A 72089-nucleotide genomic window follows, 5' to 3' on the forward strand; every position below is an offset into this window, starting at 1 on the left:
TAACAAAATAAATATCTTAATAGAAAAATACATTTCTTAGTTTCTGCATGTGCTAATGGGGGATATTGTTTAATGTAAAGTGACTTTGATGGCACGTATCTTCAGCACAGTTTGCAGTGCAGGCTGCAATATTAATAATATTACATGTTTTGTCTCAAAACGCATATTTGACAGTGAGTTGCCAGTAAATCTGCATCCTGACTCAAGCTAATACTACCATGTTAAATTTATGTTCATTAAAAAAAACAGTAACATCTGTTAAAAAAAATTTATAAACATATTCTGACTGTATGAGTTTTATTAAAATTAACCATTGGTCATCCAGTATCATGCATTTAGATCATGATAACCACAGATAAAACCAGGCATAGCCTATAGTCTCACTATCATGGCAAAATGTTACTTCATGGTTTCTATGGTATTTATGAAAAACAGTAGCCTAAATACATCATTAAATACTGTAATTGTATTCCATTAGTCCTTTGATACATTGTCTACATTAATAATATAATACAATTCAATAAGTATATCCCACATTTCATGGTGCAGTAAATATTACTAGGCTAACGTTACAGTAAATCCATGGTAAATGAAGGGGGTTTGTTGACGGAAAATCCTTCTGACTGTATCGTTGCGCACAGTGTTTCTCCTGTTTGTCAGCGCGGTTTCATCTGCCTTTAAACTGGTTTACATCACGGAGACATTTGTGTTCTTCACTGAATTCAAGCGCTTCTCACTGGATCTCGTGAGCGAGATGATGCTCTAGTCTCTAGTCATAAGTCATAAGCTCTAGTCGTAAGCTCGCGTTGCGCTCAGAGCCTGTCTAACGGAGAGCCTTGGCACTTCCTATTAGCCCCATTGTATATAATCTTGGTTGCAGTTCCATTAGAATTCCACTGGAGGTGATCGCGGGCGAGTGCAGAATGAATGGGAGTCTATGGAGCTAGACGGCTAAATGTATCCCTTTCTCCTGCTTGTCGTTGAATCAACGTAGATTTTATTGTTGATTACGCAAGTTCAATATAGATTATAGTCCAAAAGTCGAATGAACGAGTACTTATGTCCTTTCGATTTCTTACAGGTTAGGTCGTTGTTGGCCGGAACACGCTAGCATTCTGCTATTACGTGACGTCATCACATTTTTTAAAGTATTTTTAGAACAGATAAGTAAACTTAAAATGCAATTTTCAGCTGAGTGTATTATCTTAGCCCGCCCTTTTGAATGCAACTTTCAAATTACTTGTCAAAAAATTACATCCTGAGAAAAGTGGATTTCTGGGGGTGAAACCCCATAGACTCCCATTCACTCTGCACTCGCCTGTGAGCGCCCCCGCATGGACAGAGACGTGTTACTGCAGCCAGTCCAGAAACCGGAAGTAACCAGAAAGTGCCAATTCTCTTCTATTAGACATTCTCTGCTGCGCTGCCGTTTGGACTTTGAGCCGGGTGGATAAACGGTCCGTGTGGCGCGCGGTTCAAATGAGTTTCGTTCCGCTTTTGGCACATAAACATTATCGAACATTTATCGAACTCTTGATATCGTTTTATCGAGAAAAATTATATCGCGATAATTATCGTTTTATTGCCCAGCCCCACCTACCTGTTGATAGAGAACAACTGCATAAGTATGTCTTGATGTTTTTGTTTGATGTATCCTTAACACTCCTACCAGAATGTCCTTCCTCCAGCGGAAAGCCCAACCTCAGCGACGTCATCTTGATCAACTTAGCCTATGTTTCAGATGTGGATATAATTAATGACCTCACTGAAACTCCTCCTCCTCTAGCATCCTTGAATGTTAGCAAGGTAAGATTACATATTGCGTTCAAAATGCATACACCAACGGTGGTTGCACTACAATCACAATTTTATATACTGGAATGAGTCATTTTAAGTCATGGTAACACTTGAAGGTGCTGTATGTAACTTTCTTTACTCTACTAAAGCTTAAAAATATCATAATATTATAGGAGATATTTAGGAAACATGTTAAGTTCACATTCTCGTTTCTCTGAAAAACACTTCTACAGCCAGTTATTTGACTTATTATTTTACACGTTCCGTGTTGTCAGTCGTGTTTTGTTTTGGTCTGTGTGATCTCGCCCACTGCCAGTTCACCCAATAGTATTTCGACACCCCGGGATGCCAGTTAGCAGGAAACACAGTGCATCGGATCCTTGGAAACGAGCAAACAAACTGGGTCAGAGCTTGCAGATTCCACACAACCTAAAAAGCCTCGGTATCCATCTAAAAATCTCTAAGAACGAGAGTAAATTAAAACGTGGATAAATCAATTTATTAACTTACAGTCTGTATGTCTCCTTGTTTTTCATCATCAATTGTGCTCGCTCCTTTAGCGTGTCCTCAAAATGGCAACCCGCGTGTGCGAGTCTGAGGAGGAGGGAGGGGGGAAACAACGGTCTCTGATATTTTGAATTTGGACTGCAGTCATTCTTACATACAGCACCTTAGTTTAATATGACAGTATAGTTGGTATGGCCTATTGGTGATACCTTTATTAATGTCTATTGTACATGTTAGACATTTTCAAAAGAAAAACATTCAAAGTTAGACTGTAGTATTAGGAAATGGATAGTACTGAGTAGGAATGGGAATTTTCAGGAATATTAATACATTTTCATTAAAATGAATAGTCATTTAATTGTTTGTCAAATGCATGTGAAACTATAAATACAATATACTATATATAAAGCGGTCCAGACTTTCAAAAAACCCATCTGGATAAAATCTGTATATTCCAAAAATCAGATTTTTGCTGCCAGTCTGAACATAGCCATGGTGGTTTGTAAAAAATGTTTCACATATGTTGTGCTAGATCAGGGGTGTCAAACTCAGTTCCTGCAGGGTCATTGTTCTGCAGAGTTTAGCTCCAACCTTAATTAAACAACCAGCTAATCCAGTGCTGTCAAATCTCCCCCATACCCTTAAGCCTGGAACACACCAAGCCGACGGTCGGCCGTCGGGCAGTTTTTGTGCGTCGGCCGACTAAGTTTACTCAGTGTGTTCCGCACCGTCGGCTGAAATTGGTCCTCGTTGGCTTTGTTGCGGCCGATTCGACATGTTGAATCGGCGTCGGTGAAAGAGGGAACTCTGATTGGCTGTTCAGCTTAGTGAGTCAGTGCACGAGAATAATAGCAAAACGGCGAGCAAAGAAGTCAAACGCTACAGATAGAAGGTTGTTCTTATGTTACATCATCTTTGCGTAAGTGTTCCTTTGCAAATATTTCAATATTAACATGAGCGGAGTGGAATAAAGGAAGTGTTTAGCAGGACTGATATTCAGAACGGTAAGAACACACTGCTTTGTTTACGGGATGTGTATCTGCAGCCTGCTGCATCGAATTCAATAGACAGTTGTCTCATTTACATGCAGGCGCAGAACACGCATGCTAGCTGACAGTCGGCTGTAGTTCTCTCGGTGTGTTCAAGTTCAGCTTTTTCCCCCGATGTGTGGCGACAACACAGTCGGCTTTCATCAGCGCTAGTTGGTCGGCGTCGATTTGGTGTGTTCCAGGCTTTAAATAGGGCACTATATGTGGGAACAGCCATTTGTGATGGTGTCTGAAACCATAGTGGACGTTATCAAGGGCACTCATTAAATCCCATAATGCACTGCAATAACAAGTGTATAACTGATGTACGCTCAACGCCTAGAGAATACCCTTAAGTTGTGAGCTGAATAAATTCCCACATCTTACCAGAAGATTGTGCCCGCAGCTGAATCATCCATCCGTTTTCCAAACCGCTGGCCCAATGTGGCTACAGCGTAATATCATACAGGTATAAATTCCTTTTTAATTATAAAATTGTTTAATTAAAGTTTATACATCGTTTCCATGAGTTCAAGATAAATATTTTCATTACTACTTGAGCTACTTGAGCTGTTAAGTTTCAAATGATTATTAAACGGCAAGCACAAACTTTCCAAAGCGGCAGCCCTTCCGGCGCACTCATTGTCTAAATTAACTCACTCGTTTTCATTCCTTCAAGTGAACTATATTAATGGAGTAATGTAGGGAATAGTGATTGAGGGTGTAGGGGTGATTTCGGACACGGCAAAGATCTTCAGGATTACTAGAAACTTCCAGGCAGTTGTTTTGGAGCAGGTTCCAGCTAAACCCTCCAGGTTCGGAGTTTGACACGTGTGCTAGATGGTATATAATACATGATTGAGATGATGCCTGTCAAACAACATCTTACTTTGACATCTTTTGTTTTACAGCTTGCCAGTCGGGCAAGGTCGGAAAAGGAAGACAAGTTGTCCCAAGCCTATGCAATCAGTGCTGGGGTGTCAGTTGAGGGCCAGCAATTATTCCAGACTATACACAAAACGTAAGACTTGCAAACTTTACTTCCATTGTGAAAGCGGAAGACCGAAGTCTTCATTTATCTATAACCAAAGTGATGTTAAACTTCTCTTATGTGGTAATTGGATGATTGTATTGTAAAAGTTTTTTTTTACTCTTAAATGAATGATTAATATTACTGAATTGAGTTTTAAAAGCATGTGAGATAAAGATTAGTCAAATCTACAGCCTAGAAGTTGTATTCTGCATTTGACAAGGTGGTTCCCCCTCGTGCGGTCTGTCATGAGGATTGAATTAAAGTACAATCTACTGAGATCTTGAACTTAAACATTTAAGCATGAAACATGTTTCTATATTAAGGCCCCGATATACTTCAAGCAAAATCGAAGAACAGACTGGCGTGACGTCATTTTGAAACAAATACAGGCCAAAACGAAGTTTGTTTTGTCTTTCTCTGGAGTTCGAAACTCCGGAAAAGTTCACCCTGGGGTGCGTTTCCCCAAAAACCATCGTTAGCCAATTATGGTCACAAATTCCATTGATTTCTGTTAGTAATGAGATGAAGGAACTTGCAACCATAGTTGCTTTTGGGAAATGCACCCCTGACTGATAAACGCCTTTAAACTACCATTGATCTGTGATGATTACGTAATGGGTGTGTGTGGCCCTGAGGCTCCGCCTTCTTTGTTGTGGAAATCTTCTCTGGTTCATTTCTTCTGTTCAGTCCCTCGAGGTCAGACATCCGTGAGTAAAAACATAAACACACTGGAGAGCCGCTTTATAGTAGAAAATTAATTTGTAATTCTAATTGCAAGAGACTGACACTTTTTTTGTTTGTTTGTTTAATACTATAAAGCTGCTTGCTTTAACACAATCTCTTGCATAAAGTGGTATATAAATAAACATCACTGGAGTGGGAATTGCAGAGCTTGTGCAAACATCCACATCGCTATGATCAGATGCTTTCTTTTCTGTTTTATCATCGCTGTCATTTTTGTTTTATGTTTATTTAATTGAAAGGAAAGCACGCATGCAGCACATATTTATCTAAACGCCGCTTTCAGTAGCATGGGCAGCGTCAGGATGTTCGCTAACAGTATTCCGCTGCTCACGCATTTCAAACTTCTTTTCACCCCAAAGCAAAGAACAAAAAAGAGCTTCGCCGTGAGTATATCGGGGCCTTTACTATTTGATCATTTTAAGCGTTATTGCTCACTGCTGGTGTGCCCATCTAGAGTTTGATGTTTGATCCCTTTGTTTTCCAGCATCAAAGACTGTAAATGGCAGGAGAAGAACATCATTGTGATGGATGACGTCGTAATCTCACCACCTTACCAGGTGGAGAACTGCAAAGGCAAAGAGGGAAGTGCTCTAAGTCATATACGCAAAATTGTGAGTATCACGGAATATCTTTCAATTCAGTAATACAATTATAATATAGGTTTTGCAAGATGGAGAATATTAAAAGTTAAACCAGCTGTCAATTTTAAAACCTGTCAAATCGAATGTGGGGTCTTTTAAATATATCTCTCTGACTCCTGGTAATTAAGTCGTCCCATTGGTCGATGCTTGAAAGACAAACAAAATGGCAAAGCTACTGTTAGCTTTCCACTTCAAATGTCAACGAAGACTTCTAGCAGCCAAATTGTATATAAGAAATAATGCTTCAAATCATGTGCCACCATTTGATCTACAAGTGTTTTATCGTGACTTCATTCCCTCTCATATCTGTCAAAATTTGCAATTACATGGCGAATGTTTCCCTGCAACCAAGTACTTTTTTTTTTAAGTTCGAAAAGTGTAATAAAAGGCTATTTTGTATGGTAAATTGTGACTTTACAAGTTTACAAGAATGCAACCGTAGGGATGGGTTGGTAAGGGTTGACCATATTCATTTTAATTTACCTTCATTTTGATGAACCGATGTTGATTCTTAAATCCCAAAAATAAATCTTTTAAGTCTATGCTGTTTTCAGTCACTTCACTAAACCTTTGTTACACACCATCCATTTAATAATCCCAATAAGCTTTGTGCTTTCAAAACCTGCAGAAAGACGCCAAGTCGCCAACCACAAGAAGTTATATTTACCTCAGGAAAGGGATTCGCTGTCCATAGCTCGCTAGTTAGCTGGAAACAATAACTCCAAAGAGGTGCATTTTGCACTATATTACTTAGTTTTGTCTTGTTAAATATATGTTGGGTTATGCTGAATGTTTCTACAATGGGATCAGACTATGTTTGATGGTGCATCTGCGTTAGAGGTCTTGTACCAGAGATCGTTTGACCCGAACCCGACCGGTACTGTTAAAGTTTAAGACCGAACCTGAAATCTGTTGCTGTAGAGAGATGTATCTGTATACTTGCTACCATAAGCCAAAACAGCTTTGTAAGACCCACACTGCACGTAACTGCTGAGCTATTTATTGGTTGAAATCACAAGGTTTAAAACATGTAATTAGACACATCAAGTGGTAGAAAATGTGTATGATTCAGAGAGACGCACAAAGACGGCAACACTGCAATTTGACTTCCTATCGCGCTTCATTTCATTCATAAAGTTTGCACTTTGCATTCATGCATTTATCATATTGTACAATGTTTTAAACATTTAAAAACAAACAGTAGAAAATGTGAATGATGTTCACTACTTGCCCTACTTGCACGCGACAGAGCTGACATCTGAGAGATCCGAGGGAAATGCGGCTATTTGATGTGCTCATTTCATTCATAGTTTTCACTCATTCGTGTATCATAATCATTTCGTCTCCCAAAGTTTTAAAACTTTTAAATATACATATCAAATAGTTAAAAATGTTTCATGCAGTATTTTATTGATAGTACTCTTGGCGCTGTGCTCAGTGTACACTCATTCACTTCACACACATTATTGCATCGTAATTTTAGAGGTTTATGTATAATTTTGTGCTGTCCTTTGGCTCTCCTGTTATTCAGCAATAGAAGTGTGAATCGTCACTGGTCTCTCGATTCGATTACGATCATCATGTCTTCGATTCGAGATCACACTGCATCAAGATGTGATGCAATATTACTGCAAATGGCTACATTTTCATCAATGAATACAAGCAGTCAGATATATGAACTCCCTTTTAATTTTATCTGCTCATTTGAATAAAGTACACATCCTGAATGTAGTCAAACAAAAAACACAGTGGCTCACTCAAACCTTAACTACATGCATATATTTTTTAGTTACAAATCCGAAGATATTCATGAAACTAACCCGACCCAAACCCGCAAGTTGTTCGGGACCCGTCGGGCTTGGGTCGTGTAGTAGACCTCTAATCTGCATATACAGGTGTCATATCGATTGCTTGTCATGACTTGAGTGTCTTTCTTTTCAGGTTGAGAAACATTTTAGAGATGTGGAAAGCCAGAAGTCGATGCAGCGTACACAAGCACAGCAAACACAGAAGGACTCGTCTTTATCCTCCTGAGTGGGGGGTATGGCTCATCTGGGGAGGGCACCACGGGCATCAAGGGCCTAACAGCTGGTCTAAACCAGCGCTCATCTCCCCCTCTGCGTCGTAGTCCGAGGGTGGATGCACCAAGGGCCTAGGGTCTGGAAGATCAACAAAAGAAACAAAAAAACTAAACAAAAAAAAAGCAAAAATGTTTTAAACATGAGAGTGACAAGAGTTCATTCTAAATTAGACTTTATAAAGATAATTTAAAACACCAACCATCAAACAAACCATAGTTTCTTTGACTAACAGTGTCTTATCCCCCCTCTGCCCCTTCTTCCTCCTCTTGTTTCATCTAAAAATAGCGTTTCATATTTTCTTCTCTCTTACATCCCTCCTTCGCCTTCTATTCCATTTTGTCAAAAAAAGAAAAGAAAAAACAAACCAGTCAGAAAAGCTTGTTAGCTTTATTTACTTTGATGCTTTTTTTTTCTTTCTTTGGCTGTTTATGTTCTACAAGTGTCTGTCTGTTCTGTATTTTAAACAAAATGTGACTTCAGATGCCACATGTTACAAAGGACATTTTCTAAAATAAAAATAACAAAAATTCTGACTGTAATATTGTACTTTCAGTTGCTTTTTCAGAAATGTTTGAAAACAATATGCTTGCAAAAGGAGTTAAAAAAATGTGCCCTTTCAATCAAAGGGTTAAATGCTTGAAACACTTTAGTTATGTGGATTTTTTCCACCTGTTCTAATCAAATAGCATTTCATTCGTTTTGCAAAAACCACAGTAGTTAAACTGATACACATTTACAAAACAGTGGCACAGTCTAGCTTGCTACCAAACTAGTATTTATGCCGCATTAAGTACAATATTCTGCGCATCGCATGTGTCTGTTTTGTACACATGGAATACCTAGATGACTTTCTACATTTGCCAAACCAGTATACCATAGTGTAATGTGCTTGATGTTGCAGTTCCAAGATGTTAGAACCAGAAGTAAAATCAACTGGTTTTATATCCGATATAATTGGACACTATTTCAATGAAATGTGCCGTGTGATGACTGTAACAGTTGCTTGAAACAAATAGCACATGCTATTTCCCATACCATGTAGATTTCACAGAGTATTTTCTGAGCTAGTACTACTTTTCAAAATTATTTCCCCAGACGAGTCATGCTGCATGGATTTCTGTCCAGTACAATAGAACGTTTTTATTCTTATCACATGTTGAATCTTTCATTTTTGGAGAAATTTTAGAAATCGTAAAAAAAAAATATATATAGTTCTAGGTGCATATGTAATTAAAGCAAGGTTTACTGCTCAAATATCTTAACTCATTAGCTACCAGCAGCCTTTAGGTTAATTACCCTAATAGAGTTTCAATGGATTATTTATCACTGCTATGAACTATAAAAAGGTTTTGACTTTCCTTGTCACCACTATGGTGGTGTCAAAAGGTCTTGATTGCTCTTGAATAAGGTTAGAGTATTTCTGTAACTAATACACGTTTCATTCACACTGCTGGCACCCGTTTCCATCTCTAAACACCTCCCCGTGGCACACGTCAAAGATTTAACATGTGTAAGAGGCTCTGTTGGGGTTTCTATTGAGATCTTCACATGCTTACCTGTAAGACTACACGTCCTGCTTAGAGTTTGATGGACAGTTCAATGAAATATTTAGTATGTACCAGGTACTCTTGTTTCTTGAGTGATGCGATGTGCTTTGAGGATATCTCAAGTCCAAGTCATAGAGACTCAAAAGCAGGGTTGCACGCAGGACGCTCTGCATCCAGGTGCAGTTTGCTTTAGATTGAGTTTTTGAGGCTTTGAGTTTCTTTATTAGAAGTGGAACAAGACCCAAGGCTGCAGATGTCAGACTTACCTCATTTGTGAGTGGCTTTGGATTAAAGCATCTGCTGAAAGTAAATGTAGTATTGTTGAGTTTTCGATTAAAGGTTTAAAGTAGGAATCTAATTGAATTTAAATGGAAATTATATAATATGAGTGTGGTTTGTTTCAACTCAACCAGTCCCTCCGTATTCTTGAAGACCGACTTGTGCAGTTTTTGGTAAGTACGGTTAGATGAATGTCTTGGAAATTTGATCTACATATACAGCTGGCCATGAAGAATGATGACCAATATGATGGATTCTGATGCTGATTGTGTGAAAGGATTAAAGGATTAAGCCCTTTTATAATTTGAGAGTGCTCATGCCAAGCCACAAATCTTAGTAGATCTCAGACGGCAAACCGTTTGAAAATTAAAGATAGATATACATGACTATACCAGTTAATTTAATTTCTTTTCAGCTCAACCAGACGGATCTGCACTGAGAACGAGCAAGACAAGCGGGCTTGTTGATAGGGATCTTTTTTGAATGGAATCTCTGAGCTCAAGTTGAAGATGCTTTGCGTCGTATTTTTACCCATCACTTTCCTAGTCGCTGGAGGCTCAAAACTCTGCCCTCATCAGTGGTCTTGTTACGGAGCATCTGAGCTGGTAGACTGTTGATCCCGAGGGTTCACTCACATTCCCCACAGTATTCCCCATGGCACGTGGCTCCTGGACCTCAGTGGGAATAAGCTGTCGGAGTTGAGTACCTCTTTTACTGGGATATGGGTCCTCCGGGTCCTTCTGCTTTCACAAAGCAACATGCAGGTGGTTCATTCTCAGGTGCGTTTAATTTAGAATGTCTGTATGAATTTCTTTTTCCAACTGTACTCTTAAAATAAAGGTTCTTTATTGGCATCGATGATTCAATGAAGAACCTTACAAAGTTTATGAAATCTTTCCATTGCACAAAAGGGTTTTTATGTGGAAAAAGGTGTGTCAGATTATTAAAATGTTCTTCACACTAAGAGAAATGGTTCTTCTAAAAAATAAAGGTTCTTTATTGGCAAATACATGCATAAGCTTAAGTATCCCGGTGACATTTTCATTGCACATAAGGTTCTTTATAGAGGAAAAAGGTTCTTTGCACGAAGATGAAAATGGTTCAGGGACTTTTCACTGAAAAAGGTTTTTTTCATCTCTATGAAAACCTTTTGGAAGTTATATTTTAGAGTTTAGAACAACTATTTTGGGTTTCTCAGGAGAACCTTAGTGAACGGGTCTTAAAAGAACCATTTTTTTCTTGTGTGAAGAACATTTTAATCATCTAAAGAACCTTTTTGCACTATAAAGAACCTTTTGTCCAATGGAAAGGTTCCACTGATGTTAAAGGTTGTTCATGAAACCATAGATGCAGATAAAGAATCTTTATTATATATTTTAAAACCTTTATTTTTAAGTGTATTTAAAGGGATAGTTTGCTCCAAAATGAAAATTCTGTCATTATTTAGTCTCCCTCCTGATGTTTCCAAACTCGACCTTCCTCTGTGGACCACAAAATACATTCTTTATTGTGATGTCTGAAAAACAACTGTGTTTTTTGTCCATTCAATGAAAGTGTTTAATGTTGTTTTGCACCCCTATGACTTTCACTGCGACTGCAAAAAAAAAAAAACCCTCTTTTGTGTTACACAGAAGAAAGTCAGTCATGCGGGTTTGGATCGACAGGAGTGTGTGTAAATGACTACAGAATTAAGTGAACCATCCCTTCAAATGTGATTCAAAAATGCATTCCTCTGCCTCTCTCTTTGGTCTTAAAATTTCAATTTAAAAGGATTGTTCTTTGTTTCTGTTCCAGGCTCTTTCCTCTCTGACCTTCCTGGAAAAGCTGGACCTGGCTTACAATGAGCTCCGTGTCCTTCCTCCAGATTTCTCCCAAGGATTGACCTCTCTTAAAGATCTCAAGCTTTCCCACAACGCTCTGGAGCGTCTTGAGACCCACTCCTTGGAGGACCTAGAAAACCTGGAGAGGTTAGATCTCAGTCACAAACACATTCAGTTCATTGAAGTTGGGGCATTTCGTGGACTTACATTTCTAAGGCACCTTAACCTGGCATGGAATCAATTGACGGTTCTCCGAGAAGGACTGCTGACCATGCAACAAGGTCTTGGGGTTCTTCTCTTGGGCCACAATAATATCTCCAAGATTGAAGTGGAAGCTCTGGCTCCCCTACAAACCCTCACCATACTGAACTTAGAAGCCAACCAGTTGAGAAGCCTGAAGTTCAAGACGTTCTTAAACCTTAAGACGCTCTGCACGCATCTGCAGATGTCAGAGAACCCTTGGACGTGTGACTGCGATCTGCATCGTGTTTTCAGTAAGATACTCCGCGTCAGGCATCTCCACGTGGATGATTACGTGAATATCACATGCCACTCTCCGCTCTTACTGGCTGGAGCTTCTCTGGGTTTGATGCACAGTCAGCTGTGTATCGCAGAAACGGCCACCGTCCTGATCATTACTGGAACTGTGACGGTCACTGTGGTGGCGGCCATGGTTATGGCAGAACGGAAGAGAAAGAAGAAAAAGATGAACCTGGAAAAACAAGGCAACGATCCAATGCCTTGGGAGTCTTACAAAGGAAGAAGGGACGAAAAGTCAATAGCTGTTAGAAATACAATCTTATTTTACAATACCAGGTTTTGTGCATGTAGCACATATCCATACTCACTTCGACGTGAAATCAAAATTGATTTCCTTTTACTTCCCCAATGCATGTTCCTTGCCTAATAAATAAAAAAGTTATTCTTTGTCAAATATAATTAGAATGCTGCGGGAATGACATATTTTTGTAGGCTAAAACCTGGAAATGACCATTTCAGCACTTCCGGTTCCATCCTCCAGAAGTCAATGGGTTTTTTGAAAGGGTTTTTGGTTAAATGCCTGAAATAAGGTCTGTGGTGAACACAAGGTCAAGATATCATCACACTTCATTCTGTGACATAAAATAAGCCAGTAATACCCCCTTGGGATTTTTATCAGGTTTGAAAAAGGCAGTTGTTAGGAAGTGTCTAAATGAGACTACAGAAGTTGAGGACATTTTTTATAATCGCTCTCTTTCAAACTATTATAACTCGAATTTTCCCTAAGACTGAAAGAGTCTTTAGTGGGAAGCTTAATGGTGGTGATGTTGGAGTCATGTGACTGTGGTGTAGCCTAACTTAAGCGTTTTACTTCTGACGATTGTATTTAGGCTTCAAAATTCATAAAAGTGAAGCCTATTGTGATGAACAAAACATGTAAGAATCATAAACTTGTTTTGGTCACAGTTTATTTTCTGCAATAATACAAAAGTCAATGGGAAAAAAAATGCCTTTTTGTTGAGGGAAGCAAACAAAAATACGCCATCACTGCAGATCTCTATAATTCATATCCATACTGAATTAATAGGATTGATTATATTTCACCTTGCTCTGAGAAAGGTCACATTACTTGTTTGTGAACGCTGTTTCACATTGACTCCGTCATCACGGACTTTTCCAGTCTTTGCATTTTTTTGTACATGATTGTTTTTATCCCATACAAAATGCATTATTAGTAGCATATACAGTACAATAGTTTGATTGGAAATATGCAAATTTTTGGCTTAATTTGAGAATATCTCGCTAAATGTGGAAAATGCTGCTAAAGGAAATTCGAGTCGAGTTTGTGTTTCAGAATTCAAGATGGTCTCAAGCAGAATGACATGGAAAAACAAGAGAAGGAACTAAATACCCGGAGCACCAGCCTGATCTTTTGAGGACAGCCTGTCATTTTATTCAATGTTACTTTAAATACACATAAAGGGATTCTAGTTAATAATGTATTATTGTGTCCTTTGTGCTGGACCATTTTTGTTTGATCAACATTTTCTTGTTGACCAGATTATTAGCTGAATCTTTCAGAGAACTTACATTTGAAACTTTGATTTTCAGTTTCAGTTTGTACACTTTGAGGGTTCATATTTTATCAAAAATCTATGTGGATAAAATAACACTTGAAGGATGATGTAATTTTATAATACTGTGAATTCTTGAGTTGCTGTTGTAATATTTACTCCAAAAATGTATCTCTCTCTCTCTCTCTCTCTATATATATATATATATATATATATTATACACTCACCTAAAGGATTATTAGGAACACCTGTTCAATTTCTCATTAATGCAATTATCTAATCAACCAATAACATGGCAGTTGCTTCAATGCATTTAGGGGTGTGGTCCTGGTCAAGCAATTTTGAGAGTGGCATGGTTGTTGGTGCCAGACGGGCCGATCTGAGTATTTCACAATCTGCTCAGTTACTGGGATTTTCACACACAACCATTTCTAGGGTTTACAAAGAAAGGTGTGAAAAGGGAAAAACATCCAGTATGCAGCAGTCCTGTGGGCGAAAATGCCTCGTTGATGCTAGAAGTCAGAGGAGAATGGGCCGACTGATTCAAGCTGATAGAAGAGCAACTTTGACTGAAATATAACCACTCGTTACAACCGAGGTATGCAGCAAAACATTTGTGAAGCCACAACACGCACAACCTTGAGGTTGATGGGCTACAACAGCAGAAGACCCCACCGGGTACCACTAATCTCCACTACAAATAGGGAAAAGAGGCTACAATTTGCAAGAGCTCACCAAAAGTGTACAGTTGAAGACTAGAAAATGTTGCCTGGTCTGATGAGTCTCGATTTCTGTGGAGACATTCAGATGGTAGAGTCAGAATTTGGCGTAAACAGAATGAGAACATGGATCCATCATGTCTTGTTACCACTGTGCAGGCTGGTGGTGGTGTAATGGTGTGGGGAATGTTCTCTTGGCACAGTTTAGGGCCCTTAGTGCCAATTGGGCATCGTCTAAATGCCAGGGCCTACCAGAGCATTGTTTCTGACCATGTCCATCCCTTTATGGCCACCATGTACCCATCCTCTGATGGCTACTTCCAGCAGGATAATGCACCATGACACAAAGCTCGAATCATTTCAAAATGGTTTCTTGAACATGACAATGAGTTCACTGTACTAAAATGGCCCCCACAGTCACCAGATCTCCACCCAAAAGAGCATATTTGGGATGTGGTGGAACGGGAGCTTCGTGCCCTGGATGTGCATCCCACAAATCTCCATCAACTGCAAGATGCTATCCTATCAATATGGGCCAACATTTCTAAAGAATGCTTTCAGCACCTTGTTGAATCAATGCCACGTAGAATTAAGGCAGTTCTGAAGGCGAAAGGGGGTCAAACACAGTATTAGTATGGTGTTCCTAATAATCCTTTAGGTGAGTGTATGTGTGTGTAACACACCATACAATAATCAAACGATTTGCAGGTTTCGTACAAAACAATGTTTTTTTTATATTGACATTGCGATTTTATAGATGTTGTACAAGGAATGCAAACTAAATACAAGCAGCAAAAAATATATATAGTGGCATTTTAAATGTCTGTAACATGGAAAAAATTCCACATTACTATACCGCCCGCTTAAGAACATCAAAACTAACAATAATGTTTCCTTAATTCATCATTCAGCTTTAATTGAATTTAAGACTTCTAGTCGTTCTTAAACTTTAAATAAAGCATTAAAAAGGAAACAAATGCAATGTAAACCGTCTTTTGAAGACTTTGTGCTTGCGATCGGAGACTCCAGAGCAAGCTGGGAATTGTATCCTCTGCACCTTTGAGCGTTCACAGTTTCTGAGCATTATTTTCTTTAACTCGCATGATCCCGAGACACATGCTCGATCTCTTCTGTTTGTCCTAAGCACAGCCTGTACAGAGAAGTTGTCATATATCCCTACATCTTTAGTTGTCTGTGGCTAGAATAAGCACTGCTCCGAAGATGCCGATGTTCTGCCCGATGAGCTTCATCTGGTTCCAGAACTCCACGTGACAGCTACGGTGCCAATAACCGATGTTGCCATCGATGAAAAGCACAACCAACGGTAACAGAACAGCCAGGATCTGGGAGGCTTCTCGCACGTAGCAGCCCGAGAGATAAGCGAGCGCAAGCACACCGAACATAACCACCAGAAGCTGGACGGTGATCTCTCCACCAGGAATATGGTCAAGGTAAGCCTGTCGATCTTCCTTACTGTGCTGTAGAGAGTAGACCTGGAGGAGGAAGAAGAATATCAGGAATTTTAACCAGTATCACCATCGATACATCAATTTCCAACGCCTTTAAATCATCAACATTACTGAAAAAACCTGTTGTACACAAGACAAGCCTTCTGACACCTAAATGAGTTTATACCTTTTTTTTTTTAGCAAGTAAAAGGCCTTACGTAAGAATAACTTATATTGTGTTAGTTATATTTCAAGATGAACATTTACTGGGCTGAAACAACATCATCTCACTAAGACGTTATTGGCAGATTTAGAGTGACGACTGATATTTATATGCATTTTATATTAGTCTGTTGTACAGTTATAAAGATCTCATTGATTTACATGACGAACTGTCAGGATTTCATCTTACATTTTAGCAATATAAATAATATCTGCACCAAATTGCGAATTTTTTCTCAGTTGAAACTACTGAATGAAGTTTGTTTGAGCTTCACATTCTCACTATAGCATACTATATGAGCCATAAAAACCTGCTGTATCAAATATGATATAAAACAAAACGTGTATAAAGACATTTTAAAATATATTTTGTCTAAAGCTTAAGTTATTCCATTTAGAAAAAAATATTTTTCTGACTATTAAAGGTCAGGCTTCACAGGGTTAAGGATATTAATGATCAAATGAGATCATTCAGCACAATGTTATATGTTCAGTCATTAAGTATGCATATTTGGTTTAATTAAATATGCTTAACTTGGTTTACATTTCAGTAGAGCTTAACTGAAGTTTGTAAAACCTTATCAGTGAATAATGCATAATATTCTCAGTGAAATCTATACATGATGTAATAAAGTTATTTATATCTTGTAACATATTTACATCTGATAACAACATTTACTGTGATTTTTCCAGGTCTGCAAAACACTATTTTAAAATCCCCAGGTTTTCAATATGGCAAGCATAACAGCATGCAAAAAAGTATGGCACAGTCTGATCCGTGTCTGTGAGGCCAGTACACAAACTCACCATGCAGATCAAGTAAATCCCCATGAAGACCTGTCCAGTGGACTGAAGCGAGCGTGTGCGAGGTTTCTGTCTGTAAACCTCTCCTGCTCCACTGGCCAGCACCAGAAACCCTCCTATGATGGCCAACGCTCTGGAGTACATCCTCACCTGTGGAGGTTAGCAGTGAAACCAATGTGAGGCTGCTCTCACCTTTATATCCATTCATCTCTATTGTCCATATATACTCTTAACAGCATTTAAAGGGTTAGTTCACCCAAAAATGAAAATTATGTCATTAATGACTCCCCCTCATGTCGTTCCAAGCCCGTAAGACCTCCGTTCATCTTCAGAACACAGTTTAAGTCATGGCCTAAGTGCAGTCATGGCCTAATGGTAACAGGTAACCTGTAACAGGTAAACAGGTAAATGGTAACAGAGTTGGACTGGTGACCCAAAGGTTGCTGGTTTGAGTCCAGTACCGGCAGGAATATGACATGTGTCCTTGAGCAAGGCACCTAACTCCCAATCGCTCCCCGGGCGCCACTCAAGGCTGCCCGCTGCTCCGGGTGTGTGTATCCACGTTTGCAGTGTGTGTGTGTTCACTACTCACTACTCTGCTCCTAATGTGTGTGCACTTACTTGGATGGGTTAAATGCAGAGGTCAAATTCCAAGTATGGGTTACCATACTTGGCCATCACGTGTCACTGTCACTTTCACTTTCACTTAAGATATTTTAGATTCAGTCTGAGAGCTTTTTGTCCCTCCATTGAAAATCTATGTATGGTATACTGTCCTTGTCCAGAAAGGCAATAAAGACATCATCAAAGTAGTCCATGTGACCTCAGGGGCTTGGTTAGAATTTTTTGAAGCATCGAAAATACATTTTGTTCCAAAAATAACAAAAAGCGACGACTTTATTCAGCATTGTATTCTCTTCCGGTTCTGTTGTCAATCCGCGTTCACGAGTCCGCTGACGTAATACGAGCTGACGTGTTATCTGGTGCGCCCGAGCTTCGTTTACAGTCTGAGGGAGATGCACGCTGTAAACAAAACAATCTTTGCAAACATGCCTAAGGATTTCGACACAGGGGAAGACTTGCATTTTTTTTTAACCAGACATATTTATTTGAACCCGAATACACGGACGCACCAGATAACATGTCAGCTGCGTCTTACGTCAGCAGCGTCACTGGCCTCCTGAACGCGGATTGACAACAGAACCGGAAGAGAATACAATGCTGAATAAAGTCATCGTTTTTGTTATTTTTGGAACAAAATGTTTTCGATGCTTCAAAAAATTCTAACTAACCCACTGAGGTCACATGGACTACTTTGATGATGTCTTTATTGCCTTTCTGGACAAGGACAGTATATCGTACATAGATTTTCAATGGAGGGACAGAAAACTCTCGGACTGAATCTAAAATATCTTAAACTGTGTTCCGAAGATGAACGGAGGTCTTACGGGCTTGGAACGACATGAGGGGGAGTCATTAATGACATAATTTTCATTTTTGGGTGAACTAACCCTTTAATAACAAGCAATGGATAAATGATTGACATTCCAACAAAACCTTCCTTTGACTGCTGTATTGTGTTCAAACAGAGATATTACTGCAGTTATATAACACTATATTGCAGATGGTTAATCCCTTGGGTGGTTGTGATATAAAAATGGATTTGCATGTGCAGTCAGAGACAAAGTAAATGGGAAGATCCACAAAAGTAGAACAAAAGTGTCATTTTTAAAAATTCATAGGTTTGTTTTCATGTTAGCATCAATGGTGTGAGTTTCAGAGTTCAGCTGGGAAGGTGTATTTTTGTAGGCTAAAACTCTGAAACATTTTAGCATTTCCAGTTCCATCATTTTACTTTACAACATAAAATACATCAGTAATACCCCACTAGTGATTATTTATACTTGTCTTGAGAAAGGCTGTTGGCTAAATGGGACTATAAACAGAGCTTGTCGGACATTAAACATCATCACAGTGAACATGTGAACTCATCTACTCACTAGACGCTTTCACAGCCTCGTTGCACTCTTTCAAACTAACTCAAACTTTCAGGGAAAATGTTTTTAAACAAAGACTGAAAGAGATGTGGGAAGCCTAATGTGGCGACATTGAAGTCGTGTGACTGGTGTTGTAGTTTGTTTATAGCCTACGTTTAGCTTTTTACTGCTAGCGTATTTGTATACTGTAGTTGTATTTAAGCCTCAAAATGCATGAAAGCTGTGTTCATTTGTGATGATCATGAGGAACATAACATAAAAATCATAAATTTTGTTGGGTAACAGCTTATTTTCTGCAATAATCCAAAAGCTGATGGAAACATTTCTACTGGGGTTTTGTTGAGTTAAATGACTTAAAGGGATTGTTCACACAAAAATGAAAATTGTCAATATTTACTCACACATGTCGTTCCAAACCCGCAAGAATTCCGTTCATATTCAGAACACAAATGAAGATATTTTTGATGAAACCTGAGAACTTTTTGTCCTTCCATTCACAGCTACGCAACTACCACTTTTAAGCCCCAGAAAGGTTTTTATGAAGCAACAGTAGTGCTTTGTGTGCGCAAAAATACATATATAAAAAATATTAATCTCCAACGCAACTTTATGAGAGCACCACGACGCATGCGAGTTGTGTTGATGTGAGAGCAGGCATTGTTGTAGGTGATTGATATTTTGTAAATAAAATGGTGTTTTTTGGGTTACTGAGGTTAAACCACTGGAGTCGCATGGATTACTTTAATGATGTCTTTACTATCATTCTGGGGGTTAAAAGTGGTAGTTGCGTAGCTGTCAATGGAGGGACAGAAAGCACTCGGATTTCCTTAAAAAGATCTTCATTTATGTTCTGAAGATGAATGAAAACTCGAACGTGCTTGGAACGACATGAGGGTGAGTAATTAATGACAGAATTTTAATTTTTGTGTGAACTATCCCTTTAATGGTTGGCTTACAAAAACACATCATCATCATCACTGCTGCAATCAATTCTCTTTTGGTGCCACTAGAAACAGAAAAAAGTTACACAAAATGAGTCCTGCATTTACCTTCAACCAGTCTCCATAAAGGACATGTCCACCCATATAGGACACATATGTGCTGAGGACCAAGTGAACGGCAGCAGCCAGAGCGAACCATCTTCTCTTCACCCCAAAGGACATGAAGCTGGCACACAGCACCGCAGCTCCTAAGTCTATGTACAGGTAAGGCACCTGGATGTCTGGCTTCCTAAAAAAGGAAGAAAAAAGCATTTTTTTAAGAGAATGAATATAAGCCAGTAGCTACATTTAAGACTTTGCCAACTTTATGTGGTATATGGGGGGTTGGCTTTGTCAATTATTTGAATGAAACTTAAAAGCATTGCAAAACAACAGTTTAGGGATGATGATGTACAAATCCAGTTTAAGCATAAGAAATTAATCGAATATTCTTTTGTTGAATTACTGCATGTCACATGTGTTTACACTGTGTCTGTGTCTGCAAGCCTTCTTTTGAGCTTTCTTACGTACCGTTTCACATCCGCGCGCTCCGCAAACAGCATCAACATGCTGAAACTGTTCCAGAACCCGAACCGAGTCAGGATAAAGGCTCCGAACTGCGAGAAAAATCTCAGTGCTTTTTTGCGGGTTGCAGCAGCCATGGCTCAGGATGGCGGAAGTATCATCTCCTTCCTAGGGATCGTGAAGGAATCGTTCGTTTGAGTCGAATCTTTTGATTGAATCGGTAACGCTTTGTGAAAATAAGAAGTGTTGTCAGCCAATAGATGAAGCATGAAATCTAGTATTGTTAGATGTGAAACCTTTTCATGCGCATTTTTTTTTTTCGTAGACCTACATTTTCCCATAAAACTATACGTCTGATAGGCTCACGCCAGAATATAACCGAATAAGTTCAGTGTCAAAATAAATGCATAGTAGTTTTATATTTTTTAGTATTTTTATGATAGTTATTACAAAAAAATTTATATTTATACCTTATTTAAATTTCTGTAAATAGTGATTTAGGCTACTGGATACAATCTGTGTCAAAGTTAAAGGAGATTTCTGTAACCTTATTTCTAATTTGAAACCTATGGGGCCTAATAACCACACTTTCCCCAAGACAATCACTTTTTCATTCAATAAAGATACATAGCATATTAACAATTTGTCGAATTTCTCTTCTCCGATTTCCTTTTTTTTTTTTTTTTTTTTTTTATTAACTTCAATTTCAGAGAAGGGTACAAATCACAAATAAGTAATCAACATATACATAACAATATACAAAAATACAACACATAAAAAGAATACAATACAATTTTGCCAGGGGAAGCTTACGGACCATTACAAAGAGAAAGAAGACCATATGTTGACAGTTTTAATTGCCTTTTTGTTGTTGGAACCAGAAATCAGATTAATATAATGTGCAACTTCGTGGAGAAACAGTACAAAATTAGGGGTTTTAGCGCTAAATTTGGACTTATGAATGTGAAATTTTGCCAAAAGAATTAATAAATTTATAATGAAGTACCTCTTATCTTTAGTTTGAATTTCATAAAAGCAAAACACAACATTCTTCCATAATAAGGCAAAGTCTTTATAAATATGGTCAATTATGAATCTGCTGAAATTTTGCCAAAATGTTCTGGTGTGTGAGCAATACCAAAAGAGATGCAAAACAGTTTCTGGGTGATCTTCACAAAAAGAACATTTTGTATTGATGTCTCTTTTAAATTTAACCATGTAATGATTAGCAGGGTAATATTTGTGAATTATTCTGAAAGATACTTCTTTCACCTTATTTACTATCAAGTATCTGTGAGGAATCATCCAAACCTTTTTCCAGTCAATGCCATTTACAAATCGGTTCCAATAAAATGTAACATTTGGAATAGATACAATTTCTTTCTGAAATAGTGCTCGAACATTCTTATTATTTTGAGGTATTTGGGAAAAACAGACTTTTCCAACTGGTGATTCAGCCACATCAGGGAGGGAGACAGAAGTAAGCGGAAGTCTGCTAGTACACCTAAAAAGCATGATTACGCCTGATGGAATGGCGTCAAATACAATTGCAAATTCTCTTGGCGTAACTGGGATGTTATATGTTGATAAAAATTCACTATAGGAGAAAAGTCGCCCCTCTCCATTAAATAGCTGGTCCACCAGCAGAATCTGATTGACTACCCAATTTTCAAAAAAGAGTGACTTGTTCTTATATAAAATATCTCTGTTATTCCAAATTAGATACCTGTGAGGTGAGAAATTATGCTTATAAATGAGAGACCAAGCTAAAAAGACCTGCTTGTGAAAAGTGGACAGTTTTACAGGGAGTTTGTCCACATTGTAGTTACAGTTCAAAATAAAGCCCAGACCCCCAAATCGAGAGAATATATAGTGGGGAATAAAATTCCAAATCGAGACAGGGTTTTTAAGAAAATTCTTAGCCCAATTAATCTTAAAAGTATTATTTAGAGTATTAAAATCCAAAAAGTTGAGCCCACCAGATTCATAATTATTCATAACAACACTTCTTTTGATATAATGGGTACGATTTTTCCAGATGAAGTCAAAAAGCATTCTATCAATGCCTTTACAAATTTTACTGTCTAGGTGTAAAGAGAGAGCTGCGTATGTAAGCCGGGATATACCTTCAGCCTTGGTAAGCAACACTCTGCCTTTTAGAGATAAATCCCTTTGCAACCACTGGTTCAGTTTGCTCTGAGTTTTTTTAACAATTGGTGAGAAATTTAGTGGGCATCTAACTTTCTGATCTTTAGAGATAATAATACCCAAATACGTAACTTCTTCCTTGATCGGAATGTTGCAAATAGTTTGTGTATTACACTCTTTTAAAGGCAATAGCTCACATTTATTAATATTTAGGCATAGACCAGAGGCCTCTGAAAACTGATCAATTACTTGAATGGCGACAGGTACCTGACTTGCATTTTTTAAAAAGATTGTGGTATCGTCAGCAAGCTGACTGATGATGATTTCTCTACCCGCAATAGAAATTCCCTGTATAGCACTGTTACCGACATGAGTTGTGAGAATTTGTGTACAAAGTAAAAAGAGATAAGGGGAAATCGGGCATCCCTGACGAATGCCCCTTTCCAGATTAAATCTAGGGGAAGTTCCATTTTTCAGTATGATGGAGCTATTTCCATTAACATATAAGGTTTTAATTGCTTTGCAGAAGAAGTCCCCAAAACCAAATTTCTCTAAAGACAGAAAAATAAATTGGTGTTCTATCGTATCAAAAGCCTTATAGAAATCTAAGAAGAGGATGAAGCCATCTTCAGATATCAAGTCAGAGTAGTCAAGAACATCTAATACTAGCCTAATATTGTTAGAGATGTGCCTGTTTCTCAAAAAGCCTGATTGTGATTCATCTATAATTGTGTCAAGAGTTTCTTTAATTCTCCTCGCAAACAACGACGCCATAATTTTGTAATCATTGTTTAGCAGACAAATGGGTCTCCAGCTGTCAATAAAAAGCACATCTTTTCTAGGTTTGGGAATCAATGTAACCAGCCCTTGAGTGAGGCTAGGAGGAAGGGTATCATTCTCTATACTTTCCATAAAAACCTGTAGTAAAAATGGGGCTAAGAGATCTGAGAACGCTTTGTAAAATTCAGCGGTTAAACCGTCAGTGCCGGGGGATTTATTGTTTTTGAGTAGAGCAATCGAATCAGAGACCTCTGCCAATGTAAGAGGGGAGTCACAATAATCTTTGTCTGCCGAATCAATCTTTCTGATGTTATTTACGGAGTTAAGAAAATGAGAAGTAACTTCTTTATTATAATTTGAGCTGTATAAATTGCTATAAAATTCTGAACAAAAATTTGAAATTAATCTAGCGTCATCAGTAACGACACCATTAACACTTAAATTATAAATGGTATTGACTTTAGATCGGTATCTTTCAAGACGAAAAAAGTAAGCAGAATTTTGCTCCCCCTCCTCCAGCCATCTCTTTCTAGACCTTACAAAGGCTCCCTTGGCTTTTTGTCGATATAATTCGTCTAATTTGTTTTGGAGTTGTAAAAGAAGTAGTTTATCCTCCTCTGAAACTTCCTCTGGGGGTCTCTGATAGAATGAGGAAATTTTAGTAATGACTTCATCTTCTTCTGCTCTTTTAGCTTTGGCAATAGAGGTTCCATACTGTCTGAATAATTTCCCTGACTCAAACTTAAATAGTTCCCAGTTAGTGTTGTAGGATTTTTCCTTTTTAGCCTTGTTGTAAAAAAGATTAATTAACTTAATAATTTCCTTCTTCACCTTTTCATGCCTTAACACGGAATTGTTTAATTTCCAGTAGCAAGATCTATGGAAAGTATTAGATGCACTAAATTGAATGCTTATATGAATTGCTCTATGGTCAGTGAGTGGTGTGGCATGGATATTTACTGTTATTTTCTCTTTATCAATGCTATTGGACAATAGCCAAAAATCAATGCGAGACTGGCTGGAGCCTGACCTGTTGCTCCAAGTGAAAGATCTTTCATCAGGAAATTTTTCTCTCCATACATCCACAATGTTAAATCTACCCATGAGTCTTTTAAGGTTTGTACTGAGGGAGGAGGGCCGCCCAGGGGGCCACCTGTCAATAGCATTATCTAGAGCAATATTAAAGTCTCCACCAACTAAAAGAAGAGAATTTGGATATCTTGTGAGCCAAAATGTAATTCTTTCCTCTAATGAATCAAGTAATTTATCATTCTCAAGTTTGTTATTATAACCGTAAAGATTAATAACTATGATAGAAATGTTGTCAACTCTAATTATCAGACATACGTAGTGTCCTAGGGAGTCAGAGTCTGAGTGTAGGACATCACCAGTAAAAGCATTTTTAAGCGTGGTTACTCCAGCAGATCTCTCTGAGCCATGAGAGAACCAAGTATCATTACCCCATTGAGATTTCCAAAAATTGATATCAGCAGATGTGGAATGACTTTCTTGAAAAAAACAAAAACCCGTACGAAGTTGTTTTGCAAATAGAAATAAAGCTTTCCTTTTACAGATCTGTCTTAGTCCCCTGGCATTTAAAGAAACAATAGATAAAGACAAAGTTATTAAAGTACGTGAACGAGGAATAAACTAGAAAGTAAACAATAACCAAATAGTTAGAGGTGTATTACCGAATAAGGGGACCGAGCGTTGCTTTATAGTAGAAATATAACGGTAAAGAATAAAGTAAATAGTTCCGGCCAGCTTAAAAAAACAACAACAAAAAAACACAGCGTTCAGCTGCCTCGGTTATTAAATGGCCTTAAAAACAGAACATATAGTAGAAAAGGCAGCGAATTTGTAAAATAAAGTACCTTTTCAAAGTGCAGTACAACAAAAAAACTATAACCTTACAATAACTCTGAATGTAGTGCAAATCAAACCAGTAAGTGTTCTTGTATTAACATGCAGCAGGCGGGTCAGTTGCTTAGGTGGGCAGTGAGACTTCTGAACCGTTGATAAAACCGCGACCACCAATGAAGAATGCAGGTTTGCCCTCCTCCCGAGCTTTTTTTATCACTGGCCATAATTTGCTTCGTCGTTCTCTGTCTTCCTTAGAGAGATCCTCCGCAAATCTTAAACCGTTGTCGCGCAGGTGCGGTGACGTTTTGGCAGCTTTCCATACGGCGTCTCTGCAGACACGTGCGATGAACTGGATGATGATGCATCTGGGTCTGCCGTCATCCTGCCGCCTGGTACCGAGGCGATGTACGGTGTCGATAGTGTTAGCCAGCCTGTTCTTCTCCTCCGGCAGAACAGCCTGACAGACCTCGATGGCCTTCTTTCGTACGTTTTCCTTTTCCGATTCTTCAACTCCATAAAGTCGAAGGTTCCATCTCCTGGAGTATCTTTCTAACTCCGAGACCCTTTGCTGACACGTGTCTACTCGTTTTTCTTCTTTTGCCATTTTCACCTCGAGTGTACGCACTTTGCTCTTTACCTCCTTAATCTCTGCACACACAAAGTCAATTGTCTTTTTAAGACCTTCAATTTTAAGTGCATTGGCACTGACCATGCTTTCAATGTTGTCTGACCGCGTGTTTATCAGAGCTGAGAGGCTAGCTATGATATCGCTGGTGTTGGTTTCCTCTGACACGATTGCGTGCATCATTTTCTTCGGTGCTGGCGACTTACTGGGAGTGACAGGTAGTAGTGGAAAATCATCCATGAAGTCTTCCGTAGTGGAGAGAGGCAGAGAAGTGGAGGTATAAGCGTGACAACTGTCAACTAGAGCATTGCCAGCCTTAAGAGTAATATTACTAGCATCTGGCTTTGGTTTCCGTCCGGCGCTCTCTTGGCCTCTTTTCCTTTCTCGTTGGTTCGACATTGCTCAATCGTTCGTCTTACGAGTGCTGTAGTATTTATGAAAACAAAATTTTGTGCTTGGCGAGATAATAAATTCAGTTTTACCGTTTCCAAAACTTTAGTTTGCAGAGCTCGGTAGAAAGCGTCTACTCACTCGGCCATCTTGGCACGCCCCCCCTTCTCCGATTTCCTGGTGGCTACAGCAAGGACGTAACTGCGTCATGACGTAAAAGAATCATGAGTCATTTATTTGAACCGTTTATTTGAAAAGAACCGATTCGCAGAAATGGCTCGGACTGGCCATCGCTACGCCGTTCAGGAACCTTGTTGGGGAAAAAAGTGAACGCTTGCTGCTCGATGGTAACTCTTTAATGTAGGAAACAAAGTAGTTTTCCTCCAGAGGGCGTAAGGTAGCCGAATTCCCCATTAAGCTGCTTTTTCTAGATTAATTTCCAGAACATGGTATTTGAGTATTTCAATATGAATCTTTTATTCAATATAATCTCTAAAGGTTTTTGTTAATAATCACAAACTACTGTGATCCACCCCGATGATTCATATGACTACGTTGTACAGCTACTTTAGCAGTAGCCTAATGAATACCTAATACAAAAATTAAGCCTACCTAAATAACACTGCGAAAATTATATTTTTTTAGATGATTACTTTAATTAAAAAAAGATTCCCTGAAAAGTTAACCTAGGATTAATAACAAAAACAACAGACATTATTAGTATTAGTATTAGTAATATCTAACAAAACACAGTAACTAAGATATTAACGTATATGAACATGTGAACACATACATATTCTTGGATAATACTACATGAATAAAAATTAAATGGGGTGAAAAAAACAAATAAGTATACAATAATGAGTAAATTCTTGAAGGTTAATGAAGTAGACTAGGAATACGTGAATTTAAATATAGAACAAATAATGAATAAATAATATGGATAGAAATAATATGAATGAAGAAAATCATCATAAACATTGACCTTTTGGATACACCTATTATTATTTTATCATTATTATGACTCACTGGCACACTTGGATAAGTTTAAGTGTTTTTAGTGCCATCTTGTGTTTACCAGATAAAAATGCAACAACAGTGCGCATGGAAGTGTTATATTGGCTTCAAACGCTCCTTGATGCTGCTAACCATCCCTATTAAGTGTGTTTAATAACTGGTTAAGCCTTAATTAACTGACACCAAATATATTACAAAATACTATACAAGATCTTATGAACTCAAATAATGTATTTGTCTTTAAATGACACTCAGTCAGAATTGTATTGGCTTGTATTCCGTCTGTTGACTCGTAAAACTAGTCAAAGATCATTTTTAACGAAAAGTAAGGTGACCTGGTTCTGAGAGAGTGACAGCTCCTGATATCTATGAACCATAATCTTCCTTGGTGCTTGATTAGTCTTAGCTCAATTACTAAAGCTTTAGCGTGACAGTCTCTTGGAAACGATAAGTCAGTAACTTGTCACCACTTGTCTAACTGGCTTTAGAGAACAATTCGACATTCATTGAATATTTATTAATATGAGGTTGCATAGAATATACAAACAATTATTACTTTTTCTTCCTACACTGACTACATTTACTTTGAAACGATTTTTATTCAGAAATTGCTAGAAAACTTCCATAGTATTTTTTTTCATACTATGGAAGTCAAGGAGGACCAGCAACTGTTGGTTTACACACATACTTCAAAATATCTCCCCTGTGTTCAACAGAACAAAGAAACTCGTGCAGCTTTAGAACAACTTAAGGGTGAGTAAATGATGACAGAATTGTAATCTTTTTTTTTTTTTTTTTTTGATGAACTATTCCTTTAATGCATTACCTAGTTCACAATGAAATCTGATATGCTTTTAAAGTGTAGTGGTAATATAACGTCTCAATAATGTCACATTAAAGAGCAGTAAAGCTCCTCGCCATAATGACGCCATAGAGTCAATCATCACGAATCAAGGCTTCAATGTCCCTCTTGCTAATTCAGGACAAAGGGGGCCTAAGCCAGATCCTTAGGCTTACAGAATACAGATGAAGCTAGTGCCACAACAAGCTTATTCAGGAGTTCAATACACACTCAACTACGAAGATGTGTCTGAGACTGAGTGGAAAAATAATGCAACTAAGCGTGAATTCAATCCCGCTCAGCTCTGGTTTACTTCTCTGGAAATGTTTTCCTCCATTGGCATATCCAAAACTATCCAAAATAGCTTTTTAAAAGTGATTAGTTGGCCCCCGAAACACTCTCAGTCATCAGATCTTGTTTTTCCAACATGGCCAATGGTTGAAAGCATTGCAGTTATTAAGCAGGTCGTGATAATAGTAATCCTGCGCTGAGCAGTTTATTGGGCGCTGATGCCAGTGGCTGATGGCCAAAAGTCCCAGTGACACTCTTTGACACTGGATCTAAGATATTGAGTTCAACCCTCGTGTTTAGGATCTAGAGACCTTAAGACTGAGTTTCATTATTTCATGACTGAGTGTAAACAAAAGTTCAACTGGTTAATGCACTTGTCAAGAAGACAAACTTTGAGAAAGCCTGGAAAATTTGAATAAGTTTTAAAAGCTTGTAGTAGTTTGAAGGTAATACAGTCTAGCACACTGCCAACGTGTTTAGCAGAGTGGTCAAATTTAACACGTTGCTAGCATGTTTCTTGCATTGTTTAACACATTGCTAGCATGTTTTAGCATCATTGTTTCCATGTTTCTGATTCAGGACATTAGCATTTTAGCATCAGGCTAGCATGATACAGTATGTTGGTAATGTGATTTAACACATTGCTAGCATGTTGGTAGCATGTTTATACCAGGATTTAACACATTGTTAGCATGTTTCTAAAAGGATTTAGCGCATTGCTAACATGCTTTACCATGATAGCAGGTTTCTATCATGCATCAGCACAATGCAATTAAGTTTTGACAAGTTTCTAGCATGGTAATATGTTTTTAGTATGATTTATCACATTGCTAGCATGTTTAGGCATTATGCGTGCAAGATATAGTATGTTGATAACCTGATTGAGCATGTTGGTAGCATGTTTTAGCATGTTGCTTCACATTTCTGTGGAAAAACTCTGATAGGCCTACTTTTTCCTCAGGATTCTTTGCTGAATAAGAGTTCAAAACAACAGCATTTATTTGAAATAAACATTTTGTGGCCATAATTACAAAAAGCAATTACTGTTAGCCTACACTCGATTAATTTAATGCATCTTTGCTGAATAAAAGTATTAATTTCTTATAGGCTACAGTATATATTTAATGACCCCAAACTTTTGAACGGTAGTATGCAACTCAGTATTTATTATGCTTGGCTATTAATGGAGTTTGTATTAATGACTGTCTGATGACTTTTTCACAGAGCATTTCACTTTGGAAACCAACATTCACTACTTCTACTGTCTGATTATGTTCAGCCAATGCTCACATTGAGCTCTTTCTATGCCAAAGTTTGCATGGATCCTTAGTAAGATGCACGGATGATTTTAGGCTTCCACAAGAAGTATGTAATTGGTTGATGACGAATTTGACACATTAATTCCATCAGTGCATCTTCATTTTTCACATGCTGCCCTTTCCTCCAGTATTTCAATGTTGTTTAGAGGTTACTTCTCATGGCCATCCTACTTGCTCTCATTTGCCTAATGAGATCAGTGGAGATTGATGACATCAGAGCGCAATCCCCATCACCAGGATCAATCTCTACACCTGCGAAATAGCAAAGGGAAGGAGGGGGTCCGAACAACAGAAATAGAGGAGAAGAGCCTGAGATTCACAGACTCGGAGGAAGACCTCCACGCTGATGATCTCTTAGGAGACATCAGGACATTTCTCTGACTGCTGCCAGGCCTTCCATTCAACAGGTAAATGGGTTATTTTTACTTTTATTTCTTTATTTTTTGGTCAGAATATATCAAATGTTTAATTGACAGAACTGTTAAGTGAGAAATCAGTTTTACTGAAACCACCAGGACTGATTCTTTTTAAACATGGCAGCCATTTGAGAAATCCTTTCAAATCTTAATAAATGCACGTTTTGACATAAATCGTGAGTTAGGCCTACTAAACATTATTTTAAAGATGATTGGAACCATTTGTATTGTGAAAAGCTTTATACAAATTAAAAAATTACATCTATAAGCATTTTCTTGTGTTTTAATCACACTCAGTGCATTTTTCTTGGATTCTCTGTTGATCTTCATAATTTTAAATATATTTGTAACATTTAAATTAACTGCTATTTAACATTACTGAATCAACCAACAAATATATTTTTATTTTATTTGTAACATTTTAACTATGTAGTTGCATTGTTCATGAGACTTTTTCGATGTGAATATTGAGCTTAATTTCACACATATCTTATTTGCTCTGAATAGACAGGATGGCTCGGGATATGACAGATAAAGATATCCTGAAGATGGAGCTGGATCAGCTGAAGGTGGAAATAAACACTCCCCGAATTGCGGTAAGAATCTTAAGAATTTAAGAAATCTGCACCACTGCGCTTTCCTGTGTTTTTAACCGCAGAAATGTGTTCTGTGTGTGAATAGACCTTATTGAGAACAGCACCATGACAGGAATGTAAGGGGTTTTAGGGATAGACTTACAGTGTTTCCAATGACATCCGCTGTAAAAAACTGGATAATATGGAAGCTTCCGCCACAGAATAAAACATTTTAAAAGATAATTTTGACTTTTTATCTCGCAATTGTGAGTTTCTTTCTCAGAATTGCGTGTTATAAAGTCAGAATTGCGAGACATAAACTCACAATTGTGTGTTATAAAATCTGAGATAAAAAGTCACAATTACCTTTTTTATTTTTTATTCTGTGGCGGAAACAAGCTTCCATACGATAAAGCTTCTTGATCACTAAAAATTTTTTTTACAGCTCATGTTGCCTGGAATGTTTTCGTCAACTGAAATTTCTCACAAAGATATTTTTCCAGTGTATTGTAAGCGGAACAATCCAAAAACATTAAATAACACAGACAGTAACATAGTGTCGGCCCAAATCTGGGCCACATCTGGTACATGTGGATTCCACGCATAGCCTGTTGCATAAACCACTTAGACTACAAGTCTTACAAGTTAGTCATCAAAATTTTTCTTTAAAACTGTCCACATTGTTTTTTTGTTTTGTTTTTACGTCAGTTACATAAAAACATAGATTGGCCTAACATGATACCCGAAAGTAAGACTAACCATCCCTTGACTAACTGCTAGTGGGTCATAGCCTACTAGATCTGAAGACACTTTCTTAACATAATGGCTAAGTTTATGCAGCTGGCCCCAGATGTGATCTGGGCCGACACTATGTTGAAATGTTATGTTAAAATCAAAGATGGTGCTGCTGTGAATAAGGTCTAGGGCATTTGCAGATAGATCCTCTGTTTGGTTAGGCTACTTATTTGCTTAGTTAATTCCAATTGGAGCGGCAATTTAAAGAAACAATCATCCATGAACCATCTCTCCCGATTTATTTATCTCAGATTTCAACAACAGCCCCAGAAATCATTGCTTTCGTTGAGGAGAAGTCTGGCGAAGACCCCCTGGTCAAGGGCGTCCCAGAGGACAAGAACCCATTCAAGGAGAAGGGAGGCTGCATTATCACATAGCAGCGGCACTGGGGTCACCAGGGCTCGGGTCAACATCTGCTTTTGTATGAAAGTTTGTTTGTACTAGAAACTCTGCATTGTTTAACATCCACTAGTTTTAAATAGTATCCAGCTCCAGAAATTTAAGAGGACATCCTCATGTCATTCAATACCTTTTATGATATGATGTTTTCTGTCTGTTTTTAAAATAAACTCCTTGGCAATCTAGGCAAATGTCTTACTGGATCTAATTGCAGTAGCCTATAAATGGACTAGAGACCCTAATTTGACTTTAAAGGGATCGTTCACCCCAAAATGAATATTCTGTCATCATTTACTCATTCTCAGGTCTTTTTAAACCTGTATGACTTCTGTTTTGTCGATACAGTTAAAGTCAAAACCACTATAAAGAACTTTTTGTGCAACGGTAACTATCTCCTGGGTGATTTGCATCTGAAGAAGGTATTTTAAAAAGCGTCCTGAAAGCCATAGTGTTGTCTTGCATTAGCGCTCTGTATGCGTAAAGCTCTGCAGGAAGATTGAATCAGTGTCTGGTGTGTGTCATTGACTGCTGTGATAACGGGATTTGGGTGTCAGGTCTCTCCGTCCCGCTGAAGAGCAGCTGCTTCCTACATTTCGAGAACTTAAGCTCATTCTCTGATCCTCATCTCAGGATTGAGCTTTTCATCCTGTAAGCTCCTTTTCCAAGTTTGTGCCGCTGCCCCCCCCCTCTCTCTCCCCCCATCTCCTATTTAAATACTGAGCCATTAAATGGGATGAACTATAGCTCTTGTGTGTGAGCAAAAACACAACAACAAGGTACTGTAGTTTGATTTTGAATGGGTTTCATCGAGTTTCCAGGGTTTGATCCCTAGACAGCACATCTGAAGCTCTTTCCAGCTTTAAAATGGGAGTTAATGGTACCTTAGATTTTGAAGCCCAAAAAAGCATATCCATCCATCATAAAAGTGATCCATACGACTCCAGGGGGTTAATAAAGCCCTTCTGAATGCGAAGCCATGCGTTTTTGTAGGAAAAATATCCATAATTATAACTTTATAATCACCGGCTTCCGGTAACGGCCGTACGTGAGTCGAGTTCCGGCTGAAGAGTGACCTTTGACCCGACGCATATTGACGAACATAGAAGCGCAGAGGATGGAGCAAAACAAAACACAGAGTCTAAAAAGAGAATTTTTAAAGATAAATTCCTTACAAAAACACAGGGCTTCGCTTCAGAAAGCCTTTAACCCCTGGAGGCGGGATTACTTTTATGATGGATGGATGTGCTTTTAAATCTGTGGTACCGTTCACTCCCATTATAAAGCTTGGAAGAGCCAGGATATTTTTTAATATAACTATGATTGTGTTAGGCTGAAAGAAGAAAGTCATATATATTTAGGATGGCTGGACGGTGAGTAAATTATGGAATACTTTTCATTTTTGGGTGAACTAACCCTTTCAGTGGATTGAATGTGCACTTTTACTTCAATTCTTCAAAGTATAATTTAAAAAAACTTTAATTGCATATAATATAATATTAATGCCATAAAAGTGCACTTTCATATTTAAAAAAAAAAGTGCAACAATGTCAAATTAAGTTTTACTTAAAAGTACATTTTAAATGTTTTAATTGTTTGCCGTGCTTTAAAGAATAACACTTTTTTGATGTGTTGACTTTCATACATACTAAGTAAATATATTTGAAATGTACTGAATTACAACTTCATCATTACAAATGTGTACATATTTAAATACATGACGTACAAGTTTCAATAGAAATGACATTAAAGTATATTTTAGATTCAGTCATTACATTTGGCAGTACACTTCATTTCAAAGACAACAGAAGTAATTATGAAATTACATATAAAGATTCACTACTCAAAAACACTTTAAGTTCAATAATTGCATTTAATATAATTTTAATCTATAATACTTTTTTAAATTTGATTGCAAATAACTGAAAACAGTACAGTTAGTTTAGTTAAGTACACTTAAGTTTGTTTACCGTCGGTTTCACAGACAAGGTTTAAGCCAGACTAAAATGCATGTTTGAACTGTTTAAACTGAAAGCAACTTGCACTGACATATCTCAAAATATGTCAGCGCCATTGTTTTGTCTCAAGATGCACATTTTATTTTCAAAGGTACATTTATAAAAGCCTAAGTTGGTAACACTTTAGTTTAGGGTCAAATTTTTACTATTAACTAGTTTTTTATTATCATGCATAATACTAGAATATTGGCTGTTTATTAGTACTTATAAAGCACATATTAATGCCTTATTCTGCATGATCATATTCCACATCCATTAACCCTAAAACCTAAACTTAACAACTATCTCACTAGCTATTAATAAGCAGTAATTAGGGTTTATTGTGGCAAAAGTTGTAGTTAATAATTAATGAATAGTGAGAATTGGACCCTAAACTAAAGTGTGACTCCTAATTTAACTAAGACCTACTCCTGGCTTAATCTAAGCCCTGTAAAACCACTAAAGTATATTATATCATACATATTACAAACTCATTGTTTTTGGCCCTTGTTTTGAGGAGAAACCAGATTGATCTTGAAGACATGAACTCTTTTCTTTCTCTTCATATGGGAATTTGGGTGTGGAGTTTGCAGTTGTCTACAATTTAATACAAATTAGCTAGCTCTGTGATAGGTTATAGTTTTTTTTTCATTTATTTATTCTCTGAGAATTCGTTGGAGGTTGCGATCCACGCTTTTATTACGTCTCGGCAGTATTACTACAACTCCCTCTCAAATTTCTCACGTACAAGTAGGTCAAAATGCATCAGTGAGATTTCTGAAGGGATGTAGAAGAAAGAAAGGCTGCTCATGTTTCACCCCTTCTGAAATCCTTACTGTAACGGTCACCAGCTGGAGTGCCCTTGAGAGCCACCAGAGGGCACCTTCACAAACTACATCTCCCATAACTCACTGCCTGGACTCTTCATCCATTATCACATTCACCCGTGTCTCATTATCTTGTTTAGTTCACACTATAATAGCCTGGTTTTCACATTCATTCCAGGCGAAGTCTTGTTTAGTGTTACACTGCAATTCCGAGCATTCTCCCTGGTTTCATGTCTCTTGGTTCTTGATTTCTTGCCTGTTCCGTGGATTACTCATTTGGCCATGTTCTCTATCTTGTTGTGTTTGTTTGTATAGACTGCCTGCCCCTGAAGCGTAGCCTCCGCCTTGGTCCCCTGAAGCGTAGGCTCTGCCCTGCCCCCCTGAAGCGTAGGCTCCGCCCTGTCCCCCTGAAACCTAGGCTCCTCCCTGCCCCCCTGAAGCGTAGGCTCCGCCCTGGCCCCCTGAAGCCTCCTCCCTGCCCCCCTGAAGCGTAGGCTCCGCCCTGGCCCCCTGAAGCCTAGGCTCCTCCCTGCCCCCCTGAAGCGTAGGCTCCGCCCTGGCCCCCTGATGTGTCGGCTCCGCCCTGGCCCCCTGAAGCGTCGGCTCCGCCCTGACCCTCTGACGCGTCGGCTCCACCCTGGCCCCCTGAAGCGTAGGCTCCGCCCAGGCCCCCTGAAGCATAGGCTCCGCCCTGGCCCCCTGACGCGTCGGCTCCGCCCTGGCCCCCTGACGCGTCGGCTCCGCCCTGACCCCCTGATGCGTTGGATCCGCCCTGGCCCCCTAAGTGTCGGATCCGCCCTGACCCCTGAAGCGTAGGCTCCGCCCTGGCCCCCTGAAGCGTAGGCTCCGCCCTGGCCCCCTGATGTGTCGGCTCCGCCCTGGCCCCCTGAAGCGTCGGCTCCGCCCTGGCCCTCTGACGCGTCGGCTCCGCCCTGGCCCCCTGAAGCGTCGGCTCCGCCCTGGCCCTCTGACGCGTCGGCTCCGCCCTGGCCCCCTGAAGCGTAGGCCCCGCCCTGCCCCCCTGAAGCGTAGGCTCCGCCCTGGCCCCCTGACGCGTCGGTTCCGCCCTGGCCCCCTGACGCGTAAGCTCCGCCCTGACCCCCTGAAGCGTCGGATCTGCCCTGGCCCCCTAAGTCACGGATCCGCCCTGGCCCCCTGAAGCGTCGGCTCCGCCCTGGCCCCCTGAAGCGTCGGCTCCGCCCTGGCCCCCTGAAGCGTCGGCTCCGCCCTGGCCCCCTGATGTGTCGGCTCCGCCCTGGCCCCCTGAAGCGTCGGCTCCGCCCTGGCCCTCTGACGCGTCGGCTCCGCCCTGGCCCCCTGAAGCGTAGGCCCCGCCCTGCCCCCCTGAAGCGTAGGCTCCGCCCTGGCCCCCTGACGCGTCGGTTCCGCCCTGGCCCCCTGACGCGTAAGCTCCGCCCTGACCCCCTGAAGCGTCGGATCTGCCCTGGCCCCCTAAGTCACGGATCCACCCTGGCCCCCTGAAGCGTAGGCTCCACCCTGGCCCCCTGAAGTGTAGGCTCCGCCCTGGCCCCCTGATGTGTCGGCTCCGCCCTGGCCCCCTGAAGCGTCGGCTCCGCCCTGACCCCCTGAAGCGTCGGATCTGCCCTGGCCCCCTAAGTCACGGATCCGCCCTGGCCCCCTGACGCGTCGGCTCCGCCCTGGCCCCCTGACGCGTCGGCTCCGCCCTGGCCCCCTGAAGCGTAGGCTCCGCCCTGGCCCCCTGAAGCGTAGGCTCCGCCCTGGCCCCCTGAAGCGTCGGCTCCGCCCTGGCCCCCTGAAGCGTAGGCTCCGCCCTGGCCCCCTGAAGCGTAGGCTCCGCCCTGGCCCCCTGAAGCGTAGGCTCCGCCCTGGCCCCCTGAAGCGTAGGCGCCACCCTGGCCCCCTGAAGCGTCGGTTCCGCCCTGGCCCCCTGAAGCGTAGGCTCCGCCCTGGCCCCCTGAAGCGTAGGCTCCGCCCTGTCTCCCTGAAGCGTAGGCTCCGCCCTGGCCCCCTGAAGCGTAGGCTCCGCCCTGGCCCCCTGAAGCGTAGGCTCCGCCCTGGCCCCCTGAAGCATAGGCTCCGCCCTGGCCCCCTGAAGCGTAAGCTCCGCCTTAGTCTCCAGGCCCTCTTCTGCTTCACGGGCCTGGCCCTACATCCTGCCCCCGGGTCCGCCTCTGCTCCACCTCCCTCCTGGACAATTTTAGGAGGATCTGAAAGCCGCTCCTTTGAGAGCTATGTAACGGTCACCAGCAGGAGTGCCCTTGAGAGTCACCAGATGGCACTCGACATCAGACTATTGTCGTTCCCTCACAAACTACATCTCCCATAACTCACTGCCCGGACTCTTCATCCATTATTACATTCACCTGTGTCTCATTATCTTGTTTAACTCACCACATATAAGCCTGGTTTTCGCATTTATTATCTGCAAAGTTTTGTTTAGTGTTACACTGCAATTCCGAGCATTCTCCCTAGTTTCACATACTCCCTGTGGATTACTCTTTTGCCCGTGTTCCCTACCCTGTTGTGTTTGTATGGACTGCCTGCCTGTGTTTGACCTGCCTGTACTTTGGATTACGTCTTTGGATTACCCTGTTCAATAAATACTGCATTTGGATCCACAACCTTTGTGTATCAGCATTTTGTAACACTTACACTGGCTGCCTATTCATTACAGAATTGAGTTTGAAATTCTCCTGCTTATTTATAATTGAATACTGTGTAACCTATTTACTCCATCACCATAATCCCTTGAGGAGCCTAAAATCTGAGGATAACAATTTACTCCAAATTCCTAAAACTGGTTTAAAGAGCCGAGGGAAAAGAGCTTTTGCAGTGACTGGTCCCACATTATGGATCAGTCAGCCAAAGTACATAAGTGTATAGCTCTTACCTTGTCTACTTTCAAATATAGTCTTAAAAAGTTTTCTTGTTTTAGATTTGGGAAATCTACATTTGTCGGTCATTTCCTCTGCAAACCCAAGTTATTTCAAATCAGTTTTTTGCTTTGTCATGTATGGAGTGTAGATTGGTGGGGTAATTTAAAGCAATTTAGCATATGGCTGCAACATGACACAATTTCAAAATAAAATGGGGCATGAATACTTTTGCAAGGCTCAAAAGTATGCTAAAGTGTACTGCTTTTTCAGAAAGGACTTTACCACAAATTTATTTTAGAATATTTAGTGATTCATCAAGATTTTTTAATTATATAAAATGTGCATGTGAATGTGAATACTGAGGGAAAGGCAGATATAGATGTTTATTAGTTATTTTATAATAATAATAGTTATTCAGTTGCATAAATGTAAAAATCAAGCAGGCTGACTTGCAGTTACTTTAATTACGGCTGGAAAATCTTATCGACAGATGCCTGTCATAAAGTCATATAGATAAACACAGCGCACGAACAAAGATGTTTTTTCACAATTTAGTCTTATCTTAATTACCTTATCTGGTAACGATACACAAAGAATCCATTTCTACACTGTTGCTTAATTTAACAAGATGAAAACTCAAAGACATAAAGATAAAGCATTGTGCTGAAGTTTTCTATATTCATAAAGTTAATGAATCACCTGTGCTGATTTAAGGTGCTTGCTTAGTGATCGACTTTTCAGGCAACATGTGAATAATGTTTTATTAATGTTTATAGGTATAGCAACATTCAATATTCAGCAATATTATTGATTTGTATTATGTTTGATCTGTGTTTGATCACGTTTGCTTTCGTTGGACTCTGAGGGTACGTTCACGCGACAACAGGTACTAAAACTATTACAGAGGTGTCAAGTCCAGGTTCAGAAAGTAAAATTCCTCCTCAGTATTTTGTTCCAATCACCTGGATTTGCTAATTAGCACAGTTTTTCAGCCAGGAGATAGAACTAATTAGTGAAATTAGCTGGCTGAGTTAACGGGTGGAATAAACATATGGCAGGACTTTTACTTTCTGACCCCTGGAATTGACACCTCTGAACTTTTAGTACCTGTTTTAAGACAACATTATCCAGACAATCCCTGTTCACACAGATCTACGAAAACGATTAAAAACAGTGTATTCTGCTGCGGCCAGTAGATGGCGATGTCACTTTGTAAAGAAACATGCGCCTATAGACATAATACGCATGCGCATGACTTTACCGTTTTTATCCGCATTTTTGTAGTTTACACATACGATAACGGTATTGTTTTCAAAAACTTGCACTTTGAAACTCTTTTTTAAAAGTTTGCGTTTTCAGGCTGCCAAAACGCCATTGACGTATAAATAAACGCCCAAAACACATAAAAAGTCTTTCGTTTTTGGTTGTCGGTGTCGCGTAAATGGCCCCTCAGTAATGGCCCCTTCACTGTTCTCAGTTCAGTTTCCTGTGTTTTCTTCTGTAGCCATGGTTTTTGATTTGCCCTCATGTGTCTCACCTGTGTCTTGTTAATTATCTCGTTTAGCCGCTAGTGATTCCTTGTGTGTATATATAGCCCGAAAAGTTTAATATTTTTCCTTCTTTGCAACCACAGCGTGACCATTTAACTGTACTGACACTACTGGATGAGAACTGAAGTGAGCCAGATGATGACCATGTTTTTCTACAGAGCTGCTTTAAAGCTGAATTAAACACATTTCGTATCGGATTAATATTTCTCATTCATTGAATAGAACTGATTTAACACTGAACTGACCTCTGCTGAACAATTACACTATTTTCCATTCAGAGCTGTTTTACAGCAGAATTGGACACTGCTTGCATCATTAAATCATTATTTTCTTGTTTTTCCCTGTAAAGCTTCTTTGAAACAATCTACATTGTGTAAATTGCTACAGGAATACAGGTGACTTGACTTGACAGAGTAACTGAGCAAATCATGAGATTTTGCCACTTGCTGTTTCACCTTATTCAGATCATTAAGAGTTGAGGTGAGGATCTAATTGAAAAGTGGTGTTTAATAATTGAAAACACAACTCTTTGCAACTCAGGAACACGCTAGCATAGACAAAGCTGCATAAAAGCCAGAATAAACTATGCCTGCACTGACCCACCTCAGCCCTTATTATACAGTTAAAATTGCTGTGTAAATGCTTGTATGCCACCTCTGAGCAGCATTAAACAGTCTGTGTAAATACACCTAATTTCCACTTTATTTGGGCAAAAAACTACTTTGTGCTCCCAATTAATATTTTTGAGTAGGCTAGTGATGAATGGTTACAAAAGAAATCCAAATTTCATGATATCTTATTGCTCAGATAAAGGACATTGTATATGTACGTATTTCATGTGTATTTAAAAGTATTTAATATTTAATTTTTCAGGTCATACAATAAAGCCAGTTCTTATTGCAGTTTTCTGAGCCATTTTTGCAATTACAACGGGTCTCAATAGGTGCGTCTCAATCCGCTCCCTTCCTAGGTTGTGAATCAGTATATTGTGTAATTTGGGCACTGGTAAGGACATTAAGGCTCACTACACACATTACGACACGGATGACATCATTACTGGTATATATGAACAAAAGCAGAACTGATATATTTCTGACATTACTTTTTAATGTTATTTGAAGTATATTATGATAAATACTTTTCTTTTTACATTTCAGCCGTAAATAATTTATAAATGTTAGCTAGATTATGTTCATTACCTGCCTAGCGATGTGACCAGTGCCCTGACTACTGAACTAGAGAGCTGATTGAGACGCATCCAATGTGATTTATATGAGTTCCTATCAGAGTTGTGGGACATAATCTAACAGCAATTCATTTTCAGCAGAACGTCTATTGATTTTTAACTTAAAATAAATGTCAAATCTAACATTTCCTTTTGTTTTTAAGTGTGTGTCTGTGTTATGTAATAGAAAAATCATGTGCTTAAGTGGAGCAAATACTTATTGGGATAATTGGTTCTGAAACAAAGTAAACATTCATGGTCACTAACATAAATGTAAAGAGGATTGCTTTGGATCTGTATGTGGAAGCTTGTTATTTAATATTACCACTCTTATCGTGGTCGTATGATAGCCTACTTAAATGTTGCGTCAGTGCAAACTAAATAGCTGAGACCTTTGCTCCTTGCTTGCATATAAAAGAACACTTTTAGCAAACGTCCTTGAGGAAGACTATATTCTCATTTTCTTTCCATCTCCATCTTAAAGCTCCTTTAGCCTTCCTGTTTGAGTAGATACATAGATTTTGGACTTTTTCAGTTTTTCAGGATGTGGCTGCTGATTGTTTTGGTGTGCGTCCTGATTTTGGCTGGTGGAACGTACTGGTACCTGTTCGGCAAGCCCGGTCCGTTCTCAGTGGAGTCAGTGATGCCTCCGGGACCTTTGGAGCTGGACCAGAGAAAGAGAGATAAAGTGCTGAAACAAGGTGAATAACCAGACATCAACCAGACACGCTGAATGCTTCTTTGCCCTGAAAACGGCCTGAGAATGTTTTACGCCTGTTCTGATAATCCGCAACATTTTAAAAGAGGATTCACAAGCTCATTTAAGTTAATCTTCAAATGTAACACATAACCACTTTTCTGCTGAATAAATTTAAGCTTCTATCTCTTCATTGTCATGTTTAAAACATTATAAGCATCCTAGTTAACTTAGGAATATTTGAAGTGAAGTGTTAATAGTTCAAGATGCCAAGAAATGGAAATTGCAATCATCTATTCTTCCCTATTGTTTTAGAATCGTTTGATATTTTTCCAAAAGCAAAATGGCTTATATAGATTGTTTTTAAAGCACATCCTCATAAATTAGAAAGTTGCCAGATGAAGGGGAAGTTAATGTTTTTGATAAAAGATTATGAGGGCATGTGATTATTTTTTTTTAAATACTAATGTGCAGTCATTTATAATAAACAAGAATCGTCACTTTTTCATGGAGATTTCATGGTGAACACAAAATTGTATAACATATAAATCCAAATCTGTATAACTTTCTTCCGTAGAACAAAAACTGTAAGAGTACTTATGGAAATACATTAAAAGAATATACTTAAATGTGAGTTGAATGTAACGTTTTTGAACACGGCATGTCATTTATTTACATATATTTGCAATAACACATTTGCAATTATGAAGATCCAGTTTAGCACATTTATATCAATTAACACTCTACAAGTGTGCTTCAGCTGTCTTAGCACATCAAAATAAGTGCACTTTTTTGACGAAAAACAATTACTTTAATTGGACCTTAAAATTAAACTTTAATAACCCTTTTTAATAGTGCTTTAAAAGTGAGACATTTTTCCTTTTGACAAATAAAAAGTCTCTTATACATATAACAAATGTGATATCCTGTTTTACCTTAAAAAAAAGTATAATCAGCTAATATATACTGACACAGAATGTAAAGACTGTTTAAGATAATCTAATTATGTAACATTGATAATGCTATTATAAAACAATTAACATGCGTGTCAATGGCTTTATCCTTATCTTAATTCGATTATCCAGTTGTGATAACACTTGTACTCAGACAAACTCTTATTTAAAGTGTTTTAGGGCTTACGATAATACTCATGTTTATAATAGTCATGTTGACCCCTTATCAGGCCTTTTCACCCACTGTCAGCATTGAATGCTGTGAGTTAAACCAGATCAGGATTGGAATATTAATTTCCAGTATCAGTCACTGTGTTTCTTGTTCTTGGTGCAGTAAAGTGTTACATAAGATATGAACACTGTTGCTTTGAAGGTTGTTTTTATTTTATTTTTTATAAAAAGTGAGTACAGTAGCTTAAATTTATGTCATGTGCTGGGCTCTGTAGTACAGGAACAGATTTGTCAAAAATCAACAGATAATGAATAACAAAGTTAAAATGCATCTGCGAATTAGCTATTAAATGCAAGTTTATATTTAGGCCTATATATTAAATAATGTTGTCACATATTGACAGAGAAAATAAATGTATTATAGGATATCATAACATTCTCATTGTCACTTTAATGTGTGGGCTAATAACTTAAAAAAACTGGCTAGTACAGTGCACTAAGTAAGCACACTTCAAGCACTTCCGTCACTGTAATATTTTGCAGTAGTAGTAGTCAGAAAAGTGGAATCTTTAGCATTTATTTGATAAATAATTAGTCAAAATTAAATGTTATAAAGGTATATTATTGTTGTTGTTGTTTATTGTTATTATGATCAGTCATTTATTTCATCATTTTAGCCTCATTTGCAAATGAAAATGCCCTCCTGATCAGTGGCGCCAAACTTCCCTTTGCGCCGCCTGGTGGTCATTTTGAGTCGTGTTTACCACCACCAGCAGTGTGTGATTTTAGCGGCAGCTAGTGGTGAGGTTGTGAATTGCAACCAACAAAAGTTACGGTGGCCGACAGGAGAAGATGTCGTCGTCTGGGACAGCAGAGAGTAGCCAGTTCAGCAATGAGTTTTTTTTACAAGGATAAATTAAGAAATTACGTTTACTTAGTTATTCAGTAAAACTATATGTTATTGCGATTATTATTGTTACTTGTTCATCATTGTGTCAGTGTTTTATTCGCTGAACTAAGCTTGCTTCCTTGCACGAAGAGCAACATAGTAACGAAATGCGTTTAGGGCCACTGTAGAAACATGTCGGCGCATTTCAATGTAAGGGAACCCGCGGTGTGTGTAGACAGAAACTGCTCATTCTAAGGTAATACAAATACAGCGGTTCATTAAGTAAGGTCTTTATACACCACTGAAAACTTATTTTTCAAGGTAGGGATGAAACTGTAACGCAAAGTTGAGAGTGCTCATGTTGCCCAGAGCAGAAAAACATTAGATGTCGGATGAAAAGATGCACGAGAGACGAGAGTTGTCGTATTTTCCCCGCGTTTAATAAAACCACTCAAACGTCATACTCGTCCGCATACATGGGGATCGAGCGAGAAAAAGTAGGCTACACAAAAACAAACATCCAACTCTGGTCACAATAGAAAAAGGAAATAAAAGAAAGAATACAAAGAGAGTCGGCAGAGCGGTTATCTCCTCTCCTCACTCACTTGTCAAAATCTAACTGACACTCTACGCACATGCGCAGTTCTCAGTTTAACTCAGATTGCCATAAAACACAAAGTGACCGTTACAAACGGGCTCTGTAGCGCTGTGTGTTCGCTGTCGGCTACGGTAGAAACATGACGACGCGATATGTCGAACTCCATAGAAGGGGCGCCCGCGGTTATGGAGATATAAATGTCTCATTCTAAGGTAATAAAAACATAACGGTTCATTATGCAAGGTCTTTATACACCGCTGAAAACATAGTTTTGGATCTTATATTGCATTTATGTCAATAGATCCTCAGAAATATTGCACATTGCACATTTAAGAGGGATTTTGGTTGACTACATACTGTACATGTATATTTACTTACTGTATGTATTTTTAGGATTCACCAAGGAGAAGATTCCAAAGGATCTCGATGCAATTATAATAGGCAGTGGGATCGGAGGGATGACGGCTGCAGCCACAATGGCCAAATCAGGGAAGAAAGTCCTGGTTCTGGAGCAGCACGACGTGGCGGGAGGATGCTGTCACACTTTCACTGAGAAGGGGTTTGAGTTTGACGTGGGTATGGACCATACCTTACTTCCATAGTGGTTTTAAAAAAGAGACTTTAATAAAGATTTTAAGTTCTGAACCAACACAACCAGCTTCGACCTCAATCACAACATTGTGATCATGTTATTTTGATGAATATATTGAATTATTAAATATATATCACATTTTCCGGAATTTAAGATGTGAGCACGAAACGTGAATATATAATGCAATTAAAGTCGGCATTGTGATAGTTTTCTCCCTTTGGGGATTATGTGCAACAAACTTCCGCATTCTGTAAAACAGGTCGCATCGCTTCCGGTTCATGTCTTTTGTATGCATTTTGTTCTATGGTTTTGTTAACTGTTTTACTCTAGATGCCTTAACAGAAGCTACCAAAGATGAGCATTAAGCGATGTCCATCGCATGCGCAGATTGATAACTAAAAGTTTTTACTTTATTTTTCTCAACACCAACATTCGGATAGTAAAATTGAATAAAATGCCTACAGTAAAAAATAACTAGCTAGGTTAGCTGATTACCTTAAAAGTTCACAGATATCACCATCAGTTCATGTAACGTTCGTTCATCATAAAGTCTATATTGTGTCCTATCCGATTGAAACGGCTTCTGGAACAAGGAAAAGTTGAGGGCGGGGCTTAATTTTGTTAATTGGGAGTTGATTGGATGGTTGTGGTTTGCTATTAGTGGATCTCATGTGAGTGACAGGTTGCCACGCCCTCGTGCCGCCAGTCAAAACGTCATCAGAGAAGAGGTTATTTTGACTAAAGTTTACGATGCACATGAATTAAAACAAAATAAAATGATGTGCACGGATAAATCACTTGTAATTAATACTGCAGAACTCCATTTTAATTTCATTGAAAATTTAAGAGTAACAGCGACTTCTCAGACTGTTGGATCAATCTTGAGGATTATGGGTACGGGTATGTCTTAAACATATTTTTGTTACTAAAGTTGAAAATTTTTACTTCCAGGGGGGATTTTTACATCCAGGATTGTGTTAGAAATATAAAAGCAATGTATGTGAATAATATCATAAGATGTTTATTTTTTTATTTTTTTTATTGTAAAAGGACTTCACTACTTCGGTCAGCTGCATGAAAACGGTTTGCTTAAGGTCGCTTTCGATCAAATCACTGAGGGTCAGATGGAGTTTGTGGAGCTAAAGCAGCATTTTGACAGTATTGTGATTGAAGACGGAGAGGAACAGAGAGACTACACCATCTTAAGTGGAAAGACTGAGATGGAGCAAAACCTGAAGAAGCAGTTTCCCGACGATGTCAAAGCTATTGAGGAGTTCTTTAAGATCATGAAGGTAGGGCGTCCATCATCTCATGTTTCTAAAGGCAAGCTCACACGAGACCTTTGGTTAAGAGGCAGTCCCAACCAGCAGCAGGGGGGAAAAAAACAAACTATTTCTCATGAGTTCATGCGAGAGATTAGATTAGACAGAGATTTTTGCTGCAGTCACGCCATGTTGTAATTTACTATAATTACGAGATGACAACATGTGACATTCCACTCTGAGCTGTTCCCGGACTCTGAATTATTTGTTTCAATCACAACACTATCTGCAGCGGTCACGTGGTACAAGTCGGAGCTCTCAGAAAATTCCCACTTTACAAGTTGTTATTCCGTGTTCTACGAGGATGTGAACTTTTTTACAAGTTGTAATCTCGTAATTCTGGTAGTTACAACATGGCGTTAACGTGCCTTTTGATTACAAATTTGTTTTCGTTTATACCATCTGCACTGTGATTGAGTTCACCTTGACGTTGCATCGCACACACTACAAGATCACATGGCAATAATGTCAAACAGGTTTGAAAATATTGCAGCGTCTGTGACTGCGTGAGACTGGCACTGGCAATTCAGGAAAAAAAAAAAGTGAGATAAAAAGTCGTAATTTTATTCCATGGCAAAAAGGGCTTCCATATGTTTATAGGGTTGGGAATTGAATATCGATTCCAATTCTGGAATGGGATACTTGTTATAAAATTTTAATTTCGATTCCTCTTATTGATTCATGTGTGTGCATCAATAGGACTTTAAACCATTCAAGCACAAGAAGACCCACGCATTGTTTTCTGTGTTTCACACACATCCAAAGCACACACACAGAAAGCCGCCTCTCATAATGAATAGTGTGCGATACTGAACTGAGTCATTTTCTGTTTCTTTTTGCTCTTGAACGGACAAATACACACAAAAATATGTCAAAATATTCTCGTAAACAGCCTGTTATATCTTAAGTGAATGTAAACAGTTGAGAAAGAAAACGCATGTGTAACAGTACATTGTATCTGTGCAGCTCTTAAAGTGACGGCAGCATAATGTTCCTGCTACCATCTCTAATGTCGTTGATCAAACAACAAAAGAAAATTCACTCGCTGTTCTTGCCTGAATATTTTTGTAACTATACAGTATTTGTAATGCAAATTTTATTATACATTTTATTATCATTATTTATTATTATTAATTTATTATATAATTTGTTTATAAAGTGCAGTGTTAATTTACATTTGATTACAGTTTACAATTACAATACCTGAAAATCTTAAAACACTGTTTACGGCAATCATATCTTTGTTCAGTTGCATTTATTTGTGCAATTACTGAGGATTTAGTCATCTTTAATAATGCTTGAAATTCATATTAGTTAGGCTAGTTGTTTTTGCTGAGATATTTCTAAAACCATAGGCAAAAGTTCCTTGTGTAAGTGTTCTTTAGCCTGTTGGGTTTTTGTTCATGGCGTTCAGCTACATTGAAATGTTTTGCAATAAGATTTCAAATAAATTTGAATTATAATTTTTTTCTTTTTACCTTACTGGAATCGAAATTAGGAATTGATAAGCGGAATCAGAATAGCTAAAATTCAAACGCTCCTACATGTCTCAGATCAGCGCTTTGACCGCGATCCAGGGGTTTTGTAGCAGACCTGGGAAATCTGTCGGTGACAGCAAAATCCGGCCAAAAGTTGTGTACTGTGAGCTTGCCTCAAGCCAAGCCTGGGCCTCTGCCAGTTTTTCAAATGACCGGATGAATTACAAATCCTATTATGTGCTTACATGCCAGTTGGACAATAGTTATGTCACTTAATTAAAATTCCTGATAATAAGGTGTATTATGCGCCATGCATTTAAATACTAAGTTGATCTTTTTTTTTTTTTTTTTTCTTATCTGAACTTGTCTTGAGTGATCATTCTTCCACATTTTCCCTGTCATAAAAGAAAATAAAAAAGTAAAATAAAAGAAATAGTACCCTGTATTTGACCTTTAAGCTGATTCTTCCTGTCTTCTCCTCTGTATTGTCCACAGATCACAGCGAGGCAGGTTGCTCTTTTAGGCATCATAAAGCTGATTCCACAGTGGCTGGCTCTCTTTCTGATCAAAAGTGGCATCGCAGACTTCTGCTCATCCATCTTTCGTCTATCAGAATCCAATGCCACAGAGGTCAACAACAGACTGACAAGCAACAAGGACTTGCACTTGGTCTTCTCATACTTCTTCTATGGTGAGGATTTCTGCACATTAATTATTGTTGTGCACTAAACACAACAATATGCAAATAACTGTTTTGCCAGCAGTAATAGTGTTTTAGCCCTTGTATTAGGTTTAAAGTCTGGGTATGATGTATTCAGTGTATATGTATGTACATGATGTGGATTCAATACAATTCACAAAGAATCACACTATGAAAAACGAACAAGAAATCAGGTAAAAACAGAAAGTCTTCAACATCTTTTCACTCTGCAAAAACAGAATGAGAAGATAATTTTTAAGACTATATATAAAAACAAATTTTAAAATATTTATTCACAAATTATGAATATTATAAACAGCATTAGAATGCATTTAAAAATAATTTAAAATGAAATGGAAAGGCACTTTTTTCTTGTGCTTTCCTGAAGCTCAAACAGTAATGCATGGCGCTCACAATGCCAAGATAATGAGTTTGATTCCCAGATTTTTTTTTTTTGTATGCAACTGATAAAATATATCACAGTGTATAATATTTTCAGATAAAAGTGTCTGGCAAATGTCTTTGCATATGCCTTTAACCATGAAACATGTGGTTAAATTGACCCACAAACATCACAATTGTAATATAAATTTCTATATGCACACTAGAGAATACCCATAATGCACTGTCTGTGAGAGTCTCGTCGAATGAATTCCCACGTTTGACTAGAAGTTGCCATCCGTCCATCGTACAAACCACTGGTCCAATGTGGCAACAGCGTAATTTCACAAAATAATTTTTTAGTTGATTTTTATATTGTTTTATTAAGGTTTATATTAAGAATTCGAGATAAATCTTTTCATTACTACTGGAGCTGCCAGTTTGCTACGTTTCAAATGATTATTAACAGCAAACACAAAAGCGGCAGCCCTTCCGGTACACTCAGTGTCAGAATTCACTCTCTCGTTTTCATTCACTCTTCAAGTGGACTATATTAGTGGACTAATGAAGGGAATAGTGAATGAGTGTAATGGGGGTGATTTGGCACACAGCCCTAGAGAAGTGTTTCTTGGATCTCTGCTCCAGGTGTGCCTCCTAAAGACTCCAGCTGTTTGATCAATGCTCTGATGCTGCACCACTTCAAGCGTGGCGCGTACTACCCTAAAGGGGGCGCCAGTGAGATCCCATTCCACATCACTAAAGTCATAGAGAAATATGAGGGCCGTGTGCTGGTCCGCGCCCCCGTCAGCCGAATCCTGGTGGATAAGAAGGGAGCTGCATATGGTGAGTACATATAAATACATTCAGTTTTTTCTAATTAAGCATTTATGTAAAGTATGTATTTAATGCGGTTTGATTGACAGGAGTGACGGTGAAGAAAGGTGATGAGCATGTGGAAGTGCGGGCTCCTGTTATCATTTCCAACTGTGGGATTTTCAACACCTTCCAGAAGCTCTTACCTCCGGAAATACAAGTCAAACCAGGTGAATATTATTCTGTGTGCTTTAATGCAACATCATCGAGTGTAAAACCGCTCTTGATTGACTAGATGCGCTGTTTTCTTGTATTTCAGAGATTCAGAGTCGTCTGGATATGTTGAGGCCCGGTAAAGCCTCGTTCCTCCTGTTCTCAGGGTTTGATGCGACCGAGGAAGAGTTAGACATCGTGTCCACCACCATCTGGCTCTTCAAATCCAATGACATGGATGGCATGTCAGTATATTAAAAAAAGATACTCTACAGCTACTTTAGCATTATAATACTGTATATTATATATAAATTAAGTCCAAAGGCAAGAAATACAACCTGTTTATCATAATATAAAAATAATTTAATTCTATGCATTTGGTAATAACTATTCCTAACTAAAACAATAACACATTTTTTTGCTCTAAACCAAAATCATGGGTCAATGATTCAAATGATTCAAGTAAACCCTTGAAGTACACTTAAAAAAAAGAGTATATATTATGGAAATTATATGCTTTAAAAGAATATACTAAAATGTGAACTGAATGTAATCTTTTCAGACACTTGAAAATGTATTATAGTTTAAAATTATATTAAATGTAGTTAGTTGAACTTAAGAGTGCTTTTCTGACGCATTTTAGTACATATTTTTATTTAATTTCATAATTGTCTTTGAAATATGGTTAGTGTACTGCAGTGCACACATATATGCTAAACTAATATGTGACCCTGGACCACAAAACCAGTCACAAGTCTATATTTGTATATTTGTGGCAATAGCCAACAATACATTCATTGTATGGGTCAAAATTATCGATTTTTCTTTTATTCCAAAAATCATTAGCATATTAAGTAAAGATCACGTTCCATGAAGATATTTTTTTTAATATTCAGTAAAGATATTACATTTCATACTGTAAATATATTAAAAAATAAGTTTGTGAGTGGATTCAGCAAAATCGTAAAACCTTTAAAGGCGGTTTTCTCAATGTTTTGATTTTTTTTTTTTGCACCCTCAGATTCCAGATTTTTAAAAATAGTTGTATCTGCCAAATATTGTCCTATCCTAACAAACCACACATTAATGGAAAGCTTATTTATTCAGGTTTCAGATGATGCATATATCTCAATTTAAAAAAATTGACCCTTGTAACTGGTTTTGTGGTCCAGGATCATATCAATTTTATGTAATTTATATTAAACTTCTATGTCATGTATTTAAATAAAATATACATGGTACTCAAATAGTGTATTTAAAATATATTTACAATAATTGATGTCAATAATTTGAAATTATTACAAAGTGCACTTTTTAAAAGTGTTTTAGGAAAGTGTGCTCTCTTTAAGTATGCTTGCCTTTTTTCATTAATATTATATTATCTACAAGTACAGTTTTTTAAAAATATACTTTTTAGATTTGAAGTACACTACACGTGCACATTAAATACAATATAGTGCGCATTTTCAAAAGCAAATGAAGCATAGATTGGCAAAACTACATGAATCACTTCCACTAGGTAGTGCTGTTGACTAAACCATTCTCGGACACGTCCCATCTTTCCAGGCCTGCTGCCTTCTTCTGTCTCGACAGCTTCCCTGCTCTCAGTCCAACAAACAATTCTTATCTTCCTGCCTGTGGGAAAACATAATTCCAGGCCTTTCCAAACTTTCCTGTACTCTCATGTCGTTTTCTGATAGAGCCATGTGTCTATTAGCACATAAAGTATATCATGTGAGACTGCAGTAAAATGAAAGTCCACTTTCACCTGTAGGATGGATGAGTTCTTCGGTATGAGTAAAGACGAGGCGCCAGAGAACATTCCCATGATGCTCCTCACTTTCCCCTCAGCCAAAGACCCCACATCAAAGATCCGTCACCCAGGTAACATCTTAACTGGCCATCAACTTGTCAAGGCCAATGATTTTTTTTAATAATTAGTAAATATTATTGCAATTTAAAGTAACTGTTTTCTATGTGAATATAAAAATGTAATTTATTCCTGCGATCAAAGCTGAATTTTCAGCATCATTACTCCAGTCTTCAGTGTCACATGATCCTGCAGAAATCAGTATAATATGGTGATTTGCTGCTCAAGATACATTTCTAATTATTATCAATGTTGTAAACATTTGTGCTGCTTCATATTTTCTGTGGAAACTGTGATCAATGTTGTTCATGATTCTTTGATGAATAGAAAGTTCAAAAGAACAGCATTTATTTACAATAGAAATTGTTTGTAAAAGTATTTACTGATTAATTTAATGCATCATTACTGAATAAATTTATTTATTTCTATACTTAATTAAACGTATTACGTTTTTTACTTAAAACAAGAAAAATGTGTCACTTAATTTTAATATATTATAAATACCTAATTTTCCTTTTTCTCATGATTTAGAGATGTTTAGACATTTTACTGAAAAACAAGAAAACAATATTTGTTTAGAAAATACTTTTTTGCAGTGTAATACTGGTTAATATTTTTTGGAAACCATGAAACTTTTTTCCAGGATTCTTTGATGAATAGAAAGTTCAAAACAACAGCATTGAAATTTTGTCAATTTTGATCAATTTACTGCATCCTCAGACAATTAATTTCTTCTTTAAACTTTCTTCTCTGACCTCAAACTTTTGAACAGTATAGTGTAGGTATGATTTTAATTGCCTGTATGAGACTGATATTAAAATAAATAAAAAGCACTTCATTATTCACACAGCTAATGTTGGGTGAGAATAAGAAAGGTACTTTAAAGTATCTTTTCAAGACACTTTTACATTTATAAAGTTTGTGTTTGTCGTTTGTACCTGCATAATCATGCTAATTTAAATCATGATTTTGTTGTGCTTGTTAATAATGTCATACCATATTCTAACAACATACACATTTTCCAGGCAAGTCCAGTATGACCATCCTGACCATGGTCAACTATGAATGGTTTGAAGAGTGGAAAGACACTCGAGTGAGGAAAAGAGGCGACGATTATTTCAACTATAAGATGAGATTTGCTAACCATCTCTTTGACTGGGCCTGCAAACACTTCCCGAAACTCAGAGAAAAGGTACTTGGAAATCTGTTATTTTAACATGGAAAATGAGTGAAAAAGGAGAAGTGTGTAATCTTTTCAGTGTTAAAATACTTTTGTCCTATCCTGTATAATGTGCAGAGTCATGTTAGCCAAGTTTTCATAGGTTGACTGAAGAGTCTCAACAAGGATCCATTAACAATTGAGACACTGATAACTGAATTACCTGTGATACGATTACTAGGTTGAGCATTGAATCGTAGCTGGTTTTTATCAACACCATCTCTGTAAAATATTTCATTAGTCTCATGACCACCCATAGCCCGTTCATTGACTTGCTAAAGAGTGGGAATGTTTTTCATTATTACCTGGAGAAAGTTCTCATAGCAAAGTTCTTTTTCAGTTCTAAAGAATCTTTAAACGATTAAAGGTCATTAAAAATGTCAAAATAGAACATTAAACCTTTTTTTCTTGGAGTGTACTTAGGATTTAGTTTGATTCACTTAGTATTAAAGTTCATAGTGTGATGTAGGCCTGGACTTGATTTGTTCGGTCGGAAAATGATTGGATTATTGAATCTATTAAAGATTATAAGGGCACATGAATTTAAAAAAAGAATGATGTGCACAGATAAATAATTTATAATAACCACTTAAATATTTAACGTATTCTCATCCTTTGGCGTCATATGTGACGCCATATGACAAAACGGCGAAATACTACGCACATGGCACCCTTTATCGTCAATATAACACGCACTGTGATGGGTAGGTTTAGGTGTGGGGTAGGGTCTGCGTCTCATATTCACGCTAAAGGATGCCAGTCAACTTTATGACGCCTTGGGTTCGCGTGTTATATTCACGCTTAAGGGTGCCATGTGCGTAGTATTTCACCGTTTTGTCATATGGCGTCACATATGCCGCCAAAGGATGAGAACGGGCTCAAATATTCCATTTAAGATCATTTTTTTTACATTTTATAATTTCCATTAAATATTTTTAATGTTTTTGAAAGAAGTATCTTTGCTTCTGCAATTTATTTAATCGAAAATACAGTAAAAATGGCAATATTGTAAATAAACTTTGCCTATTTTAACATATTTAAAATGTAATTTACTCCTGTGATCGCAAAGATGAATTTTCAGCAGCCAAACCTGTTCATTTTGATTTCATGATGACTTGAGCTGAACTGTATATTTAGCTTTGTTTTCTGTGTCTGCAAAATAATCAGTACTTATTGCATTTTTATGGGCAGAAATTCTGCAGCCTGGACTGGGCAGTCAGAAAGTGAGCGGGATTGAGTGTTCAGAATGATCACACTGTCTCTCTCTCTCTCTCTCTGTGTGTGTGTGTGTGTGTGTGTGTGTGTGTGTGTGTGTGTGTGTTTGTGTGTGTGTGTGTGTGTGTGTGTGTGTGTGTGTGTGTGTGTGTGTGTGTGTGTGTGTGTGTGTGTGTGTGTGTGTGTGTGTGTGTGTGTGTGTGACTCAGCTGGTGTATCAGGAGGCAGCAACTCCTCTCACAAACACACACTACCTCAGCTGTAACCAAGGGGCCATTTACTCTGCTGATCACAACCTGGACCGCTACTACTCTGAGGCCATGGCTCGAAATCGATGTGATACTCCCGTCAAAAACCTGTATTTGTCAGGTAAAGTGCTCCTCTGGCTCTTTACTGTTTACAAACTGTGGACTGCTTAAAGGGATAGTTCACCCAAAAATGAAAATTTTGTCAGTAATTATTCTCCCTCATGTTGTTCCACCTCGTAAGACCTTCGTTCATCTTCGGAACACGAATTAAGATATTTTTGATTAAATCTGAGAGCTGGATCACTCCTCCATAGGCTTCTAAGGGATTGAAACTTGTTCCCCGAAAAGTTATTAAAGACATCGTTAAAATAGTCCAAGTGACTACAGTGGCTCAATCTTAAGTTTATCAAGCGACGAGAAAATTTTTTGTGCGCAAAACAAACCAAAAATAACGACTTTATTTCAACTATTCATTTCCTTCTCTGTGGGCCTCTAGTCAGTTAGCGTAGTGTGATCGCATAGAGCAGTGTTTCCCAAACGGGGTGCCGCGGCACCCTGGGGTGCCTTCTGGCGAGAGCAGGGGTGCCGTGTAAAAACTCCATTAAACATTTTAAAATTGCTAAAATGTGTTAAAAAATAATAATCTCGCATCGTCGGAAGCGTCTAATAACAACAAATAATGCACACAAATTCATAATAAAAAATGCAAATCATACGTTTTCTGCGTTCGTTGAATTGCGATTTCCGCATGATTTCATTCTCGTGCTTCATTCCCAGCGTCCACACATAAAGCTGCCTCTTTTTCATGGCTTGTTGCGCTTACGGTCAAATACACACGAAACATTGTCACAACGTCCGTCTTGCCGCATATTCACAAACACATCGGTTATGTCCGTGCTGCTGTCAACGGTAACGCGTGCGATTAATGTTTTTCAGTTTAACGTGTTAAAAAATATTTAAACACAATTAACGCAGCATCCGTTTTTTTCTGTCATCCTTTGGCTAGCGTTACATTATATAATCACGTTCTTATTCATGCAAATGCTTTTAAACCATGCAACCGCGAAAAGACAAAAGAGAACGCGCTGTCTGTGAATGTCCTGCTGACACAGGACGACGCGCATCGCGTGCCAGAATCGACTTCTCTTTCGTGCTTGAACGAATAATAACACACAGTTATGCCAAAATGTCCGTTTTGTTGAGTATCCTCATGAGAGCAGTCTTAAATTAGTTAAAGTCTTAAATTAGAGTTGTGAGAAGATGGGACGCGTGTGAGATAAACAAGTGCAGCAGTGACAACAGAATCAAAGAACAGGTAACAGAGAAAATTACTCACTGCTCTTGACTAAAGAACGCTTGTAGCTTTAATAAGGGATTCATCTATATTTAATTTATTATTTATGCAGTGAAGACTGTAAAGTGTTTGATAACTTCATTCAATTTCTGTGTATTTCCTGACATCAGTAGCAGTACTGGTATCAGTGATACTGGGCTTCATTCATAAAAAAGATGCCATTAAACAATTATTTAAAATATACTGTCTTTATGTTGTTTATACATTAATTTGGAGATTAACTGTGAAATTATTACATTATAAAATATATTAAAAACAAGCTATCTTGTGCAATTATAACAAAATTAGCCCAATATAAAAACACAAATATAGGCCTACACTGAGTGAGCAAACATTTTGGTGAGATTTGCAATGGTAATTGAGCAATGTTTTGCTGAATTATGAATAAAAGCCTTAATTAAATATGTCATCATGTAAAGTGATCTCTGGAGAAGAAATTAATGATTTCCTAGACTTTAAATGGATGGACAAAAAAATTGATAATATTAAAAAATATCTATATGACAGTAGGCCTATATACGGCAGCTATTCCCTGTGGTATTGAAAATCAATACATTTCAAGGTATAGTATCAAAGTAGTATCGTGACAACATAGTGTAGGGTGCCACAAATTTTTTTACATTTTCAAAGGGTGCCTCGACTGAAAAAAGTTTGGGAAACACTGGCATAGAGCTACGTCACACGTAGGCTCACTATTGGCCGATGCTGGTCATGTGTGTGATGGGTGTGTCGTATAACAACAGAAGCTTGTAACGCTATTACACTAGTGAACTGACTAGTGACTCATGATATATATATATAATCTATTCTCAAAGTTGGGTTGGGATCATAAAATAGCTTTTTCGAATATCGTTATATTTTCGCGCAATTCCATGTGTAGCCTAGTATATTTGACATAATTGACACTGCGCCTACTGTCACAGATCGCGCAGCAGGGTATTTTCCTGTCAGGGACACAAGGCGTATACTTTTACATGTTACGTTGGGCGACGTTCCTCTTATAACTTTATTTTAATGCAATTACATGTTGTTAAATGAGTTTATTCCAAGCATGCTGTATCTTTTTATGGGCATGAGCGATACTCAATTTACAAATGAATCACTCTTTTGAGTCGATTCTGTTCAAAGACTTCATCAAACAAGTTGGCCGATCTGTCTAAATCGGTTCGCGAATCAGTCTGAATGATCTGTTCATTTCCTCACGCACTGAATCGTCTGAAGTGCGTTCAATCACACTCGACTCGGATTCGTAACAGGAAGATCAAGAGCGTTGGATGAAGTGGCCGTGGTTCTACAGTTTAGTCTAGTGAAAGCAAATCTGCAAACGCATTATATTTTTGCCAGCGATGAAGATCTTTATTAGTTGAACATCTTCGTAAGCTGTCTGTGAATGAATGATTCCACAGGACAATACATTCGATTTCATTTCATTCAGGTATTACATTTTACAACCAAACAGATTATTACGCCACGATAGCACTACTAAAAAGTATGACATTATCCGTTTTTTGGACATATACATTAATTTATAGGCTACAAAAAACGCTTCAGAGCGTCGGCGCACTGGCAAAGGTTAACAGGTTAATCTAGATTAATCTAGATTAATTCCAAGATGACAGTGAGATTAATCTAGATTAAAAAAATTAATCTATGCCCACCTCTAATATATATATATATATATATATATATATATATATATATATATAATGTGCATAGCTATAGTTACTAATATGCAATATTTAGCAACAAATATTTCTGCCACTACATTCCATTTAAAGATCAGAGCATTTGAACTTGTTTTCTGTGCATTACAGGCCAGGACATGTTTAGCTGTGGCATCGCTGGTGCATTGCATGGTGGTCTTCTCTGTGCCGCCACCGTCCTGAACTACCGTGTGTACATTGACCTCATGCTAGTCAAGAAACAGCTCAAGTGGAAGAAAGCAAAGGAGACAGCGAGACTGGCTAAGCAGAAGAAGCAGTGATGAAGCGGTGCTGCCTCTGCAGTTTCCCAGGAGAACTGAACAGGTAATGTTAATAGTGCGTTCAAGTCATGTGTCACGGATTGAGCCAGCATAACAATCAGCACTCGTTCACAATCACAGGAATATGAACCTGTCACGACCTCACCAAGGACCCTTCACCCTGGTATCATCTTCATCAGACTGTTCATCAACTGTGTGCTTGTTAAACTCCTCAGTTATTGTAATATAACTATGACATGTAACGATAAAGTTTAGAGTTGCTTCATAAATGAATGAAGAAAAAACAGTTAATTAATTCGGCTGAAGATCATTCCTGTCATTAATTAAGAGAAGGTTCACGGCCATCTTGCTCAAACCAAAGTGACTTGAACACACCTGACGTTGTAAACACGACTTCCCAACTCGTAAATACGAGCTTCCGCACCATAAGTACTGAAATAAAAACAAATACATATTCTACAGAAAGAGAAGAAATATTTATAAAAATGGAAGAGCAGCCCTTAATTGTTACTTTGGGGTTAGTCAGTATACTTTAACCTATTATCAGTTAAAGATTTTAATATTATGTATAAACCTATGATATTGCCTTTTGACATAATCTATAAATGGCAATAAATTCAGAGAAAATATGTAATTTTTTTAATGTAAATTTTTAAATATTTCACCTAAAATGCTACAATATAGAGCGTATTTTTGTAAAAGTGTGCATCATGCTGGTTTCCTCAACAAAAAGCCAATAGGTGAATTATTGCCAGACAAAAAAGCTGTATCCAACAAAAGTTTATGATTTTTAGGCCTAAATACAGTCGTATTGTCAGATGTCATCAGTCAGTCAGATGTAAAGGCTATAAATGATCTATACTTCAATGTCACCAGCTTTCAACAACTCTTTCAGTCTTTATTTAAAACATTTCCATGAAAGTGTGAGTTATAATAGCAATAGAGCATGATTAAATCCAATGAGGCTGTGAAGTAGATGAGTTTACTTGTTCACTGTGATGATGTTTAATGTCCGACAACCTCTGTTTATAGTCCCATTTAAACACTTGTTAGCAACCTCCTTTTCAGGACAAAAGCTTTAAAAACATTACGAGGTACTGATGTATTTTAATGTTGTAAAATAAAAGGAGAAAATGTGTTTTTTGTGTTTTATTTCAGGCATTTAACAAAAACCCCGTTCAAAAAACCCATTGACTGGGACGTGCTAAAATACAAACTCATTTTCGAGTTTTAGCATACAAAAAAAAGTAATTCCCGCAGCATTCTACTTCAACCCAGGTTAAAGCTCAACGCAATAAAAAAATCAAGCTTAATATGTCAAAGAAGCTTTGTAAAAGCATTAGGATGCTGTATAACTAATTACCGGTAACAACATCGACACATCACCTGCTTTTCAAGCAGACCTCCCACCTTTATGCTCTTCTAACCCAGGCTTGATCCCACTGGAGATTGGTGCAATAGCAGGAATCAAAGGAATTGTGGGAAACCTCAGACTTCCTGATTTAAGTGGACATTTCCCCTGGGATTCCCTTACAGATTGGTTGGCATAACACTGCCCTGACAGACGTGTGTGTTTGGGACGGGGAGGAGGAAATGAATGGCCTCACTGTGATTCAGAGTCCGAGTCGAAATACGGCTCTGCTCCTGTACGCATGGGTTGATGTTCCCATTAAATAAATCTACAAAGTGAGTTTTAGGCAAGTCAGGTTCATAAAATATGAGAAATAAAAACAAAGCTTTCATTAAGGTGCAGTGCCAACTGCATTTGTCGTTTATACAAATATCATTTAAAGCCTACTAATAACATGTAGTACTTCCAGCGTCTTCCAACTAAGAATTATGAAAACGTTTCAGGGCTTGGATTACACATTTTCAAGAATCCAGAATAGACAGAAATGAACTTGTTTAAGATGCAGGGGAAATGGGTTTAGTTTGAACTGCAACCAAAAACATTTAAGAGAACCAAAACACACAGGAGTTAGAAGCCAGATGGGGGAAATGGACCCGTAATCTCAACGCATTTCATGGATGATTTCAACTGTATCGCAGCCCGTGGGAATACAGTCATGTACAGTGAAACATACACAATAGTAGAATGCAACACGAACGGGAGCAAAACTTGACTATGAAAAGAAAAACACAAAATTGAATGGTTTTGCTGTATCATCTTCCTACGGCATACTATTGGCAGATATAGTGATGAGTCTGATGACCGCACAGTTTATGTAAGTAGTCTGTTATAGTGTTATAAAGCTATTAGAATATCATCTTACTTTTTGGCTACATTAATATCAGCGATTTCACCTCATTTTGCTCAGTTTGGCCCAATAAAATTAATGTTTTTTCCTCCTTGGGTGTGAGCTGCTTCTCACTTTATCATACCATACAAACATTGATTTAACAACAAAAACACATATGCAAACTAAAGATAATTATTTTTTTTTTAAATATTTTATCTAAAGGTTCAATAAACTGTTCCATAAAAAGATTTTCTCACTGATTTCAAATGTAGGCGTTACAGATGTCTAACAGATGTCTAAATGTCACTATTTCTACATAAAAGGTCTAATGCAATAGAGGAGACCATGCACGTGGTAGATGAATGATACAGCTGTCTAAAATTGTGCCCATCATCATTTGAGCGTAGTATTTGGCTAAACACAGCAAACGATGGATGATGAACTCAGGGGTGTTGTATGTCTCCGCCCCCTGCAGTATAAGCTCCTCCCATGGGCGGGGCTTCACGCCTGTCTTTTGTCCCAGAGCTTTGCTGCTGTGTGCAGGCCAGAAGATCCAGCTGTTTCTAATCTGAGTGGGCTGTTCAGAGCGTCCCTGCCAGAAATACATAGAGAGATCTCTGAGGAGAGGAAACTTTTTAGCTGAAGAGAGAAAAAGCGAAGACTAAAAACTGCCACATTAATTACCATTAGTTTATTAACTGTGCTATAATGTGTCATCATCACATAACATAAAAGTTCCAATAAATATTAGTTTGAACATTGTGGACTGACTGTGAAGCCAAGTATGGCTTTGCTTGCAAACATGGTTTTGCCTGCAATTAATTCATTCTACATGTATAAAGAGCAATGTTATTTAAATATCTTTGAGATACAAATTTTTCCACAATACGGAAAATTCATTCATATTTATACAGTACATTGTGCTCTATAATGCCTTTTTACAGTTTTTTCTGTTTTCATTATAATTTTAGTTAGTTTTAGTAATTTTGTTGTGTTTGTTTTTGTCATTTTAATTAGTTATTGTTTTTTTATGTCTAGTTTTCATACATTTTGATTTCAGTTGTAGTTATTTTAGTAGCCTACATCAAGTTAAACTAAATTAAAATGAGAAATGTTACCTTAGCAACTATAACTAAGTTTGAAATACTTTACTTTATTTACGTTTACTTTTATTTTATTTCAAATAACAAAATTTTTTTATGGTTTTAGTTTGTTTACTATAATAAACCCGATCAAGGGAAAAAAAATTTAAAATGGAAGTGAGTGCAATGGTTGTCTTTCCCAGCTGTTTTTAATATTTTCTGCTCTATATCTAACTCATTCAGTGTGTTATAGAGCGAGAGAGAGCATTGTTGGCGTATTCAGCACTTCACGACAATCCAGGAAAGATTTTTCCATGTCTGTGGAAAACAGGCTAGACTCAAACACAACAGTAAAATGGCTTTGGCCTTGGCGGCACGACTAAAAAAAAACGAAAGTAGATCTCGCACAACATTCAACTGAACATGTTTTTATTAACAAAAAAGTCACTATATTCAGACACCTCAAAATAAGATGAAGAAAGTGTCTGTAAAGTGTGATGTCAAAAGAAGCCGGTCCTCGTGATTGGTGGAGTGTCTGTCGGTCAGGCTTGTTCTGTTGGAGGAGTTTTGCTTCTTCTGCCTCTGACTCACAGCACTGGAATTCTCTTTGGCAGCTTCTCTCCTCTCCGTTTTCAGCTGTTGGATATATATCGCCCGGGGTAAATGTTGTTTCATGCAGGACCGAGCGAGAGGGAGTGAGGGGAGGAGGAGGAGGAGGCCTTGTAAAGGGAAAAAGTCCAGGACTCAGGTTTATATACACTGAGAAACAGACAAAGGAAGTGAAGTCACATTCTTCACTGGAAAAAACTGAGCAACATCTAAATGGGATCAAATACGAATCCTAGGATTCTCTTGGACAAACCTAAACCTATTATTTTTTATCTGAGTTCGATTTTTTTAGTTCTATTTTATCAGAGTTTTATTTAATTTCCATTAGAATCTAATCGAAATGTTAGGGTTATGGTTAGTTAGAATAAGTTGACAAGTACTTGCAATGTTTCTTATAGTCAGTATCTGTAGCTGTGGGGAGTATTAGTGTTAGCAGATATTAAGCAGACAGTTTGCTGATACTCTAATGGCTGCTATTTGACATATAGTAGCAAAGTAACTTATATTATAATGTCTAAAGTGGACAATCGAAATACAGTGTTATCATATGAATTTGCTTTTCCAGTTGTCATGTTATTTCTCAACAATGTCAATAAGCAGCTAAACTGATGCTCAGGTAGATGAAAATATATTTCAAGGAAATATTTATTTGTGGTCATTAAAAATAAAATTGCTTCACCAGTGAACTTTAAAGGGTTAGTTAACCCAAAAATGAAAATTCTGTCAGTATTTACTCACACTCAGGTTGTTCCAACCCCGTAAGACCTTCGTTCATCTTCAGAACACAAATTAAGATATTTTTGATTAAATCTGAGAGCTGGATCACTCCTCCATACTAGTTCATAGGCTTCTTCAGGGATTGAACTTGCCAGCCCCGAAAAGTTATTAAAGAAATCGTTAAAATAGTCCAAGTGACTACAGTGGCTCAATCTTAAGTTTATCAAACGACGAGAATACTTTTTGTGCGCAAAAACAAACAAAAAATAATGACTTTATTTCACCTATTAATTTCCTTCTCTGTGGGTCTCGAGTCAGTTAGCGTAGTGTAATAGCGTAGAGCTACGTCACACGTAGGCTCACTATTGGCCGACGCTGGTCATGTGTGTGATGCGTGTGACGTACAACACAGAAGCGCTGCGCTGTTACACTAGTGAACTCACTCGAGGCCCACAGAGAAGGAAATGAATAGTTGAAATAAAGTCGTTATTTTTGCGCACAAAAAGTATTCTCGTCGTTTATCTCGTCTCGTTTATCTCGTCTCGTTGATAAACTTAAGATTGAGACACTGTAGTCACTTGTACTATTTTAACGATGTCTTTAATAACTTTTCAAGGGCTGGCAAGTATCAATCCCTGAAGAAGCCTAGGGAGGAGTGATCCAGCTCTCAGATTTAATATCTTAATCCAAAATATCTTAATTCGTGTTCTGAAGATGAACAAAGGTCTTGGGACAACATGAGGGTGAGTAATTACTGACATAATTTTCATTTTTGGGTGAACTATCCCTTTAAAACAGCGAAATGCACAGCATTTAAAAGACATACAGTACATTCTTCTAATTGTATACAATACCCACAAACAGTGTAGTTATTGGTCTTTGCATGCTTTAAATGTTAGAAGGTGAAGACAGTAAAGCTTGAGGCAGTACACACACCCCTGCTGTCACACACTAATCTGCTGTAGACAACAATCACACTAAATACCCCTTCTCTAAACAGACACAGCCTCTACTTCAACTAAATAACCCCCGCTGACAGCAAGCCTCACTTAAGCCATCTCTGCAGTGTCACATAACTGCATGGAAACAGTTTGGGTAGGAACCACAATTACTGTGCATTCTATGCTATTAAATTAAGGGATAAAAAAGAGCATTTGATAAAACTATAACATATGCTATACAAAGCTCTGCATTGTTTGTGATGCCATAAATGTCTGATACAATTTAACAACATCACAATGATATTCAGACTAACGGCACACTTTTAGAGTAATAAGAGTGTGATTACTCTTAACAGTTCAATACAAGTTATTACGTAGGCTAACTTATATTTTAGCCGTAATATTGCCATGTTACTTTATCTATTTTTGCTCTGCCACCGAAAATCCAAATGAAGCCACAGCGTAATGATTCGTAGTGGTGTTTCGTTCTTTAATGAGTCAGTGTTTTTGAACGAATAGGCTGAGTGAATGATTCAATAACTCCCTCATAAATAAGGTCACTTGGTGCTATTTTCTGGCGGAAGGATTTTACTTGCAGACAGACGGGATAGTGTTTATTGACAATGGAAAGCGAAGCTTTCGAGTTGCTCGAAGACCACAAAACTGACGACAACAGCTCCAGTGAAGGGTTGTAAAACCTTAAGGGGACACACAGCTCCATTATATCTCCATCTCTGTAAGTTACAGAAATCACACATGAAAACTCTTGAACGTTAACTGCTCATTCACACGAAGCACTGCAAAGGAGAGTTTGCTATGCTCTAAAACTACTTACATATTTGTATGTAAACTTAAAATATGTGGTTTATACACAACCACCATCTTTAAATCAATAGTTTTACATTTCTCCATCGTTTTTCATTCGCAGTGCTTCAATGGATTGTTGTTCTTTCCTCAGCTGTTAACTACACTATCTCATACCTTTTTCTTTTTGTAGCATTGCCATACTTTGTTTGCTTTAAATCAAAGTTTAAAACAATATAACTATAAAACAAAGACTTTTTAAAAATCCCTATGGAAAAAAGTAATGGGAAAAAACTTCCAGAACCAAAGCCATTTAAAAAGTGTGTGGGCACCGTTGCACTTCGAGTTATTCCGCGGTGTGTGAAAAACTTCGCTTTAAAAGAGCAGACTGCTGTGTATTTGGAAGATGTGGAAGGAAACTGTCAGTGCATTTATGCACCATTTTAGAATAATGAGAATATAATCAATCAACTAAGCATTAAAGATATCTTCACATTTCAGAGGGAAATACATTATTGTTAGTGCATCAAGTCCGGTTTATTTAGTCAGTGGGGGTTGTGTGTACGAGTGTGTGTCTGTATCCGGTCTCTGTCGACTCTGAGCGTGTCGTCCCAGTAGGAAAGGGCTGGGAGTGTGTTTGTGTGTGGTGTAAACTGTTTTCTCTGGACACACTTCAGTGCCTTCTTGAGCTGTAATGGAGGAGGTCTTACAGCTTGCACCCGGACGGGGGTCTTAGCTAAAAATGTTTATATTGAAGCAAGGTCCAAAAACTGTGTGTGTTTGTGTGAGGGATAAAAATCCAGTGCTACATTTTTGTTCTTTAGCAAAATTTTTGACACCCAAATGTATTAGCAAAAACAGAGCTTTTCTACTAGTAATAATTGTATTATCTTGCAAACAATGACACGTCACTGAAGCGTACTAACACAGAGTTCACCAGAAAGGATCTTTTTTATGGCTTGCAGAAGACTTTTTAAAGGCAGAGAGGATTATGGTTGAGCTGCGTTTAACCTCTACTTATTTTATGAGTCATGATTCACTCTTTCCCTTGGAAAATCCTCAGTCTCTCTGTCATTTGTCTTCCTGCATCCTTTAAAACACTCAGATATTATCAATGATTTTTTTCCTCGCTCAAAGTGTAATAAATATTGCCTGTATTATGTAAAACAACTATTTAAATATATTGTATTGTCTTGTTGAATATATTAGTTGTTCACTGTAAATTATACACTGTAGGTCATACTTTTTTTTACTGCCAGTGACCCTACCTTTTAAGTCTAGTTGCTTTTTTTATATTTAAGAAATTAATACTTTTTTTCCAAAAAGGATGCTTTAAATTGATCAAAAAAGACAGTAAATACTTTTACAAAAGATTTCTATTTCAAATAAATGCTGCTCTTTTGAACCTTTTATTTATCAAAGACTCCTGGAAAAAAGTATCATGGTTTCCAGAAAAATATGAAGCAGCAAAACTGTTTACAACATTGATAATAATCAGAAATGTTTCTTGAGCAGCAAATCATCATATTAGAATGATTTCTAAAGGATCATGTGATACTGAAGACTGGAGAAATGATGCTGAAAAAGTCTTAGCCCAAACTTTTGAAAGGTAGTGTATGTCCTGTTAATTCTAATATAAATTCTACTTTTTACTTTGTATACTTTATAATTTGATTAAAATAATGTACACTGTTTGCATGGAGTATTTCATAGAGGTTTAGAAAGTACAGGCATTGAAAGTAGTTCAGTTTTAAGCAGGTTCTGTCTGTGGTTCACATCTCAAGACATGACCAACGCCAGTCCACCGTAAATCACGCAACAGCCTCTCGTAAATAACTGAACATAATGTTGAATTTCCACAAAACCAGTAAATCATTGTCAAACTGTTGACCAGACAGTCTGAAAATCTTTCATTGCTGTCTGAAAGTGTCTGTAGCTCCTATTGTATCTTCTGTAATATTCTTTTTCTTTATTATTATTCCTCTCTCATGGGAGTCTATATGGGGACATAACTTAAGACACTGGTACACAGAAAAAATTACACTTGTGTAGTGATGGTAATGAATAGTATTCTGTCCAACTTTGGGGACCAAATACAAACTTTTGTCCAGTTTTGTCCAACTTTTGTCCAACTCTAGGACCAACTCTATAGCACCACCACTAGTTCAAAATTTCACTTTTCAAATGGTTAAAACTTTTGAAGCCTTTGTTCTAGAAAAATGAAACTTGGTACACCTGGTTCCTCTCATCATGCTGATCACATTTAATATCTTACATGAAGACTCCGGCCATTACAGTAGTGGCCATTTTGAAAAGTACAGAATTGCTTTTTTTTCAAATTTCAATCTTTGAACTGAGCCATACAGAATTGACCGAACAGAATTTAGTTCTAAATTTTTGTTTAAAAGTTATGATGTGAAGTTAACAATGGCAAACCAAAATTAGATTAGATGCTATGTCTCTCGGCCAAACTTTAAACTATGGAAACCAAACTCGGTACGCTTCATTAGAGCCATGATCTAAGGGGCCACGCAGCGTCATGAGATTGGTCTATTTTTGCTCATCGCTATTTGAACAGTGCCGAATCCGTGGATACCGATTTTGCCAGGAACGAGCCATGGTCTGCGATGTTGAAATTTGTCATCCATTGCAATATCTTTTAAACTATTTGATATATCGGTACAAAATTTGGTCATCGACAGCATGTCCTGAAGGTACTTGAGAAGAACTCATCGCCGCCTAGTGTTATAGAGCTATAAGGATTCTTGCAAAAACACTTAGAACTCTTGAACACATTGTCCAAATTATGATTTCTTTGTCATCATATTCCTTTGCTTATGCCGATCCTGAATATGTAAGTTTTTCATTTACCATCATTTTGTTTGTCTGCCATTTTCAAGTAAATGAGAAATTTTTTTGCTACTCCTAAATTTTTTCCCAATTTTGTCCAAAATCGGATCAGATGATTTTTGGACTGAGTCGCAGAGAAATGACTGAACTGTAAATAAATATAACATGCAGTCGATTTATATACAAAATGTTCATTTTGGGTTCGATTCCTGCATGGTGCAACTTTATTAAGTGTATGTATTGTCACTTCGATTCCTTTGTTATCTGGCTAAGTATTGGTCTAATCTTTCTTCCTCTAGGATTAGAAATGTTTTTGTTAATTTTGAGTTCATTCTCACCTGTCTTTCTGAATCTGTTTTACATGTACATTCTCTTTCTTCTCTTTGTGTTCTTCTGCCTCTGCACTGCTGTTGCTGCGCCAGCTATAATCTCTCATCCTAAATATTTTGTTGAAAATCAATCCAGATTTCACTTGTCACAGGAACGTTGTCATGATGCACAGCACTAAAGCATTGCGTAGGGAAGTTGTCTACTCCTTAATAAGCTGTGGAAGCTGATGTTAAAGGACAACACTTAAAGCCCTGTTTTAAGATCGTTTCTGATGAAATAGAATGGTTAAGATTAAAATTTGGACAAATGCTGCTGTCCGGAGAATTTTCGGTTTCTGTGTTAGCACCAATGACAATGGTTTCATAGGGGCACTGGAACAATCCTTCATAAAACGCATTAAACTTTAGTTTACAAAGACGTGAAAATCACCGAGTGGTCTGGGGTGTTCACTGATATCCTCACGCAAAAATCGCTGCAAAAGATGCTTTCCAACAGGTGTTTTACCAGTCGTAACTGTGGACCTATTTTTCCAAACGCCTCACAACCGGACATTCTTCCGTTGAGAGCTTGAATAATAGACACTCCAGCCCAGTTGGTGGCGATAATGCACCTTTGCCAATGTTTGAATAGCGTAGCTTACGATACCGCGACTGCATAAGACTACAGAAAGAATACAAACAACCCCATTTCCGTTCCCGGCGGCGGAGTAATACCGTACCTCACAGAACATCCAATACAAGTCAATGGAGTTGGACAAAAACTACGATAAAACCTGTTGGAAAGCATCTTTTGCGGCGATTTTTGTGTGAGCATATCAGTGAACACCCCAGACCACTCAGTGAGTTTCACGTCTTTGTAAACTAAAGTTTAATGTGTTTTATGAATGATTGTTCCAGTGCCCCTATGAAACCATTGTATAGGTGGGGGGGTGCTTACACAGAAATCGAAAATTCTCGGGACAGCAGCATTTGTCCAAATTTCAATCTTAACCGTTCTATTTCATCAGAAACTATCTTAAAACAGGGCTTTAAGTGTAAAATACCGAACTTGTCCTTTAAGTGCCTTGCACACAAATGAGTCTTGAAAAAAATGTTTAACCTGTCAATGATTCTGATACGTGTCTGTGCTTGTGCTATTCTGAGACTGCACACTCTTTAGATGCTCTTACCAATCTGTACTTTCAAGGATTATATGCACACGCAAACTACTGAAAGTAAATGTCTGTAGACATACTGTGAAGACTTGACTCCAAAGTTATTTTCGAGGAAAAAGATCACACATGTCGACCTCCTGCGACTAGTGTTAAGTGACTATATACTGTAAAGTGAAAACATGTATCATGTATAAAATGGCAAAAATTGCATATCATTGACACTGATTTGATCGCAGGGGTGCACGTGACTTTTTTGGTCTGGTTCTCAAGGGATCACCTGGAGATGCTGCTTGGTTCCCACACTTTACGCTGCACACTTATCCTACAAGCTGCCGTCATCACTTTCCTCCTGACTGCTCTCCTAACTCTCTTCTTTTCTCTCGAACATGGTAGATGATGATGATGTTTTTTTATTATTATTAACATTAATGACACAGACAACAGCAGGAATATTAGGCTGCTGTCACTTTAAGACTGAATGCACGGACCGAATATACTGAGATGTATCCGATATCTTTCTCAACGGTTCACTAACCGAAAGAATACTTGCCGAGATGGGTATTTTGACATAATTTTGTATATGTGACCCTGGATCACAAAACCAGTCACAAGTAGCACAGGTATATTTGTGGCAAAAGCCAACAATACATTGTATGGGTCAAAATTATCGATATTTCTTTTATGCCAAAAAGTAAAGATCATGTTTTATGAAGATATTTTGTAAATTTCCTACCATAAATATATAAAACATTTATTTTTGTGAGTGAATGCAGCACAATCGCGAACATAAATGGACAACTTTAAAGGGGATTTTCTCAATGTTTCGATTTTTTTGCACCCTCAGATTCCAGATTATCACATAGTAGTATCTCGGCCAAAAATTGTCCTATCCTAACACACCATGCATCGTCTGAAAGCTGATTAAATAAACTTTCTATTGATGTATAAATCTCAATTTCAAGAAATAGACCCATGTGACTGGTTTTGTGGTCCATACGCACCAGTTATGTGCATCCCTGATTATTAATGCAAAATTTAAACAGTAAAGTCCCGATATACACTACCGATAACTATATTAGCGTCCACACCAACAGAGAATATCATTCTGTTTATTCTAAACACAAAACTCACGCTAAAGTTTTGTCATCTGCCATTTTCAATGCTCAAGCTCTTGAAAGCAGGATGGATTCTGATTGGCTGACAATGTTTTTATCGTTCATCAGCTGGAAAAAGCATTCTGAAATTGATTCCAAAGATATCGTTTCTCTGCAGTGTTTTCGTTATAGTTGTGGTGTGGACTCTGCTATTCTTTTATACAGTCTTTTATACAATTTTTAGAACTACAGTATATCTTTATCGTTCTACTTATCGTCCTTGGTGTGAACGGGCCTTTAGACAATCATAAAACAAAGCAATTCATGAAACGGCAAGAGCAAAGGTAACACAAAAAGTTTGACATTTTATTTCAGCATGCAATTTGAAGTGAATTATATAAAATTACAATGCTAATCATTTATAACCTCCGGGGAAAGTGAGTGTAAATTGAGTTTAGTTTGGAGCAGAGCTGTATTTGTGCCAGATTTAGTGGTTGTCCTGAAACTGGCACTTTCTAGTCAACAGAGGGAGATAGAGAGGCAGCGAGAGAGGGCGGGTTTGCTCTGTCTGGTTCTGCTACTGAAAACATCTGGATCTGTCATTTGCAACCCTTCTCTGGAGATGGAAAATTTTAGGTGTGCACATATTGGAAACATGTTGAAGCAGTGAATCCCACCATTAGCAATGATAAGCATTAGCTATGCTTCTAAAACACTTGAGAAAGCATTGTGCTTGAGATTGAAATCAGGTTTAAATTCTTGTTTTCCACTGTTCTTGTTCACCTGCACATCCCCACATCTTGCTGTACAAACAGATCCCTTTTATAGTGTCTTTTTTTCCATGGACCTGTAAGACTTTAATGACATGGCTCTGGATGATGAAGACCAACATCTGTTGCTTAGTTTGCAATCGTTTTTTATGTTCATTATTCTCTTGAAGTGTCCTTCTGACTCAGAACTCAGAACCAATGCAGCAACTCCAGTCTGCATCTACAGGATCCTCGAGATATCAGCTGATCATGAGCCATTATTGACCACTTTAATGCATTCATTTAACAAAATAAAGTTTTTTTGGATGACACCTAGCTTAAAATTTGAAAAAGACAACAAAAGTCTGAGAAGTTACTTGCATGTCTCCTTTTTACTAAAATCTACAAAATTTATGTTATGCATAAAGATTCTTCCAGTAATGTTAACTGCATGTTCTTTCACAGTTATATTGTGTTTAATAATGTTCTCAAAACATTAGCGCAACATTTTTATTTATAGATCGTTCATTGAACGTTTTTCCTGAAATATTCGAGTTGCACATTAGTTTAATTTAATGATTTTTGAAACATTGTAATTGTTACTTGTTCAATTGTAGAAATGTTCCTGTAACGTTTGCGAAATGATGTAAGGGAATGTTACCTTAACATTGGAATAATTAAGAAAACAGTTTTTGAAAACATTTTTAAAAAACCTGTAATTTTAAACGTTCATATTTTATATATATATATATATTACTTTAGCAAAACATTCTTAAAACATATATATTTGTTGGCTGGGATGAAAGAATAAGTCACCATCTTTGCTTTAGTTCTCTCGAGTAAAAATGTCTTTGTGTTTCAGAAGCAGGGCGGAGAATGAAACAAAGACCTGTCCACGTTCACTAGTTGCGGTTCTTAGATTTTGAACCAGACAATTACCTCTCAAAGCAAGAAACACCAGAAGGCATAAAATGTCTTGCCTCACAGCTTCATCATTTATACTATAATAATGAGCTCCTGCATTTAAACAAGCTGTTCAATGAGCATCTTTCACCACAAAATGACATCAGTGGTTTTAAGGTCTGGAGTACACGCTATGTGGCCGTTGCTGTCTTGTTTTGCTCAGGCGCCAAAATAAAGCACATTGTAGATATTGTATAGCAGCCATCTTGCTTCAGTTTTTAGTCACAGCGTCCTGCTGTAAATGTTTTGTTATCAAAACGTGTTTGACACAGCGGACCAGCGCCAGAAGTCTCCATCTGCTTAAACACTTCAAGATGTTTCTGAAGCTGAAACGCTTGTGCGAGGAAATTATGTTCCATATCCCAGTTCTCCAGGTTTTTGAAAACAGTCAAATTGTTGCAATCAACCAAATGATCATTACTAAGGATAATTAATCCTCTTAAAAACAAAAAAAAAACCATTGATTTTGTGTCTGTGAGAATGCGTTCTAGACTACTCTAGGTCTCAGACCAGCATTTCAAAGCAAGTCGACCGGAGAAAGACAAGGGAAAGGAAAGGGATCGGGTTTCGAATGAGGGGATGGAAAAAGTAAGACTTGCTTTGGCTAGTCTTAGAAAAAGAGACATGAGACACATTTCATTTACTGAAAAATTGTGACTGGTATTCATTTTTCTAATTGGCCAATGAGAAAATATACAGGTATCTTTTTTTGTTCAAATTTACATTTTTTCTTCTTTTTTTTACGGGGCAGAAGTGAGATGGGGTCTGGTGTTTAGATCATTGTTAATTTTACCTGCTGTTTTACTCACAGTAAATGTTGAACACTTTCCCACATCAGCTCAAGATGTTATAAATATCTATCCCCATTCTATTAAAAAACTCTTTCATCCTTAAGGAGATTTTTGACTTTTTCATTGTTTTTTTTTTTTATCACATTGCCTGTGTTAATGCCAACTGCATACATTTTGGCAGAAGTGTTTATTTTTACTGGAATTTTAATATTTCACCCTCATTTCCTCTCATAAATATATTTTACAATAGGAACACAAAATAATTACACTCAGGAATTGTCCCCATTTTCCCCAATTTCCACTATAAAATTATGCAGTCTTTGTTAATAGGCAAATATATATATACAGTATAAAATTGGTCCAGGGGATCTATGAATTTCATCCCCAAATATGGTGTTGGCCATTTAATTTTTTCTGTATTCATTTTAATTAGATTTTAATAAGCAAAAAGTATATCTAATCAATTGAAGTAAAAAAAAACTTGAATAATTTAACAAATATATATATATTTTTTCTTTTTCTTTTTTTTTTACAATAATAGAGCCAAATGAAATTGATATTTTTTCAGATTTTTCTTTCTTGATTCAGTGTTTTATGATTTAATACAAATTTATTATCAATAACTGTGTTAATCAAATGAATGCATACAAAATTCGGCAAACAAATCTCTGCACAACAGAGGTTTACGGTTTTGATTAAAACGTGGATGAAAAAAAATGGTGTGATTGTGATTAAAAAATAATGTTTTAATAATCTGCATTATTATTGTTGTTACTCTGAAAATGATCTACGGAAAATGGTTAAACCATTCTGGCGGATTGTTTTCATAAATTAAATGGTGAAACTGTCTCTGGAGATGAAGTTCATGTGATCATGTTCTCATATAGTGAAAACACCACAAGCATCACGAGTGCTTGAGACCAAACTGAG

The 72089-nt window shown here is 37.8% G+C and overlaps 5 protein-coding genes across 6 annotated transcripts in view; 4 read left to right on the top strand and 1 right to left on the bottom strand.

Annotated features, from left to right (window-relative positions):
- lsm12b (LSM12 homolog b) overlaps positions 1–8370 on the top strand; it is a 10219-nt gene extending 1849 nt beyond the window's left edge. The window contains exons 2-6 of one of the 2 annotated variants that reach the window (XM_077224705.1): positions 1673–1806; positions 4244–4353; positions 5469–5492; positions 5594–5720; positions 7692–8370. In XM_077224705.1, coding sequence (XP_077080820.1) covers positions 1673–1806; positions 4244–4353; positions 5469–5492; positions 5594–5720; positions 7692–7784 — 488 coding nt within the window. In that variant the 3' untranslated portion in view covers positions 7785–8370. The remainder of the gene's footprint in view (positions 1–1672; positions 1807–4243; positions 4354–5468; positions 5493–5593; positions 5721–7691) is intronic. The other variant, XM_077224706.1, reaches the window with a different exon arrangement.
- An 872-nt stretch (positions 8371–9242) lies between these two features.
- Positions 9243–13651, top strand: LOC143733131 (uncharacterized). The gene is made up of 3 exons (XM_077224707.1): positions 9243–9830; positions 10073–10436; positions 11452–13651. The coding sequence occupies exons 2-3, from the start codon at positions 10416–10418 to the stop codon at positions 12382–12384; spliced, it is 954 nt and encodes a 317-aa protein (XP_077080822.1). The 5' UTR covers positions 9243–9830; positions 10073–10415; the 3' UTR covers positions 12385–13651.
- Positions 13652–14959: 1308 nt separating this feature from the next.
- Positions 14960–20824, bottom strand: tmem101 (transmembrane protein 101). Its single transcript, XM_077224673.1, has 4 exons — positions 20233–20824; positions 19771–19951; positions 16728–16874; positions 14960–15743 (listed from the first exon to the last, which is right to left on the bottom strand). The coding sequence occupies exons 1-4, from the start codon at positions 20361–20363 to the stop codon at positions 15435–15437; spliced, it is 768 nt and encodes a 255-aa protein (XP_077080788.1). The 5' UTR covers positions 20364–20824; the 3' UTR covers positions 14960–15434.
- An 8995-nt stretch (positions 20825–29819) lies between these two features.
- gngt2b (guanine nucleotide binding protein (G protein), gamma transducing activity polypeptide 2b) lies at positions 29820–31870 on the top strand. The gene is made up of 3 exons (XM_077224678.1): positions 29820–29907; positions 30424–30512; positions 31538–31870. Exons 2-3 carry the CDS (start codon positions 30429–30431, stop codon positions 31661–31663), a joined length of 210 nt encoding a protein of 69 aa, XP_077080793.1. The 5' UTR covers positions 29820–29907; positions 30424–30428; the 3' UTR covers positions 31664–31870.
- Positions 31871–40683: 8813 nt separating this feature from the next.
- Positions 40684–57088, top strand: LOC143733135 (inactive all-trans-retinol 13,14-reductase). Its single transcript, XM_077224711.1, has 11 exons — positions 40684–40840; positions 43841–44023; positions 45090–45331; positions 47335–47530; positions 48566–48763; positions 48844–48963; positions 49053–49191; positions 50721–50830; positions 51842–52008; positions 53460–53619; positions 56667–57088. Exons 1-11 carry the CDS (start codon positions 40684–40686, stop codon positions 56834–56836), a joined length of 1842 nt encoding a protein of 613 aa, XP_077080826.1. The 3' UTR covers positions 56837–57088.
- Positions 57089–72089: the final 15001 nt, after the last annotated feature.

Source organism: Siphateles boraxobius, unplaced genomic scaffold (genome assembly GCF_051911475.1).
Source record: "Siphateles boraxobius isolate OS27281-9 unplaced genomic scaffold, OSU_SipBor_1 90, whole genome shotgun sequence".
Taxonomy (NCBI): Eukaryota; Metazoa; Chordata; class Actinopteri; order Cypriniformes; family Leuciscidae; genus Siphateles; species Siphateles boraxobius.

What these genes read in the sequence shown, in the direction of transcription:
- gngt2b (XM_077224678.1), top strand. Translation starts at nt 30,429, where the DNA reads ATGGCTCGGGATATGACAGATAAAGATATCCTGAAGATGGAGCTGGAT. An exon ending in TAAACACTCCCCGAATTGCG is followed by an intron (nt 30,513 to 31,537) that starts GTAAGAATCTTA and finishes TATTTATCTCAG; the next exon opens with ATTTCAACAACAGCCCCAGA.
- LOC143733135 (XM_077224711.1), top strand. Translation starts at nt 40,684, where the DNA reads ATGTGGCTGCTGATTGTTTTGGTGTGCGTCCTGATTTTGGCTGGTGGA. An exon ending in CTTCTCATACTTCTTCTATG is followed by an intron (nt 47,531 to 48,565) that starts GTGAGGATTTCT and finishes TCTCTGCTCCAG; the next exon opens with GTGTGCCTCCTAAAGACTCC. An exon ending in TCCCGAAACTCAGAGAAAAG is followed by an intron (nt 52,009 to 53,459) that starts GTACTTGGAAAT and finishes TGTGTGACTCAG; the next exon opens with CTGGTGTATCAGGAGGCAGC.
- tmem101 (XM_077224673.1), bottom strand. Translation starts at nt 20,363, where the DNA reads ATGGCTGCTGCAACCCGCAAAAAAGCACTGAGATTTTTCTCGCAGTTC. An exon ending in TTTATGGAGACTGGTTGAAG is followed by an intron (nt 16,875 to 19,770) that starts GTAAATGCAGGA and finishes TAACCTCCACAG; the next exon opens with GTGAGGATGTACTCCAGAGC. An exon ending in GGATTTACTTGATCTGCATG is followed by an intron (nt 15,744 to 16,727) that starts GTGAGTTTGTGT and finishes TTCCTCCTCCAG; the next exon opens with GTCTACTCTCTACAGCACAG.
- LOC143733131 (XM_077224707.1), top strand. Translation starts at nt 10,416, where the DNA reads ATGCAGGTGGTTCATTCTCAG. An exon ending in TGCAGGTGGTTCATTCTCAG is followed by an intron (nt 10,437 to 11,451) that starts GTGCGTTTAATT and finishes TTTCTGTTCCAG; the next exon opens with GCTCTTTCCTCTCTGACCTT.